The sequence below is a fragment of the Diplotaxodon limnothrissa genome, linkage group LG18, assembly GCF_057381915.1.
Source record: "Diplotaxodon limnothrissa isolate DT_005_m linkage group LG18, D_limnothrissa_male_GT1.1, whole genome shotgun sequence".
NCBI classification, from domain to species: Eukaryota; Metazoa; Chordata; class Actinopteri; order Cichliformes; family Cichlidae; genus Diplotaxodon; species Diplotaxodon limnothrissa.
Window position 1 is genome coordinate 22,504,289 of NC_140613.1, and position 60,948 is coordinate 22,565,236.

Sequence of the window (60,948 nt, forward strand, 5' to 3'; positions counted from 1 at the left end):
TCCATCTAAGCAAAACTGAATCTTGTCTTACAAAACGGTTGCTTTGCTTGCAGAACTTCAGAGAAAATCGGGTGGTTTTGGATATTTAATGCATGTCTCTGCAAAAATGGCACCCTGGGGATCGTTTTCCCTAAGTGTGTGATAATGGCTGCAACAGAAGTTATTAATAGCAGGCTAATGTGTGTCAGATGCTACCTGTCCAGCAGCAGCAGCAGGGGAGAGAGAGCGCCAGGACACGAGTGACTGGCCAGCATAATGAGAGGGACATGGGCTGCCAATTTAGGCAGCTGCTTCTCCAGTGGTACTGAATGCTGCGAGTTTGTGTGTCTGGATGTGAGTGTGTACATAAATTTGTCTCCGCTCATTTCTTTTTTTTCTCTGATTTTTATATATACATATATAACACTCAACAGCAGCAGATAGAAATACAGCCACATTCACGCATACGCTCACGGCCTCACATGCACATGTGCACACAGAGGCAACCTCATTGGGCTTACCGTGGGAATGCTTGTGGCACTATGTCAGTTACTGAGGTGATGCTTTTAATCCTGAAACAAATCTAGACTTTGTGTTGTGCGTCTCCAGCTGAGTGTGAGCGAGCGTGCCCGTGTACAAAGCACGATCTCGCTCCCATTAGATTACGGCTGGCTGCACAGCAAAGATACCCCACTGCCACTCCCACATGGAAGAGCGGGTAGGATTAGCTGGCTCTGTACCCACCCTAATCTAGGGACAAAAACCCACAATCGCCTCCCACTGAGACACGTAGACAGAAAGATTCAATTTGATCTGCCCTTCTCGATATAACAAGAGTGTCTTTTAGGGTTAAAATATCTACTGCTCACTCTACCATCAGTCAATGTGGATTCAGCACTAAACTGTGTCCTTTTTATCCCCGTGATTGATCAATTTGACGACAACTCGGAACGCCTACAGGCGACTTTATAGTAATAAATGCAATGAAAATGTAACCTTAAAGTGGTGCATGAAATATCTTTGCTAAAAAAAACTTTGTCATAGACTTCTGGATATGCAAAGGTGAATCTTTTCAAGGGTTTACAGCGATTAGAGCTAAATAAGCTAACGCTAACGTATTGATGGTTCACATCTTAGTGTTTTGACATGCTAACAGTTTGTGCTTGACACTGAACACAAGACAACAAAAGTTAATTGGTCAAAGCCAGAGAGGGAAAGGATCAACATGCTGACACTGGAGCAAAAAACAAAAGATAACATCGTCTTTGAATTACAAATGTTTGCATTAAATTTCATTACTGTCCATTCAACAGCTGCTGACATTTCACAAACCAAGAAGACTCAAACTCCTGAACCTATGACTAATAAACACCTGCCCTACTGGCGGTAAAGTTTTGACTTTACTGATGCTAATTTATCATGACCTTTCCATAGTGGCGATGAAAGTGTCTGAAAAGATGTGCTAAAGGTTAAAATGTGTTGATGTGCCATGTGAAAGCTCCTTAAAAGTAGGGTGCTACGCTTTAAAAGTAGCGTTTGACACAGAAAAACGACGTCTGGCTAATAACACGACGATTTCAAATTAAAAGCAACACAGTGAAGCGAGGAACAAGTCGGACTGTGTTGTTTTAGCGATGATGTCCTAAGAGTGGACTGGAATGACTGAAGCTGAGATACAGTGTTTTCATTACTTAAAAAAAAGTGAGATAAGGGAGAGAAACGGGAACGACTGATGAGAGAGGCTCTTTCCCGTGCTTTTGCCTGATGGCACCACTATAGGAAATATCAGGTAATCACCAAAATCAGCAGGATTCAAATTTCTAAGTGACGACAAAACCAACAGAGTCACCTGCAGAGCACATCTACCAGCTTAGTCACACACGCTACATCCATACAGCCAAGTTTGAAACAGTGGATAGTGAGTTTATTCAACCTTTGAAGAGTTTTTCTTAATAAGACAGCTGCTACTCTGTTTCTTTTTTTCCCAGGTAGAGTTCAGTGCATTGATGCATCATTCCAAAAGGCTACCTGCTAAATGTGGTGTCAGTGTCTCATTATTTGACGAAAGCTGCCTGTTTCATTGCTCCGAGCCAACACAACTCTTTCCCTCTGTCTCTCTCTTCCTCTTTCTGTCTCTTACTCAGAGGCTTCCGCCTCATTAACCACCATCAGCATTTTGCTTGCTGTGTGTGATTTGGACGTACTGAGAGGGAGGCAGGGGGTCGTGTGTGTGTATTCGCTTCTTGGTGCGCAGGCAACTCTCATTAGGACGGAAAAACATTGACATTTTTTGCCAGAATGAAACCCAATCATATCTTCGCCTTTTTTATATATATATCAAAGGGTTCCTCCAATCAACTCGCTGGTGTGTGTTTGCGTGTGTCGCAGTATACACATATATATGCAGTGTATGTTTGTGTGGCGGTGTAGCGGGAGACAGATGTTTGCTGATTTGACATGTTTGCACTGCAGGCTCAGCCCAATTTAGTGAGAAAAAAACTGAAGAAGAAAGAAAGAAACCAAAAATTTTTTAAAAAAGCACGAGGCCACACAGATGCTCTTGGTGACAGCCCACTCTTAATTTTCTCTTCTTTTAATTTAAGTTTGTTTTCTCCTCACAGCTTTTCCTTTCTCCCACTCTGTCTCCTTCTTTTCTCTTCTTCTGTGTCTCTTTTCTCTTTCGTACCCACTCAAACGCAACACTGTGTGCGATAACACCAGCAGACTTTCAGCTGGGTGTTCTTCTGGAGTTGTTTTCCTTGTTACAGGCACCTCTGACTAAGTCTCGACTTTCACAGAGGACACTTTCTTCTGCCAAAACGGAGAAATTATAAACATAAAGAGCCCGGAGAGTGCATTACAGTGAACTTTAAATATATTACAGTTCCAAACTTCTGTTAAAACACAATTAAAAACCTACATACACTGATGGTTTGGCATTTATTGCAATGCAATATGGCACTCATTACAACATTTCTCAGTGTTTCTATTTTACTATGCACAAACTAGATTTTTTTTTTAAAAAAAGCTCATAAATAAACAAACTGCTTCATGTATCTATTTCTTAGCATCAAACAAGTGACAAGTACACGGACACCGATGGACAACATCCTAATCTAAATGTTTACTTCAACAGAATCAAAAGTTCATACAGTTTAAAATAAAAACATGAATATAAAAAAGAAAAACACAAGCGAAATCATACAATTGGTTAGCATCATCCTCCTGTATGAAACTAGTAAGAGCTCGTAATGATACATTCTTTCCGGCTTCTCCTGCTCCCTCTTTAACGTTGCATATTAAGGTTATTCAATGATAGCTGACATCTTGACGAGGGAGAATTCATGTAGGATGCACTCACGCTACGCACGCCGCACAAACACACGCACAAACACAGACACACGAGCAAACAAAATACATTTTGTTCAAGTCGAGCACAAAAGCAGCCAAAGGGACAAACTAGGTTGGAAGCCATTCTGCTTATGCACATGTCAGCCTTCAGAAAACAGATGAGAAAAGAGGAGAAGAAGTGAAACTGGATAAGAGGATGAGGCTTCAGTCTAAGCTGCCGGTAGCTCAACGCTATCGGCGACCACGTCCAGATCACGGTTTATAGAAAACTCCACAGGATGGAAGTTCACAAAAAGTGCTGCTTTTCAATCTTCCTTTCTTCCGTCTCGCTTTGCGTTTCTACTGTACGACGCTCCTTTATATTTCCACTGGTGAAAAGTCCCTCTAAAGTGCACAGATGAGGTAAATGAAACAGGTTTGTATCCATTCGCCAGCTCAGACTGGAACCATAGTGTGCTGCATGTGTTGCATTTGAGAGAATATTTCTTGCTGCACACTAGCAATTAGTATGTCCTGATGTGACGGTGTGATTATTCCAAGTCTGTCCATCTCCCTGTGGGTGCACAGACAGAGATAAATGTTCAGACACACAAAGGCACAATATGCAGTATTTAAGGGATAAGGCTGGCTGTTATTTTCTTTTGATCACGAGCCTACTTATTTTAAATTGACCCACACTTTGACTTTCACCACACACAAACATTTGGAGATATTTAGGGTTTTGCATCTGCTCAACTATGCATTTAAATCACTGGGTAATAACAGGCCAGCGGTCTATCAATTAAACTACAGCCGTAATATGAAGAGTTTAATATACTTCATGCCTTTGCACCGCAAACACCATTGTCTCCCAGCACTAAAAGAGTAAAGCAACAAAACGAAGCAACGTAATCAAGAAACCACATGCTAATAAAACAAAGACTGTATATAAAAGATGGCAACTGCAGCTAATGTGATGTCTAACGTGAATTGGTCTGTGGGTTCCCATCTTCGGGGCTTGAAATATTGAAATGATCGCCTACTTGCTTTAAGAAAAAAAAAAAAAAAAAAAGCAGACATGATGAGTGAGGAGTGGGTGTGGCTTAGAAGTCGAGGACACTGCATGCTCACATGTCAATGCAACACGTTCTCATTCCCAAAGCGTAACATTTTATGCTAGGTGACAAATCGTCAGTTTAATACGCTTCCTGCCACCCAACACATCCTTATATTACGAGGTCAGAAAAAGGAGGAAACATGAGAGCCTTTTGGAATGAATCTACACATATATGTTCGTTTAACTTAAATCGCTTTGGAAAACATTAGCTAACGTCATTAAAGTGCTGGTTAAAGTTAGGGATAAGGTTAGAGTTAGGGCTCGAATACATGGCTGGAATGTGTATTACCGTGTAGCATAAGAACGCAGTAGGTCACCTTTCGCGTTACTCAGGAACGCCTCGCCTATATTATGCCTCGGGAGTGAGAACGAGCTAGTCAATGATTTCTCAGTTGGAGTGTAGCCACGTACAAAACATTTCTGCCTTTTACATTTAAATGGGACTAAAATTTACAAAATAAACATTACTCTTTGTTAAAAAAAAGTCTTCGTAATAGTGGTTCAGTTTACAGGTTTATAAATCTAGAAAAAAGATTTGGACCTTTGCTTTTCTGCAACTGGAGTGATTGAACCCTGCTGACTATTAGAAAGAATCCAGCATTTCAGAGCTAAACCTGAAGTGAGGAAGCAGAGGACGATGGATGGATGGATGTGTCACAGTCCCATGTTTTTGAGAAGTTTGTGACATTTTTAGTTTTTAACTTCCTTTGGTTTTGGGTTGTTTTGATTTTGTGTTCTGGTTCTTGAGTTAATTTATTACCTTTATAATCCCCCCAGCGTTTCCCTCTTCCTTCTCTCTTCCTAGTAACTCATGCCTTACACGAGTTGTGTATCGTCGTCTTTCTACTTTTATCAGTGTTATTTGTCGTTTGGTTAATCCCTAGTTAACATTGAAGGTTAGTTTTTATTTCTTTTGTTTCCATCTTTGTGATTCTCTATTTATTCCTGCTTTGTTTCACCTGGGATTCATTATTTCCACCTCTATCCTGCTCCCTCCTGTGTTTTGCTGTGTAATTAGCTCACAGCGTATTTATAGTCATTGTCTTCTTCTCCGTTATGACGCATTTTTATAATCTCAGCTGTTTCTGCTTGGTTCTAGTTTTATGCTTAATTTTTACCCTTTAGACTCTCTGCCAACAAAGGCTCTTTTGCTTTTTACCTCCCCTGCCTCTGTGCCTCACGCTGGGTTTGTCTCATCACCATTCATCACAGAAGGTTGCATCCTTCTTTTATATACAGTCTACAAATGCAAAACAGGTCTGTTTTAATGCCATTAAGAGTGAGTGCGAGCTAAACTCGCTGCTAATGAGAACACCCAATTAACACAAAAAGAAGCATTTGTAAGATTATGAGGTGACACTAGCTTTTTAAATGATGTAATGTTATAGTCATGAGTAGCTTTTATCACTCACTTTCCCCCCTAATTATGTTTCTGGTTAAACTAAACAAGGCTTACAAACAGAAGGTACTTTAAAAAGACTGTAATATGGATCATCACTGACGTTTTTCAGTTAATAAGCATTGAGATCATTAAAGTGTTAAATATTACAGGACAGAATGAAAGCTGCGATTATACAGAATAAATAAATTTCTTACACCCTGTTTCAGCTTTTCATGACACTGAATTTTGATTCAGAAATACGAGTGGGTTTCTGTTGCTAGTTTTAACTCGATTATGCCCAATGCTTAAAAAAATCACAGATTCCATTTTTAAGACATTTTTAATGCCAGAGTGGCTCCTATTTCAATCCATTTTCACATGAAGGTACACTTACTGGTGTGTGAGAGCCAGAAGACTGTCAAGGCTGGTGTAACCCGCTGCTGCAAGGGTGTCTCTGTACCTCTCCAACCCAATGGACTGCAGCCACTCACACAGCGACCACTCGGGCACACACATCTCCGGTATGACCGCCACACACACCTCTGAACCCACCCCTGACTCCAGTATTGTGCCTGTGGGTCTATATGTGCAGAAAAAAACAGCAGGTTGGTGGTGGCAAGGGACTGAAATAGGAGTGTGAAGTCATAACTGAAGAAAAAAAATCATAAAGATGTGGGAGTGGGTGTGAGCACAATATGAATGTGGATATGTGTGGATGTGCATGTAATTGCTACTTTGCTTGAGGAAATTTCTGTCTTTGCTTTCGTGCACTGTAAGTACCTTTCCCCTCCTGTCCGGCGCAAAGTCCCAGGGTTGCGTATGAGTTTATCCAACATGTTGAGGATCTGGCTGAACGTGGGTCTCTCTGCTCGATCCCTCTCCCAACAGTCCAACATGAGCTGGTGCAGCACCACAGGGCAGTCCATGGGCGCAGGCAGTCGGTAGCCCTCTTCTATTGCTTTGATCACCTAAAAAAGGTTTCACATTGTTATCAGAAAACCCAAAACCCAAGATGTTCCAAAAATTTGGTCACGTGAAAATTGTTAAACGCAGACCAAACACAAGAAAATGTGAAACTGCACCTGTTTATGTTTAAATGGTCATTTGAAGCTATAAGATGAGCTTTCCTGATTACTTAGCAGCTGACTTGGTTAGCATTGGTAATTATCCTCATGCAGAGCACAGTTCATGTGTTGCTTTTTAAGAAGCATAAAACGTCCATTTACTAATTGTCCTTCTTTTCAAAGCAGTAGCATCAGCTGCTTATCTGTTAGCTTTTATGGTAACAGCCTGTCATGTAAATTCTAGCCAAATAACCCGGGTTACACTCTCACTGAATGGGCGCTACACTAATCTACCTAATGACAATGTGTAATGTTCACCATGTTCATCATCTTAAATTTGGATGATAGCTTTCAAACATTTAGTGACCAACTTTGACCCGCTCTTGCTTTTCTGCAGCTCCAGAAAAAATAAGGATGACAAATATTATTATGATTCATTCTCTGTGAACCACAAATATCTGGGTAAAATATTATGGCAACCCATCTAAAACTTGTACAGTCACTTAGCTAAAAAAAATGCTGTGGTGTATACTTACTGTCAGAAAACACTTTTTTTTAGACTTTTAAATAAATCTGTGGTTTTTGTAAGGAAATGATGAAAATCGTGCGACTGCCGTTTAAACTTCACCAATAGCAAAGCAAATTCTTCTCCCTGAAGATTTATTACTCGCTTGTTGTTTTCCAAACGGTTCCCAAAGTCGTCTCACCACTAACTGCGATTGATTTTAATTTCCTGCAGATGTGTGCAGCTCTGCATTTTCCTGTGTGCAGTGCAGATATCAAGCAGCACATGTCTGCAACACAATCTGTAAACCTTTGCGATACTAAAATGCTACTCAAAACCCGTCTCGGTATGAAAAGTATAGCCGGGATATTCATAAAGAAAGAAAACAAAGTTCACTTGTTTCTGTTAGTGAAGTAAGTTTATAATATAAATCTATGCACTACAAAAAATAAGCTAATAAAGTGCATAGTGCACCTCTGCTTGTGCAAATTTCCCCTTTTAATACTTGGACAAAATAAAAATCAACTAAATATCCAAACAGTGCTGCAGATGAAATCCATCACATTGCAGACATGTCCACAAGTCATCTTAGTTGTTTCAACTACTCCAAATGAACTCTGTAACACCATTTTTCTTCATATGTCGATAAAAGTTTACAAAGTACAGCCGACTCGGTCGGTATCTCCTCGAACAGATCAAGTAATATTTTACATCCATTTCCCCTTCTATTACTGGCTTACAACACCGAAAGCACATTTGCAGCGCATGATGATATATAATTTAATCACTTCATCTCTTTACCCTCTCCAGTGTAATTAGCGTATGAATTCTTGAGCTATGTCCAAAAAGCTTGTTCTATGAGGTCACAGTGACGTTTATCCAGAAAATCAGTCTAATCCAAGTAAACATATGTAATGAAATCCTTTCCCGCCATAGTGACCTTCACCTTTGAACGTTTGTGCCAGACTTGAAAAAAATTCCCCTGAGGGCATTCCTGAGATATCATGTTAACAAGTAAGAGAGAGACTAATGATGGATGGAAAAGCAGAAAACATAGTGCCTCCAGCTGCATCTGTCGCTGGTGCAGAGTCCTAAAAATACAATTACTGCCTGGCTTGGCTGAGGAATGACTCTAAGCAGCCAATTCATATATGTCTCAATATTTATCTTCAATAAAACGTCCTCTGATTGCTTTCAACTTACCCAAGGATCTCAAACCCAAATTTTGCACTTTTTTTTGCATTTTACAAACAGCACAGAGGTCAAAGACACTGCTCAGAGAGAAGTGCACAGAGGACAGTTTATTTTTGTCTGAAATATGCAAAAGAAGTGGGGTGTGTTGTGTAGACGGGGTTAATTTAAGTCCCATTTCCTGTGTGAACATTAGCAAAAGTTTAATTTGACTTCTAGAGAAAGTCACAGCTCACAACTTGTTTGCGAAAATTCTAATTAATGTTAATGCTTGTGGCTCAGAAGCTGTAGTATATGTGTATATGTCATTTTAGCTTCAGAGCTGATCACATGTCCAAAAACACAGCTTTGTGTTACATCACATAAGCCATTGTTTTTACTTTCACTCTTTCTTCGAGGATAAAGATCATTCACACACATCAAGAATTCCAGCATTCTTTTTCTTTTTTTCTACAAGGCATCGCATGGATTCAATAATATTAAAATTACTCACATCTTGGTTGTTCATGTCCCAGTAGGGTCTCTCTCCATATGAAACCACCTCCCACATAACGATACCATAACTCCACACATCGCTGGCTGTGGTGAACTTCCTGTAGGCTATAGCTTCTGGAGCAGTCCATCTGATGGGGATTTTCCCCCCAGGAGAAAGATAAGTCCCAGTGGCCTCCTAAAACAGCAGTAAAAGTCACACTGGTTAATTGAATAATTTATGTTTTTTATGATTTCATTTAATCAGTCGGGGGCGAAAAAACCTCCTCACTGCTAATGTTTATTGCTCTAAGCGTCGCTCTTTCAGCGGCGTCTATTCATTTGATGAATTCTACAGCTTTTTGGCCGCCTTTAACAACAAATGTGTGAACTGAAGATGTGATAGCACATATATATATGAAATATGTAAGTGATAAAGAATAATGAATTTGCAATCATTAAAAGCAAAGCATTGTTTTAACATGAGGAAAATAACAGTGTGTCTTACCCTTGCAGTGTAGGCGGCCTCTGGGTCGTCCTCCAGAACTCGGCTCAGGCCAAAGTCGGACACCTTACACACCAGGTTGCTGTTCACCAGGATGTTTCGTGCTGCCAGGTCTCTGTGCACGTAGTTCATGTCTGACAGGTACTTCATACCTGAGGCGATGCCGCGCAGCATGCCGACCAGCTGGATCACTGTAAACTGGCCGTCATGTTTCTGAAATGGTACAATTGCAGAGACAGGAAGGCAAGTTAACACAGACACCCACAGCTAGCAGTACAGTCATGACTGACTGCATTTCATCTGTGATTTAAATCTTTTTTACCACATTTTTTTAAATACAACTCAGAACCAAAATTTATATTCATTTCATAACAGGAGATGACAGCGTAATAAAAGGGCCCATACCCGAAGAAATGCATCCAGAGATCCATTTTCCATATATTCTGTGATGATCATCAATGGTTTACCTGAAGAGGTAAAGAGTTTTATAAATATCAAGCAAAATCTCCACACTGAGTTCTAAGCTGAGCACTACTCACATCTCGTGACGACACCCTCCAGCCTGATGATGTTCGGGTGGTCAAACTGTCCCATGATGGATGCCTCAGACAGGAAGTCCCGCCTCTGTTTGTCAGAGTATCCTGCCTTCAGACTCTTGATGGCCACATAGATCTCCCTCTTCCCCTGCACACGCAGCCGACCGCTGCACACCTCCCCAAACTCTCCTACACACACACAGAGATAGCAAAAACAGCAGCGTCAGCGCCAAGTAAGCATGTGTGTGTGGGTTTGTGAGTGTGCGCGAGCACCGATGCCAGGCTTACCCATGCCAATAACCTTCTCAATGTGAATACTGCTGACATCAATCTCTTTGGCAAACTCGTGGATGGCCTGATCGGGGTCTTCATAGGTGAACGGGTCCACATAGATTTTCACTCCTGCAAAGGTAGGAGAGGCGGGAGAGGAGACGAGATGAAGGAGGAGAAGGAGGGATGCAGAGGAGGGTGAGAAATTGTTGTATAACTGCATATGTTATGTAAATATCTTTTGGCGGTATGCATATAAGATGTGCAGGTGGATCTGAAGGAATAGTTGGAGAAACAGCATCCACGAGACCTTACGTGCACATATGCAGTACCTGGGTTAAGATGTTTCTCTTCCTCCGAGTCCTGCTTTGTTTTACTGTACTTGCTCCTCCTGATGAGACATAAATGAGGGACAGACAATGAAGATAAGTGAGCTCGTAGCCATCTTTTTCATTTATTGGGTCTTTTGTGCTGTGATTTTTAGTCATTTGACCTGACAAAAGGCCACGTGTGTCACACTGCTTTTAACTTTGTGTGCTTTCTCTTCTAGCAGGGCTGTGCCTTTCGCTGGATTTTCAAGGATTTGCCGCAACAGAAAGCAGTGACAATGAGGAAGGCAGAGCAACGGGCTGCAGGAAAGCATAGAACGACCAGATCAAAGCATTTAAGCGAGAGAGGGAGGAGGCACAACGCCTCAGGTAGCGCAAGATAAAAGGTGTTTTCCATTAAACAAAGAGACTGTCAAAAACACCTTTGTGTCTGAGCAGGTGTGTGCGTGAGTGTGTGTGTGTGGGCATCTGCGCATGCTGGTGAGGGTGCACGCCAGCGGAAGCTGACACACATGCTATGTTGCTGAAGAGACTGTAATGACAAGTCAGGGACAAAGGGATTATCACTGTCTCCACTTTAATCCCTTTTAAAAGCTTCAGGTAACACACACACATTATTTAGGCCCACAATAGCAGGGGAACTGTGGCTGTTGTTTGTGTGCGCTGAAGCAGTTTGGTCAGAAGCAGTAGTTAACAGAAAGGCTGCACTCGTGTTGACGTCAGCTTTGCACTGATGAGAACTTTCTAGCAGAGGTGGGACCAAGTCATTGTTTTGCAAGTCTCAAGTAAGTCTCAAGTCTTTATCCTCAAGTCTCAAGTCAAGTCTCAAGTAATGTCAGGCAAGTCAGAGTCGAGTCTCAAGTCACTGGTGTAAAAGTCCGAGTCAAGTCACAAGTCTGAAACTTTGAATTTCAAGTCCTTTCGAGTCTTTAAAAAAAAAACAACGAAAAAATAATGTTGCAGTTATATGCTAAATGTAAATATTAGACCATGTAATTTTAAAATCTGTGTTTTTCTCAACACATGACAAAATAGTGAACTTAGAAAATATACACAAATTGTGAAATTGCACCTCTTTAAAATGCAGCTCAATTAAACCTAGCTCCAAGAATAATTTTCACCGACAGTTCTGAGATAAGCTGCATGTTATTCTTGGATGCGGTTGTAGGACCAGCTTTAAAATCGCATGACAAAAATATCATACACATTAAAAAAAACTGTATCACCAACGTAGCCTGGAAAACATTTGCTAGTTAGATGAAGTCAGCTATCTCATCTTAGCATATTTATATGCATATTTATAATCATACGGTTCTTGGAGTGAGCGCATACGATCATGAAGTTTAGTAACTTCAGGTCACTGCAACAAGCCCAGGTACAGTTTACCGACGGATGGGTGCAGGACCTTGAAATGCACCGTGTAGAACGAAAGACCATCGTACGTATCATAAGTTTACCAGTCTCACAAATTGTCGTCATAAATACACATTCGTTAACCGTTTATTAATAGGACCTTTGAGCTCAACGGTAATTAATTAGTAGTGGAAATAATTTCTGGTACCCATCACAGAAATGTAGCAGTGACAATAATATTGTATGCTGTAATCGTACTGGGCAATTAGTGATACAAAAAAACTGTTTTATCCTGTGAATAAAAGTATATGTTTTTGTCAGTGTACCATAATAACAGAAGCGAAACACAATATTGTGTCAGGACAATTCACTATTTATGCACAATAAATAAAGGAGCATAGCGCGACAATTTCTGTTCAGCGCCAGACTTGCTTGTAACCTATATCACCAATTATGTTAAGAAAAATGACGCATTAACTACTAAAAAACACTGACCTTCGTGTAAATGCTTGGAGCAGACTAACCTGTGAGCTGGAGTGTTCTGGGACGTTATATTTGGTCTTTGAATGGCTGCAATCCAGGCCATCCGTCGCGTCTTTGTTACTTCGGAAACATGGCTTGAACAATTTCTCTTCAACGACGTAATCCGATAACAACCGATCTCTTTACCCGTCGGCTTCCCGTGGCTGTCATGCGACCGGCTATTGCAGTTAATAATACAACGGCTTCTTGACATTTTTGTGTTTCTTTTTATCGCTGTGTGACTGATTTTAATTGAAAGCCTGCGTGCGCTAGTACCGCTTGCCACGAGTTCCCAGAATCCTTTGCGGTTCTACCCGTGAATGACGTCACATTTTCAATCTCTATATAATATGCATGTTAAATTTTATATTTGGGGTAAAATATCAAGTCTTTTCAAGTAAACCGGTTCAAGTCCAATTCAAGTCCCAAGTCATTGGTGTAAAAGTCCAAGTCAAGTCACAAGTCTTAGAACATTTTTTCAAGTCAAGTCTAAAGTCATAAAATTAATGACTCGAGTCTGACTCGAGTCCAAGTCATGTGACTCGAGTCCACACCTCTGCTTTCTAGCTGGCCTAACAAGTCTATAGGTGTGTATGGCTACTGGATCTTTTGTGTTTGTATGTCTGTGTTGCTGTGTGTGTGTCTGTGTGTGTGTGTATATATACCTGCGACTAATGATGAAGACAGCTGCAGATATCAGCAGTAAAATTCCAACCCCGCTGACAGACAGCAGCAGGAAGGCAGAGTTGACTCCTTCTCCAATCAGAGGGAAGGGATCTAAGGAGGAAGGACACAGAAGTCACCAACCAAAAAGTGATAGCTGCTTCTTTTAAAACTCCCACTACTGAACGGCGCTGTTTGAATACCTGAATTTGTGGAGAATTCGAAGGGAGTGCTGAACTCTCCATATCCAGCAGCTGTGCGAGCGCGCACATGAAACACGTAAACAGTGAGGGGGTTGAGACCCGTGACATCGACACTCCGAGAGAAGGTCCTCATTATGCGGTACGACCTCTCTCTCTGATCCTGATTAGCCGGGACAAAAAGAAGGGTATCTATTCAGTGTCTGAATGCAAATCCATCCTCACCATCAGTGCAATGCGAACAGCGAGCCGGCATATTGACATTCCAAACAGCTGCCTGAGCTGAATTAACCTGCGGGCAGCTCACCTTTTCATAGAACTTGACCTCGTACTCCAGGATGACCCCGTTGGGTCGATCCGGCTGTTGCCACGACAACGACAAACTGTGCCTGGTGACATCAGTGGCTTGGATAGACGACACTGGAGAGGGTGCTGAGAGGAGAGAAACATGATGAGAACTAATACAAAGACAATAGTCTAACCCACTGTTTCTCAAATGGTACTCATACCCCTAGGGGCACTTCAGAGTACTGCAGGAGGTACTTTTTTTTCCCTAAATGGTAATTTAATGATATATGAGCCAAACATATTTTAGCAACAATTATTTCAATAACAAAAACTCGCTGAACTACATTTCATTTTCCATATTCCTATTTTCATCCAGCTGCCGCAATACCTCACAGAAGGAAAAAGCACCAAGTACAATCCCGTCTACTGTGAGCACAGAACCACATCCAGATATTTAATGACAGACGAAAATCGTGAAAATTGTACAGAGTTTCAAGCGTAGCACAAGTACAGACACCACAGAAAAAGAGGTGATCCATATATTTGTGCTAAGCTTCTCTTTGTGTAATGACTCTGATCAAAACAAAGCAAAGACACCGACTGTGCCTGGAAAAGAGTTTGATCGCTGCAGTTGCCTCTCTGGCACAGAAAATGACAAAAATCCTCAGTGATGCACGAGTCCCTGTTTGTTACTAAATCTGAGGTGCAACCCACAAGAAAGACTCGGTTCAGTGAAATTCCGTCTGTCTTTGGTGGATTTCCACCACTTTTGCAATCGGTAAATGCAAAATGTAACGGTTTGTATTTTTATTAACTGACACTGACACTTTTACATCATATTGGCCTTGAAATATTTTAAATAGTTTACATTATTTAAAGAAAGTTTGAGGAGCATCAGTATAACATATGCAGAATGACAAGCTGAATATGCTCTAATGCTGATTCTAAGGTGAACCATATGATAGTTTGGCGTCACTGAACACAGCTCAGAATGGCTGTTTATCAACAGTCCCATTGACCCAGTGCACCTGAGAACTGACCTACATCTCGTTCCTTCCTATTCCACAGAGACAAGCTCCATTCTGCACTCTCTCCCCTTAAATCCCTCCACATTTCCCTCCTTTTAACTCTCTCTTTGTCCTCCTTTGTGGCTGCTCATACGATATCGAGCCATATGGTAGTGCAGGTTGGGCTTGACAGATCCCAGGCACGCTCTCATGCTGTGCACACGCTGCTAAGTTATTTCCCCGGGGCACCTGGAACCAGGCAGGTGCGCTGCTTTCTAAATGCCACCATAAAGACTTACAGCAATGACAGTTGAGATGTAACAGCATCAAAAAAAGAAAGAAAGAAAAGCAAACGCTGAAAACTAATGGAGAGCATGTGCGAGGAACGCCACACACCAGCTGACACCTTCACAACTAAAATGAAACACTTCATAAAATGTGAGTGACTTTTCAAATAGTTTTGCGGTTAAGCATTTTAGGGCAAAAAAAAAAGAGGAAAATCCCACCCTTTGGTACGCCGGCGCTGTTGAGTGTCGACACGATTCTGCTCAGTTATTTAAGTGTGGCGATTTACTTTTTATTGCATCCGTTTCCCCCTTTAACCAACTCTCTCTATTTGTTTTTAAGTCTGTGATTTACATTTTCCAGAATGCTTTCTGACATCCTCTTGAAAACACCCCTATAATTAATTCAGCTGTTGTTAGGTGTAGGAGGACAGAGTAATAACTATGGCAACTGTGACAGTGATAGTAAGAGAACAAGTTTCCGGCTGGAAGAGAGCACGACACGGGCCTTGTCGTGTGTTTCTCCATTAACAACTTAACCAGTTTTCACACATGAAGCCTGAACAACGTGGAGACAATGAAGCCAGGATGACATTAAAAGTAGTAGTCTGCTTTTAGATGTGATCTCACTACCAGGATACTGTTTAACCAAGGAGCTAAACAAAGTATTCCTAAGTAAAGCATGCAGGAGGCAGAGGGGCAGGAGACAGGACCGCTGGCTCACTGTGAATCCACCAGATCATTACCTGCTAAATTCTTGCAAGTAGCTAAATTAAAATATCCCATTGTGTGGTACATTTGCGTTCTCACATACAGAAAGGTTTAGCCCCACTGGCCGTCATGTTTCTGCTTCTCACATGTTATCCAGAACCTTCTCAATTTTCAAATGAAACTGTGTTTTCCATTCATTGCAAACCAATATGTACCTTTACTTCCTATCACAAGTGGGAAAATTGCCATTGTTTTACAGCTTTAAAGTGCTTACAGCAGATGCTACTTTCAATACACACAGATGCAGTATACCTACATGCAGAGCATGTGCATATCTGCTTGTGCAATCTACAGTTTTGAGCTTTACTCATGCGACCGAACTTCCCGTAGGCCTTCGCACGCACTGAGTAGCGGCTTGTATTCTGCTGACTCACTTACGGACAACATCTATAAGCAGATTTTGTGTTACAGTCAACAATCTGACAAACAGATTTATCACAAACAAACTTTCTCACCAGCTTGGTTGGTGGTGACGCTCACAGACACGCTCTGTGCTGCCCCTGCACCACTGGCCTGGGAAACCCCATTGCGCGCATGGACAATGAAGGTGTAGTGCGTGTGGGCCCTGAGCTCGCTCACCACCACCCTGGTGGTCGTGAGGCCCGTCTGACCGGGAGAGAAGAGCACATCTGAGCCGCAAGGCGCGCAGAACTGAGAGCTGGAGACGGAGCCGCCGCCAGAGCCAGGCCGGGGAAAATCTCCAGGCCTGCTCTGGAAGACACCTCTGCCTAGATGAGAAGCTTCAGGTCCCACAATCCCCTGGTCTGACTGCATTCCCAGCCCACTATGCTGAGCCTCAGGCTGAGAGATGCTGCGATTCCTAGGAATGGCTCTACCACCAGTGTGGCTGTGGCTCCCAGTCTGACAGATGAGACACTCCAGACTGTAGCTTGTGTCACTTCTTCCTCCCAAACGATGAGGGGGGGTCCATTCCAAGACCACTGAGGTCTCATTCACCACCGAAATGAGCTGCTGTGGGGCTGATGGTGGCTCTGAAAGAAGAGCGTAAGGGGTGGGGGGAGGGCATAAACATAAATGAAATCAACCATATACTGTGAATGTGTGGGGCTTCTGGCACAGCCTAAAATGCAGACATCTGGCATTAGACTGAAAATCATACGGCTGTGAGATGTTTTTGATGGGGTTGATGTTTTCGTCTGTGGCCTTTATTTTTTTGTACGTGTGCCTGAGAGATTGTGTGTATGTGTTTTTGCTTTTCCCAGGCCAAGAAAACCATGTGCTGTATATAGGCATAATTACGCTAACCAAGGCCACCAAGTCTGTCACACAGAACCTACTCATAGACTTACACAGCGACAGAGAAAGGGGGGGAGCATTTATTCACTTCCTGATGTCTTTAGTTATCACTCCCTAACAGAATGTAGATGGTGGCTTAGTCATAAGGAATGGGATTGTGAAACAGGAGTGGCATTCAGACACATTTGTGTGCCCCTCTGTTTGTTAGAGATATAGACTTTGGGTAAAGACGGCTGTGCTTATTGCTTTTGTTTGTGCAAATGCATACACGTATCGTTTGTGTCTGCGTGTGTACTCTTACGGGTACAGGCCATGGAGGGAGGGTCAGTATCAGCACGGAAGAATCCAGCATGGCAATCACAGATAGTTGCTCCATCTCTGAGTGAGTGGCTATGTGGAGGACACTTGGCACATCCTGGATCTGTAGACTTGGCCTTGTAGAAACCAGCACGACAGGCTGCAGAGACACAGAGAAAGAAAGATTCCATTTGAAACATCTGCATTAAAAAAACAATGATAAAAACAGGCCACACTGTCTCAAACATGAACATTATTTTTTGGAGAGCACAAAAAACTGCATTTGCATTGCTCCAGGTGCACTGCTGTGCTGGTCCACTACTTCGTAACATAAAAACGCTGACCTCATGCATCACACCTTCCTCCCACCCTTGCTTTGTGAATGAGTATTTTCAGAGGTGAAACATGTCTGAACCTCACTATTTTTAGCTCACTATGTGCTACAAAGAATAAAGGACAACTTCAGATGAAATTAAATTCATTTTTTAAAGTGTTCTTGAGGAATTATTCTCCAGGCTTTTTGAAGGTGTCTCAGGATTTCCACATTGGCAACTTCTTCACTCATTTTCAGTCCAGTCTTTCTACCTGACCATTTTCAGGGAAATAATCTTCTGCTTGCTAAGTCAACACTGACCTATCATTCAAGAATAAAAGGCACCTAACTCAAAGGACAAACCAGTGTTGTGTCTAGACATAACAGACAACCTGGCAAAGCACCAATTTCATATTCTATCATTAGCACGTTGTTACTAGCAACCTAGATGCAAAAACACATTGTTTTTTTCCCATTTCTTTAGTTGAATCTATGAAGACATTATCACAATTTGAGAAGCATAACATAGAATCTTTCCACCAACAAGGTGACTCCCAAAGAGCTGTTAGCTGAAAAAACCTGATATGGCTGGACTGAAAATCAGTGGCAACAGGTTCGAATTTAAAATTGTGCTCTCCGATGCATCCATCAGAGTGTAAATGTTATATGGAAAGCACTTAAGCAAAAAAATGTATTTGTATAAACGAGGTATGTTGTGTAAAACAGAGGTTGCAGAACGAGTAGAAAAGCACTATCTCTTAGTATTTACCATGTACCCAGCAAAATATAGAGAAATAAAGGGTGCTTCAAACTTTTGCACAGGGCTGTATATCTAAGTGGTGTTAAGGTTCAAAAATATTGGGGATGGACACCAGAGGAAAAACCACAATAACAACACTGGTCCGGCCGGGTTGAGTCAAACGATGATTTTAATGAACACACGCGTGGGAGATGGACACTGATGCAGACAGCCTCAAAATCTCAAAATGGTGGAGCATTGCTCAAACTTTTATAGCCTCTGGTGCCTCCACCTTATCATACAAAGCCTAAACATTCACATGCTTTCTCTCACACAGCGCCTAAGCTACGACCTTGGCTCCCTGTTTATCTGCTCCTGCTGAAATGGGGCAGAAAACTCCAGCACACTCTGTTCTCTTCTACTCAGACAAATTAGATTTCTTATAACTCAGCAGTATAATGCATCATAAAACAATATCATTCATTCACAACAAGTCAGCAGTTTAATGTAATGCAAATCAGTTTAACAAATGCAATAGTTATCAGCTTCTTCTAATTCAGGAGAATAATGCAAACTAAAACTACATAATAATTCACAATCTTTAATTCGGGGTATAACATGGCATAAAATAATATTATAATCTAACAGTGGAGAAAATAATTGTGTTGTTTTAGTGTTAACCTGTCTGGGATTTATGCAGTTCGCTCTGATGTTGGCTCCGACTGTGCGCCCAGTCACACAGGTGGCATTATGCAGTTTTCTACATTTATTACATGCCAAACACATCTAGTTTAAAAATCAGTTCATGAATTCAATTCATAACTTCTAATAAATTTGAAATGAAATGTATAAATTCTTTATAGGCAGTGAAATACATTCTGAGCGTATTAGATTCCAAATATACACCCAATAATTTTTGGTGTGAAACGTTGTGCAAGATATCTTTACAAACATATTAATAAATAATGAGATTATAGGAGTTAAAGTCCACCCCGCGGCAGGCTGCAATTAGTGCTGTCAACACTTTACTTCCAAGGTCCTAACCCTTGATACAGTTCTTTGTTTTTGCCTGTATTGAATGCTTAGAGAGCCTTTGCAAAATTCAAACTGACAAGCGGAGTAGGTTTTTCCTTGGACAGCGTTTTGATCCGAAGACAAACAACTGCTAAGGAAAAATCTGGAGAGAGAAACAGATCCAGCGCGAGGGGGGAGGGGCACGTTGACTTCTTTTATCTTTAACTTTGATGAGCAAAGAAAGGAACACCTAAAAGAACACTTACTGATCAGCTCCCACTCACACGCAGAAACCAGAAACACTAGAACTGAATACATCAAAACTCCTCAGCGCCGGCAGCCCACACAAATATAATTGACATTTAAATATATGAAAGAGGAGAAACAGAGAAGGAGAGGGGCTGAGAGAGAGACAGAGGAAGAGTGGAGGGAGATACATCTTCTCTCTGTATACCAGGGAGTTCATGCATTGACAGAACAACAATACAATAAATGAGTGCATAATTATACTGCTTGACATCCACTGGTGAAGCAAAAGAGATGGCAAGGCATGGCTGCTTAGAGCAATTTCTTCTCTCTCTTTACTGTCAGAAGGAAATCCTTTATTTGTTTCCACTGCAATCATTTTTTCAACACCTTCTGTTTTCATCATCACACCCTATTCACTCTCCTTCCTCGATCCCACCGTCTTTCCCAATTCTCCGCTTTTTCCCCCCCCAGCCCTTTTCACATTTGCACAGGGAGATGAAGACATCCCAGTGAGAGTGGATAGGAATCTGGGAATGATGTGTGTGTGTGCGTGTTTGTGTTTAAGTGCGTTAGTATGCTTTATGACACTCTCGTCGGTAGATGAGAGGGAGGAAGTCTCCTCTGTAATCTACTCAGACCAACCATCCTGCCCCATCTGTGTGAGCCTCCACAGATTTGCTCTTTCACACACTCATTTTCCCTCCCTTTCACATTTCACAGTCTCCCTCCTTCGCTCCCCATGCACTTCCTCCTCGACCTCCACTTATCTGTCTTTCTCCGATAACTCTTCTCCATACATCGCTCTCCTCTCGCAGTATCAAGCCACGAGAAACCTTTGAAGCGTTGGCTGGCATTCTTTATACCCCCATATCGATACCAGGGGTGCCGCGCACAAGTACACACAGCTGAAAACTACTCGGTCGAAACCTGTAAATTCATAAAACGGCTGATAAGAACGGCTTTCATGTGGCGAGTGACTCATCGTGTTGTGGCAGTTTAGACAATAAAGTGCAAGATAAAAATACAGTCATTCTCCAGCTGTTCTCCGCATTCCTTTATCAACAGTGTAGGTAAGACAGAAAATTATCTGAACCTCTGAGGAGGACTTAGAGGTTGATTACAAGGCTCAACAAGAATCTGCCAGGGGGGTAGCATACTGCTTTTTGTTTCTGTCCCATCTAATCCTCCATCCTCCTCACAAACAAAGACGACACGCTGAAGGGGGGAGAGAAAGAAGCAAGCAAGTATTTGAAGCCATAAACTTCCTTCAGCGCCCTCTTATGTCTCTATTCTCTCTTTTCTCTGTAGTCTTTTGTGTCTCCTTTAGCACCGGTTACTGGAGGAGGGTGGGTTTTTGGTGACCTGGAATGAGAGCCCATGAGGGTGTCATTAACCCGACATTAACCCTACGCTACCGAAGGCCGCGCGAGAGCTTGGGTTTGACCGGTAAAGCAGCAGCGATAGGGAAGCACGCTTACTGATAAGGTGGAAATTTGAAAAAAAAAAACAAAGACGCGTGTGTGTGTGTGTGTGTGTGTGTGTGTGTGTGTGTGTGTGTGTGTGTGTGTGTGTGTCTGTGGGCACATTAACATTCTGCCTGTTAGACAGGACGATAATTACAAAGCAATCAGCTGTTCGGCTGCTTGAGACAAGCGAGACAAAGTGACAGAGTGTAAAGGATTGGGAAGGTTGACTGGGAGAGGCAGCACGAGAAAAACACTGACAAGAAGCGAAAGATAAAGAGATGAAGAGAGGGGAGACGAAGTGAGAGGGAGAAGGGAGAGACATGCAGGAGAAGGTGCCCTTTGATTACTATCAGCATTGTCTTCATTTGCATATGCATTCTTCTGCTACCCAAAATGCAAATGCAGCTCATTCCAAATCCAACTAAAAGCCTCGTCGGCACACTGTGTGTGTGAGGGTGGGTGTGTGTGCGTTTGCGTGAATTCTCCTTGACCCCGTGTTAGCTGTCATCGTCCCTTGGTTCTTCCCAGCAGAGGGGTGGAGATGGAGGAAGTACCCCTCACTGCTCCGGTCTGACACCTGTCTGTGTGATGGATGGAGGGAGGGATGGATTGACGGATTGATAGACCGTCACGCGAGAAGGAGGGACGCTGTTAATCGCAGGGGTCATGCCCCATTTTAATTAACGCCCAAGGAAACGCTGGGGGAAAGGCTGGAGATGAGGCTGAAGATAGGATCGGATCCTTACCCTTTTCAAGTGTAGGACTTCCTAGAATGGACCGCCTGGCTCCAAAATCAAAGTTCCCCTGTAGCCAATTTTAGCTTGTATTTCACAGGGTCAATGGAGTCTTGCATTTAAAACGTCAAACGAGGCTGCAGCTTTAAGTTTGTCTAAATTTAAATATTCACATAAACTGGTGGTCTGAAGCGAGAAGTGTGTGGATTTGTGAGTGTGTGTGTCTGCCTAAAGCCAACAGTGTTGAACATTAGCATGTGAAAGGGACTCTGCAACAATAACCCCCCCTCCCTATCAGACACACATCACCCCCTGCCACCACCACCACCATAGCAGCAGCAACACCCCCACCCCCTGACTGTGGATCGGGGAGAGGAGTTGGAGAAGGAGGGATAACAGGAGCAAGACAGAGAGGGAGAGCGGAGCTTGTGCCCATGCCAGGGAGCTACAACACAGCCTGGTGAAGCTGGCAAACCTCCTGTACATTAAGAACAACCTGGGAGAGGCAGACAATAGCACACACGCAGACAGACACACACACGCACTCTGATTGTTATGGAGGAATGCAAAGCATTTCCCCCACCTGAGTTTGGCTCACTTCAAACAATCACTCGTGCTATTCCAGTGTCTTTGCTTGCCTCGTCACCTGCCATACGCGCACATATACACAAACACACATGCACACACAGAGACACAAACTCCTCCCTCTCTGTTTGCCCCATCACACTCTTCTCTAGGCATTCCTGGGCAGTCCTCCAAACTGTGAGTATATTGGAAGGAGGGCTTTGTTAGGCAGAAAATCAGAGATACAGTACACAGACAGACACAGTCACACACACACGTGCACTTGTTCACACTCGCACATACACACACTCTAAGTCAGCAGTCCAACATGTCCGGAGTCCAGAAATGCGATGCAATAATTAGAGGGACTGAATACAGCGATTACGCACTCATTCTATCATCCGCTTGCTCTTTCTATCATCTCTCTTTCAGTGTTGCCGTCTCTCCCTCTGCCTCTTTCTGTCCAACTGCTTTCTGCTGTTGACGAGACACTGCAGGTGCGTTGGAAAGAAGCACAACCATGAAATCTCTCTGGATGGAGGGAACACACATGCAAACACGCTCGCACACAGAAACATTCCAACCCTCCCAGGCACTGAGCAGAATTGAGGAGATTCGGACGACAGAGAAAAAGGAGGCCAGCAGAGAGAGAGAAAACCAGGAGGCTCCGCTTTCATTCCACCTCTTCAGCCGTTCACATTTCACATTCTCTCTGTTGTCTCTCCTCCCTCGTTTCCGATCCTCCCAGACGGATCGCAGCTGTCAAACTTTTGACGTCTTCATCCACCTCGGTCGTGACCCCGCTCTGTGCGACTAAACTCTTTCTGCAAGTGTGTGTGTGTGTGTGTGGCTGTCAGCCAAAGTTTTTGACGTCTTCATAAGGCTCAGTCATGACCTCGGTCTTAACCAAGGGTTTAGAAAGAGGGGGAGTTCCCTCTCTCTTGTGTTTCTCCACTCGCCCCCTTTGCACCAAGTGACAAACCCCCAGCAGGGGAGGGGGAGCTCTGTATTGATGCCTTCTGCTGTCAGTGGCCTTCTTTCAACCCCTCTCTCACCCCATTCATGATCTAATCCCTTCTTCCTCTCCAGAGCTTCTCCGCTCATCCTCTCCATCCTCATTATTTTGCGTCAACACTGAAAATGAACTTCTCACATTTTACTCCTTTAAATCTACACTTGTTTCAGTTTAAATTAACCGTTGCGGTTAATTTAAACTGAAGCTTAAATGCATTACCAGTGCAAAAGTGCACATGCAGATAATATTAATGTGGGTAACAATCCATTGAACCAGGAGACATATAACTATGAAACATTTCCAGCAGACAAGCATAGATTTTTCATTTAAAATTAAATGTACTTGTTTGGTGTTTTACTATCAGACTAGATTTTTCTCCTGTGTCTTTATAAACACCTTAAAAACTCATGCAAAAAGAGAAAGTGGGAGTTATTTAGGAGGTAATCAAACTAATCCTTGCGTGTGTGAATTATTTTTCTCTTACTGCGTCACAGAACTCATACTTCCACACTGACAGTTGCCATTTCAGTGCACTCACACTGACATTTAGTGCACTACAAGAACCTAGATTATCTAGTGATAACTCTCAAACCTGAGTGTGACCCATCAACGGTCGCTTGAGCTTGTATAGCAGGAGGGATGAATCACCAAAATCTTTTAAAGCATTAAGAGGAATGTTGTTAATGCTAATCCTTGCTAGCTAGCTAAGAGCACATTTTTAAGATGCTGACAGCTGATGTTGATGTTCAACGTGAGATAACGCTGCACAGGCCTAGAAACAGGTCACCAACCCCCGGTAATCTCTGGTTTTTGTGGCAAATTTTCTATTCCTTGACAAGTGGGTGAGTGGTTTCTACCAGGTGAAATTGGTTGCAAAAAGAGTGCTGCACCAAAAACCTCCTTGTGATCGCTTTGGTTGATAGCAGATTGCCACTCTTGGCTGTAATTAGCATGGAAGATGCTGACTTGTCTTCCAAATACACCCAATTCCCTCTCCAAGTTGTACTGAAAGTTGGAAAAAGTGCAATGCAAACTTGTGCAAAGTTGTGTCTTATCAGTGTAACAACAAATTACAGGGAGTGCAGAATTATTAGGCAAATGAGTATTTTGTCCACATCATCCTCTTCATGCATGTTGTCTTACTCCAAGCTGTATAGGCTCGAAAGCCTACTACCAATTAAGCATATTAGGTGATGTGCATCTCTGTAATGAGAAGGGGTGTGGTCTAATGACATCACCACCACTGAACAAGACACACAAGCTGAAACGCAATCAATTTCATAGTAAATATACATTTTTCCTTCCAACTGGTGGCTGATAGATAATCTTAGACAGGTCTCTAGGTCTGTGCATCACAGGTCTAACATTACTACATTAGATGACAACTCTAACTTACAAGCATGACAACTGTAAGTTGCACTGCTAAGAGAAGACTCCAAACTGAGACATACGATTGTCTTTCAAGTGCAAAATGAGCCCAGCTTCTAATGACGTATTGCCAGCCAAGGTTAGTTTGCCTGGTTTTGTCTTCACCTGAACGCGTTGTGCCGACTCAGAGATGGCACATGAGTCTACATGATCCAGAAATCTCTTAGTGTGTGTGACATGTTGAGAGACAGATCATCTTAATCTCTTCCAAAATCTATTTCTCTTCCCTCCATCCCGCTACGCCCTCCTGTTCTGTTTCTCTCTGCAAATTTTAAACTTAAAATAGGAGAAGAGTTAAGGTGTCCGTCTAATTCAGTCGGGTCAGAGGTTTTGGAGAGATACATTCTGTATTCATTCAGACTTTGATGAATTTCCACTGAGGCAGCTGCGCCCAGCCAACAACCTGACAGGCAGAGAGAGTAGGGAGATGAAGAAGAGAGCAGCAGATAGATAGATGGCACTTCACATCTGCTGGAGGTTCAACAGAGTCAAGGGTCTCTCCTAAATCTAGTTGAGGAGGAACATCTTTCAGGCTTCAGGGACCACCCCACAAACCTCCCCCTCCTTTCAGATGAAACAAATGAGCTAAGCCGGGTGACGGTTTCAGAGAACATCTGAGACACATACTATTCATATTCATACAGAATTTTGGCAACTGCATCTCTCATTGCAAAGAAAAAAGTCATGTTTTTTTCTCTCTTAATCACCAACTGGCCAACTGGCAATGCATCGCTCTTTTTTATGTCCATCTCTGTATATTTCTCTTTCTCAGTGTCCCCTCTTTTCTCTTTGAATTATGGGTCTGTTTGTTATACAATTAGCCTGCTGGGATGGGCTTCATAAATAAAACCGAGGGAGCACATCAGTGAATCGTTCACCCCCACCCCCACAGCTCTTCTTCTATTGGTCTCTGTCCATCTGTGTATGTGTGTTGTGTGTTTGAGTGAACATGAATGGAGAGAGTCGAGCCATGTTGTAAAAGTGTCTCCACTAAGTCTGTCCAACCCCGTTCACCCCACTTTGTCACATAAGCGCGGACATTTGCAGTCTTCACTATCACAACAGTCGTTTCCAAATATTACACGTCATCCGAGCCACATGTGAGTCGGTGAAAGGTGTGAACAGCTTGCATATTTGTTACAGTAAAGTTCAGACCAAATTTGTAAGCGACAGAAAGACATTTTTGTCCAGATGGCTGTGGTTATGCGAGCACACCTCATATGGAGACCTTAGCGCTCGGTACACAAAGCAGAACTTCAACTTGCAACAAAAAGATCGGTCTTAATTTAACCCACTCTAAATGATGGCTGGGCATGTGTCCATACAGATAAATGCTCCCAGTGCATGCCACCCTGTTGATCTGAGCAGGCCAATATGGACTGCACCACTAAAGGTCACTGATTTTAAAAGTTGTTGAATTTTTACTAAAAATCAAGTGAAAATTACACTTTTACACATTGCTTTTTGACTTTGCCGTGCAGTTGCTAAGTATCCAGCGGAAACACCAGAAAAAGAAAACCCATTAATTTGATTAAAGACGTTCATAAATGGATTTTATCACCTTCAGAATGACCCATCTTATCTCTTTTCTCTGTTCTCAGCTTGTAACCTGCAATCTGAATATTATTAGAGTTTGAATTAGGTCAATTTTCTTTTGTGTTCTTTTGTGTAATTTGCAATTTCAGTTGGATACCTTACAAAACACTAAAAAAGTGCCACTATCTACTGTTTCTGCAACAGAATAAAATTTGTTATGGTGTCCTCTCTAAACCACATTTGCCAAGCTAGCGAGTGCCCCTTTAAAAACGAAAAGAACCAAATATCAATATTATCAGAGTAGCTTGTTAAGCTGAGCACATTTGTGATTGTTGTTCACAGAGATGCTAAACTTCAAAGTGACAACACATTAATTCAGGAGTGCACAAAAGAGAAGTAGCTCTGCTGTAGCCAGCACCACTTACCTTTACATGCACCTCCCCTCTCCTCATATCCGGGGTTACAGAGACATCCACCAATAGGAACCAACCACTCTCCATCAGCACCGCAGTACATTTTAGGTTCCTCTCTTTCTTCCGATTGGTTGACACAGGACCCCCGGACCTCCACTAAGGAGGACGTGTCGGCCCCGGTAATGGTGTCGGGAAATGTTGCCAGGTTACGAACGGTTAGCGGGCAGGTTTTGTAGAAAACTCTGACAGAAACCAAAGCAATGCAGGCGCCCACATCCTGGAAGGCTAGATAGAAGCCCTTCCGGGTCGTGACTTTTACATCTCGCACCTCTGTGTTCAGTTTCATGATGCGGTCTCCAACATCCACCTGAATTGAGAGGAAACAGCATTGCATTAATAAACAGTGCAGTAAACCGTGTCACCCCTTATTAATTCAATTTGCTTGTTCAACTTAAAGTGGGCGTTTCAATTGAACCGCCGCTGATCTCCACATCTTCAGCACTTGGCTCCGATTCAGAATAACTTTTATTGATTGCTAAGGCAAAACAAGCTTTACGGCCTGCAAGATTAGAATGTAAGTTACTTTAGCAAAGACTGAGCAAAAGCACCTTGCCAACATTCCCGGGACAGCAAAACAGACATCTAAGATAAAAGTGCTTGTAAAACAAATAAAAACATTACAGCTAAGTGCTTTTGGGGGGGTTTATTTTCCACATAGGAGCAAATTACACTGAGTGGCGGAGGGAACTCAAAGCCTGACTCAGTTGTTCGGTGTTACCTGGGTGAAGCTTTCGTCTGCTGCCACCGTATCCACCTTAATGAAGCTGCTCTCTTTGATGTAGCTCTCTCTGTCTTCGTTTGACTCATGGTAGTACAGATTGAATGTCTCCTACAAGACAAAAGGGGAATTAAAAAAAAAGGGACAGACTGAGGCACCTATTTATCGTCAGCACCAGCACTCATCTTTTCTCTTAATATGATAATGAGTCAAAGTGGGGTTTGTGCTTGAATAAACAGCAGCTGTAATATAAAATAAAGGTCCATTAGCGGCAGTCTGTCCATTAAGTAATTATCATGAGAGTTAACATATTAAAAAAGGTCAGACCCTTTATCAGAATTCTTTGCTGTTTTGTTAAAACTTTTTACCGCAGTCAGGCCATACATTCACCAGCACGCTACACATCCTGAGCACGCTTTCACATACCTTACAGGTGCCGGTGACCCCTGGGAGGCTGTTACAGTCTCTCAGGGTGAACTTGACTTCGACGTAGACCCGCTGAGCTCCAGACCGAGGGATCCAGTCTGTCCTGAGCCAGTTGTTTTGATTGGGCTCCAGGACATTGCACACCTGGTACGTCCTGATGGGGATGTTTTTCTCATCCATAATGCTCACCTCTTCCCACTTCAAACAAGCACATTTGTATAACTGCGTTAGTTAGAGCAATGATTGTGCATGTAAGACATATGTTGCTGCCTACAGGCGTTAGACTACATTCGAAAAATGCATTTAGTTCAGGCCAACATCACGAAGACCAACTTTGAAGTGACTGGAATTGAACTGAAGCAGATGTTCCATCAAAGTTGCCTTGATGAATGACTTGATATTAATGAAATGTAACTGTCATGTGGAGAACAGCTTTCCCAAACTTCTCTTAATTCAAGATAGTCTGATTTTTTTTAAATTAAAAAAGTCATTTGCCAAGCAGCAGTCATTTAAAAAGGCTGCTGGCACTCAAATTTCAGATGACACGCCAGTTTAATTTCCCACAATGCACCAACAGAGAAGGGTTTTCAAAACCCTTCCATGCTGGCAGCTGCAGACTGTTATATAATTTTGACAAAAGCATCTAAATAGCTGCTGTGATGGCAGCAATGTTAAAGTGTCTGAAAGTTGATTTTCATACTGTGCTGGCGTGAACTGAAAATGACTGCATACGCCGCATAAAGTTGAACTCTTCAGCGTAGGCACAAGCTTTAAACACACACATAAGCAGCCGTGGCTGTCAAAAAAGTGCACACTGTAAAAAACTTAGGTTGCCTGTCCACTGGGGGGTACTTCTAGTCATCATATATACAAAATAAATTTCAGATGCCGGTGTCCACCCTCTGATTCACCGCTGCTGCGTGAAGCCTCACGGGCTAATGCTCATTCTTGCATCAATATTCTGCAGTGGACGGTGGTTCAGATTTGTTGCGACTCCAAGGTTTTTGCAGGCACATTTCCATACGAGTGAAGCAGGCTCAACCTTCACCGCACCATCCATCTCAATAGAGCCGATTATTTGCCTTGTACTGTGACCCTTCAAATGACCGCTGAGCCTCCCAAGTCCAAATTGGCTTTTTATTGCCACTGAATAATAATCTGCTCTCTCCCTGCTAGTGAGAGCTGTATACACACTAAATGCACCGTGTCCAAAGAGAGAAAAAGAGAGCGAGAGGAATGACAGAAGAATGTGTGTGTGTGTGTGTGCTTGAAGGACATGCTTGTGTGTCAGTGTGTGTCTTTAGACTGATCGATATGCCATCAAAGTCGCTTTCGTTGTCTAATGTGGGGTTATTGCCTATATGCTATCAGCTAATAATAATATTATGTATATGTTGGGTGATTTGTAAGCGGTGCAGTAAATATGTTAGTCTTTACAGTTTTATGTACATTTTAAGCCCATTCTTTATTGATTTAATACTCAAAATGTATCAGCACTGCTATTGGCCTGGAATATCTAATCGAGACTGATCTTTTGTAAGCCACGCATTTCTTTATGTACAGTGTGTTAAAATGTGTGTGAGTGTGAGGGTGTGCACATGCCCACATAGTGTCAGCGTTTGTGTGCTGTTGTAGTGTCTTTGCGGGTTGAGGAAGTTAGCTGTATAAAAGCTGACATGGGGTATGATGTCTCTGTGTCTAGTCTCCTTCAGAGTTTTTGTCAGCCTACGCAGCTGTCAAGGGAGAAGGAAAAAAACATACAGAAATGGAGTTTTGTATGTATGTGTGTAGCTAAGGGGTGAGGAAGGTGGGGGGAGTGCCTGTAATCAAAAGCTCAGTGCGTGCAGACCAGGACCCTGTCAATCAAGCAGCATGTGAGAGTATAAGGGCAATGGCAAGTGAAGAAATAACAGGCAAGTTCACCACTAACTCTTAAACCAACAAAAGAGGTAAGAGAGACACTGAACGACAAAGAAAGAGAGAGAGAGAGAGAGAGAAAGAGAGGAAGAACTATGGATGGCAGATCACGACAATGACAAAAAAACACAAAGAGAAGATCAAATCTGAAACAGATATCACCAGGATTCATTCTGGCAACTGTACGGTAGTAAAAATTCCTAAAAAATGACACCCACCACCAAGCTGGTTTATGCCTTTACTTGTGCCAAACGCAATGGCAGCAGTCTCATATTAGCACTTAGGCTTGGTGAACAACAGCACATTTCAAAATCTGTGGGATGATTATTTACAGATTCCAGACCGCGCGTGTGCATGTGCGCGTGTGAGGAACGAGAGAGGGTGTGTGAGTGTGTTTTCCAAAGAGAGAACAGGTTGTAAACAGTGTATTCATAAAGAAAAAAAAAGAAAAAAGAACAGGCAGATCCCACTCACCCCTCCCTCTGCAGGACTGGCTGCCCATTTCAGCTCTCCTGGCACTGTCCTGGTATCCAGCAGGGTCACTAAAATTGCATACACACACACATGCAGGTGTACTCAGGACAACCAGTCTGGAATATTTTTTTTTAATTGCTCTTAAGCAGAGAAAATTAATTTGACAGACTTCTCACAAGAAGTAAGTGATGGTTAAGCTGTGAACAGTTATGGAAGTAAAAGCAGGCGTCCATTGGCACTGTTAGGTTTAAAAATTTTATCTTATTTCCACTGCACAGAGTCATATATGTACATTTAATATCACATACATTTATATTTTTCACAGAATTTTAAACTGTTGATTTAAGACCTCGGAGCTTTATTCATATACAAAACCCCAAACCCCAAACTATGAATTCAACGGTTTAACTGTTTATAACAAAAACACAGAGGTGCTCAGTGTTTTCCACCATGACCAAACCCACAAACATAAAGAAACGAACAAAAAAGAAGAAAGGGGAAACATATTTAAAGGAAGAAAAAGCTCACAGCTGGACTGCACAAATATTACAAGGATATCTAAGAATTCAACTTTTTTTCCTCTTCTAGATGTTTGCAAATTTTTCCCTGTTCTTTGCTATCCTAGGACGCGCCTTGAGCGCACGCAGGATCTCTCCCAGCTCGCAACAGCGGAAAAAAAGACCCGACTGTGCCACACAAGCAACACGGATTCGAGTCCCTCCTTCCTTACCTTCATTTGGCGGATAAATCCTTGTTCTCGAACTTGAAACTAATGTTAATATCCAGATAGTAGAAGAAAACGTTCGCCACAGATTTGCAGCCATGTGTGCAGCGTGGAAGCGTGTGCGTTCCCCGTCGGCTCCGCGCACTCGCTCTAGCAGCTCCATCCCGGTGGGAAAAAAGTGTTTGAATGAAACCAAGTGTGAACGCGAGTTGGATGCAGCAGTGGGTACTGGGGCGGTCTCCTACACTTCCTATGCTTCCAGTAATGATAAATGACACGAGGCAAATGACTGTTCTAGACTATACGAGCGTCGGTGTGTTATCCTTCAGCATCTTTGTTAACGTTTCTAAGAAGGCAAATGCAGATCTGCAGCTTCTGCGTTTAAAAACGGGTGACATTAGTTGAAAAGAATAACTTCGCTCTGGCTGTAAATTTAAACTGCATAAAATTGTTTAAAAAAAAAAATAATAATTGAGACGTTTTTCACTGATTCGACCACAAAACTTAGTCAGCCCACTTTAAAACACCTAATCTGGGAAACATAATGATGGAGTAAATGAATGCTGTAGTCAGTAGAAGCTATCTGGCGCACGTCAGAAGTGGCATTTAGCAGTGATAACCCAAAGGAGGGCCAGCTGGGGTACAGGAGGCCATAAACGTCACAATGCTGCACTTAAAAAATAATCACATAGTCACGTGCATTTCAAAACATGAATATGTCACATTCTCCTGATAAAGGCCTGAAGTGCCTGATTGGAGTTGAGGTTGTCCTTTGTCCTGAGAAGCGAAATACCCATGAATGTGACTACAGCGCCACCTGTTGTTGATGGTTGCCGGGTGAAGGAGGAGAAAGCTTCAGTCATTTCTCTGCCGTCTGTCAGCTACAGTTTTTAGTATTTTTTCAAATCCCACATGGATGTAAAGAAATGAGCATGTTCTTAATTAAAGAAGAAAAACACTCGTAAACAAAAAGGCTCAAGAGCCCGGCCTTGTGTGTAAGCGTGATGGAGCGCACAAAGAGCCAGGCTCATGACCTGTCCTCCTACACGCTCCTTCTCTCAGAGACCCTGGAAAACGAATCACTGCTGAGGGGCTTGAAGCTTGAAGAAGTAAATTCTTCAATTTATATCGACCCAGTCTGGTTTTCTCTCCTCTGTCATCCATTTTAACAACAAAAGGTGAAGCAAAGACTTGCTCCATCATGTTCAGTCCTTGTTTAACACGTACAAAGGTAAGCTGTGATGACCCCTGTTGAAGACCAGGCACAAAGAGCACTAAATGGCAGGTGTTTGTTAGGACTTTTTTGGGGACTCTCCGTATGTGAGACTTCATGTGTGAGTGTGTGCGTGCCTGCGTTTGCAAGTATGTGTTTGTGCGAGCCGGTCTCCATCTTGCTTTTGTGTCTGCACAGTTGCTACGCCGAAACCATCTCAAAGCCCTGTGTGGCATCATAATGGACCCAGGAAGAGCATCTGGCACTTTGAGGCGGCAAAAACGATCTCCCCGCATCGACCTGCCACTCTTCCCCCACCCGCCATAATAACGTTTTCACGTTTCATTCTTCGCCAGGCCCACGATAGAATGCGCAATCACAAAGGCCCAATTAGCCGAGAGGGGACCACGATTTCGCTCGGGGACCAGCGAGCCAATCGCATCGGGCGTCGTATGGCGAAGGCCAATGGGGCAGCGGCACAGGTGGGTGGGACATGGCAGCGAGGCGGAGGGGACACGGTGACATGGATGGAGAATGCTCCGTTGTTTCTGGTCATTTGTGTCACCAAAGTTTTGATTGATGACGGTCGAAATGTTTTTCCCACTCTCCCCTGAGAATCACAGCTTTCTCGAGGGGGGTTTGCACAAAGATCCCCCGGCATCGAACCCCTACTTTACGTTTGGCCCTTAGCCCTACGCCACACACAAACACACATCCTTACACGCTTTTTTGTTCCTTGCGAGGCCCCAGATGGCTCCTGCCCACACATGTGTATTGTTGACCACTAGATACAGGCGCTTGTTAGCGTATGAACGCATGAGAACCAGCATTTAAAGACATCCAGAATCGCCAAGTGTCAAACAGCGATGAGGAGAACAGAGAGAAGAGGAAGAAATTTAAGCAAAGTACATACAAAGTAGCCAAATGTAAATTTGTGCATGTGCGTGAGAGTGTTAAGAGAAAAGCCCGAGGGACGGTAGGTGTGTGGGCGGCTGAGAGAGATGAACAAAAGAAGCAGGGAAGAGAGATGAGGAGCAGCGCATTGCCAGTGAGGATTTGATTGGGTGGGTGGGTGGGTGGTGGTGGTGTATGTGTGCGTGTGGAGGGTGGGGGGTGGCTGGGTGTTGAAAAGGGATCTTCCCTCAAAGCCTCTCTAAGATATTCCTGGAGCGAGCTAAGGTTTCATTTGGCTTGCAGTCCTACACAGAGTGCTTACATCGCACTGGGAGCTAAAACCATTTAATATTCACAAAACCAGGCTGATATTCCCGGGGCTACATGACAGTTAATAATCAGATTTTCTAAATCTGTATGGTGCGAGCGTGTGTGGTTGAACTCCTTGGGTCGACAGAGCGTCATTAGCATGTCAGAGGTGTTTCGCTGGTACCCGGTTTTCTCCATGACAGCTGCTAGTCTGGCGAATTACTCAATTCGTGTGTGGATGTGCGTCCGTGTCCACGCACACGTGCGCTCAGTATCAACAAAGGAAGAAGCGAACAGAAGGTTTCATCAAAAACACCAAAACACCAAAAGTGTGTGTGTGTGTATGTGTGCTGTGCATCATGTGCTCACTTTGATGACTGAAGAAATCTCCATCAGCATCTTTCTATGGAGTGTATATGTGTTTGTGCGCGTGCATGCCGCGTGTGTTTGTGTGGTGTGTTTGCATGTGATTGCATAAACATGGTGTCAGAGTGATGAGATGTTCCCTCCATCCATCTGTTCTGCTGGCATTTACATCTTAAGAGGGCTACAATAGAGGAGAGACAGATAGGGGAAATGCAAGAAAGCGAGATAAGTAGTGCAGTGACGAGATTCTGCAATATTGTTGGTTTTTGTTGTACACTCTTTAGAGTAAATACACACTCCTGGGTCACCTGTAACAGCTCTCTGGTTCCATTCTGAAACCATCTTTTAACACGGTTGAGGGTTTCTAAGTATTTGCGAGAAGCCGTGTATGAGTGAAGCTATGGTGTATCTTCCTGTGGATGTGGTTGTTTTGTTTTTTGTTTTTTAGTGTGCATGTGTGTTTTTGTATGAGTGTATGCATGTACAAGAGACAGAGAAAGAACTCATTGTTCCCATCCTCCTTATCTATCGTCCCAGCCGAGAGCCCGTGCTGTTTCCCCCCTCAGCGATATGACCCGGCTCTGATACCGCACGCCCTCGTCTCCACAGATAACAGACCACCCTAAAAATACTCATCTTTCTACCAACTTACTCGCTTCCCCTCTGTTCGCTTCACCTCTTCTGGCTCACTCTATCCTCCGGAGTCTCCCCGGCCAGGAGTTAGCTTCTGCCAGACTAAAATACCTCTGGGCGCTTCCTAGAGTCACAGAGGTCTTCTAATTTTATATTTTCCCCCCTTTTCATCTTCTACTACTCATTCTATTGGAGGCCGTGGATGTTGCAGTGTTGGTTTGAACAACAAAAGTGTAACTCAGACTGTTACATCACAAGTTTTCTTATAATTTTCCACAATAATTCCTCATCTCCCCCCGCAGCTACTTCAGTCACCCACAGTCTGGACACACGGGGCAGATGGCATGTAGGAGGAAAACGATGAGGACAGAATCTGCCGGGCTCACTTAATTACACATCAAAGAATTTACCATAACGCAATAAAATATTGAAGAGTGCATTGTTTTTTTCGTGCCTCACGGGTTCGACAGTCTGGAACGATACTAATTATGATGATTTTTTGAAGATCATGCCACAGCCAAGAGCTTTGGGAGATTTTTTCTTAATCTCTCTGCCGATTCTCTCTCTGGCTAAACTCATCTCTGCTGTGAAGTGCTTTTAAGGATCCTGACAATGCCCCCTCTCCGTTGATTCGAGGAAGTTCTTTTTTGCTCATTTAAAATGCTTTTATTCCAAAGTACTTTGGTACGTTTGACATTTGGGGTTAGAAAAGCTGCCGTTTTGTTCTTTGTGTGTGTGTGCGTGTGTGCTCGTGTGTGCTCACGCACGTGTGTGCATGCATCCTCGCCCTTCTTTCGGCCTAAACCCACGCAGGTGACCAGAGGGGGCCTTGTGTGGGTGGACAACTCAATGGTGACCCCCCCCCCCCACTCCCCGTCCCCACCACCACCCCCTTACCCTCTCGTCTCTCCTCCCTTTCTCTCTTTTCTTGTCCTCCGTCCAACAGCATAAGTTCAAAACGAAGGAGAGGGGCCTATGAGGAGAAAAAGTCTACTTCACACCCACTCTAAAGCAAACAATCACCAAAGATACATCTATAAAAAGAAGATGATGCAAGAATATATATATATATATATATAGATAGATAGATAGATAGATAGATAGATAGATAGATAGATAGATAAATGTGTGTGCGTGTGTGTGAATGTGTGCCCTTTGACTGTGAAGCAGTAGTTTATGTATATACAAGTGATAAAGCATGACTAATAACAAAAACTAGCTGAGCAAAAAGTTAGTCAAACTGAAAATAATCACAAACGATCTTTATCTGCATCTCATTAAATTGTTTCTGGTTTGTTTGGATCCCAATTAGCTGCTACAGAGGCAGCAACCATTTTTCCTAAGGTTCACATAACTAACCACTACTTCACAGAGTAAAATAATAACAGCACTTTAGCAAACAAACCAATAATATAAGAACCAAACAGAAAAATGAAAAGGGCAATACAGGAAACAACAATATAAGGAAGGAGTTACTTTATTGAAAAAGATGGTATTTACAGTGATCCGCCCACAAGGAAATTGCTAAATCCTCTCTGTGACACAGTGTTGTTTGAATTATGTGCTAGTGTCACTTTTTCTGTTCACTGTAGCTGCAGAAACAATGCTTCAAGTCACATAAAGCAAGCATTTTCAGTGAGAAACACTCTGTACTACCTGTGCAATGGCATACAGTTGTATGCACTGCCTATCAAGTATTTATTGGAGTATTTAGAAGGTGGAGGCAGATAGTAAGAGCTGTTAAAAAGCAACAACCAGTTAGAGGTGGACTAATAGTTCGCATGGCGCCAAAACACAAATCTACTTCAATACAATGAAATACAGTAGTTAATATTTTCGAGCAAGAAAACTATTTCAAGGTGTAACATTCATCTGGATCTTTTTAGGCTTAAATAATAATCATCATCCTGGCATTTCTGCATTAACTGGTTACTTTTCTCGATAATGTGTAAAAATAAAATAAAATATAAATTTATAGATGAAAGACTATTAGAGTGATTTCAGGCAAACAGCTGACTGGGTCCTTAAAAACGATGAGTAAATTTTCTGTAATAAAGACGCAGTGCGGCTGTAACCTCACAGGAAGGTGTTTGTTTTTCTTTAAGTGAAGGAGACAGGACGGCAAGAGGCTGTGTTTTATGTCGGATTAGCAGGGATTAGGCTGTTAAACCAGACGTTGCTGAGTTAATCATGCCACCTTTCCCTTTATCAGTGCGTGCCGCAGATTTCACACGCAAACGCCTACATGTGTAGAAACAGAGAGGTTAAAATAGAAGGTGGGATGTTAATGAGTTACCTTAATTCTTGTGTTGATTTGAACCTGACTCATTTTGATTTTGATATGTAGGTGACTCCCACATGCTTTCTTTTGGTACCGTGAGAGTTTCTTCATTTCTTTTACTCAATGACACAAATAAAAATTTGCTGAGAAAAGTTGCTTGCCCCACAACATGTTTTATATAAAAAGAGAAAAGAAAAAATAAAACAAACAATTAGAATTTTACAAATACAAGGCAATTCTTGTTGGTGGTATGAAAAACAATTGTACTGCCGTGGCTAGAAAAAAAGTGGCTAGATTTGCTTTATTTCTATTTATTAAATCTTGCTGGGCATCCATCAACGGGCCATGACCACAGTGCCCCCTATGGATAAAGGGATAAAAGAAGGAAGCAAAAACTGCTGGAGGACACCAACAAGCGTGGTCCGTGCATGTGTGATGCTTTAAATTAGATGTGTGGGTCAGCCTGCCAAGTAGGAGGACAGCAAAGGTTTCAAGAAGGGCAGGAGCTGTGCAAGTCATAATGACACAAAGCTCACAAGAGTCAGAATTAATTTAGGATCACAACTTCAGGCTTCAGATGACTTCTCATCTGTCTCATCAGACTCCTTATAAAAGCTATCAGCATGCATAAACAACAATGAAAATAAATACATTTTAGGCATTTTGTTCTCGAATTACTGAATTACTTTATGCTCTAAGACACATAAATTTCAGGGGAAAGAAAATGGTTACCATGAAAATGACTCGTTTTCATAATTACTCCGTGATGATGGACATGAAAAACCAGCCTCTGGCAAGAGCACATGAGTTAATCAAACAGCTGACAGTTGACTCAGTGAGACTCTGAAGACTTACTCAAGTAGCGGTCCTCTCTATAGATGCTGTGTCAACAAGCATTTATGCTTCTGAAGTGTCCTTGAGCAAGGCCACAGATTCCTATCAACTGCACTGGATATAAATGCGTGGCTGGCCTTCACACTTCTGATTTCCCACTGATAAAGGCCAATCACGTGGAGTATGTGGTGCAAATAAACTCATGTTGATTGCAAAACATTCATATTTGTCCCTAAATAAAATACTGTAGATATCAGTATTTTACTGTAATGGAGCTGTTTATTTTTACACGTACATGTAAACAACCTGTTTATGCTGTTTTTGAAACATATTGTATACTTATTGTATGTGCTACAACTTGAAGCTGTTGCACCTATCTAGGTCAGCTGAGCGAGATCTGAAATTGTCAGCTTTCTGCAGACTAAATAGGTCATGTTAACCAGAACCAGGGGAAGGGGGCGGGGAAGTTTGACAACCTTCACATACACTTTGAGTTTTCACCACAAAACAATCCCAAGATTGCTGATAACATCAAAAACCCAAGATAGACAACCGCTTCAAGCTACAATGTGAAACTACTGTACGACAAAGGCTATGGCAGTCATGTTTTGGTAGGACTACAACACGCTATGGGAATATCGCATGTGAGTGTCACGTGCATTCGCATGTAGCCATGTGGCCATATGCACTCAGACATGAAGATGCAGCCATGAAATCAAGAGAAATCAAAGTAAAGCTAAGCTATATAACGATTCAAATCTGCTGTGCCATATATGGAGAACTTCACTGCACAACTGTTCAGAAAGAAAGTATAACATGCATATGCAGAAAGTATAAATCCATATTAGAGCCAAAGGAGATATATGAACTAACTGCATCAGAGCACCAGGCCCATATCATCCCACATAAACAAATCCTAGCATTGCGTAATAGCATGGTACATGCCTAAATTGGTAATGAAGATGCAAAGTTGCAGCATGATGCAACAGTGGGCTTCCTGTCCTCAATTTAGGAGCCACAAGATGCAAAAACATCAGTAGTGGAAAAAGTATATATATATGTGCAGAGACCATGTATTCAGTGAGTCCCCGGCCACCCTTTTTGCACTGTCAACATGGCTCCGAGAGGTACGATCACCCTGACGGCCCTTCTCCTCTGCTTCATACTGGGGATACTTTGTCCAGCTCCAGCTGAATGTAAGTTTATTTTGTTGCATTTAACTTTTGGTCAGTTAATAATGACAATATGACATAGCGACTCAAAGATGACATGTTAATGATCTGGTGCCTTTGCATCTGTGTCTGTGTGTGCATTAGGTGCCCGTGCATCCTGCTGTACCAGCTACAGTAAGACGCCCGTGTCCTTCAATCGCATCAAGGGATACAGAGAACAACGTAACTGGGAAAACTGTCGCATCGAGGCAATCATGTAAGACTCTTCTAAACCATTCAACTTTGCCTGCAACCTCTAAATTACTCATTATAATACTTGACTAGAACAATCATAGCAAACATTGCCAAACATTTGCAAGTGGATTGGTGGGGACTAATGGGGTGGATTGGATCTATTCCAAAATATTCCAAATACATTGGTAGTTTTTTGTGGCGAGACGTATTAAAGTTATTTCTGCAGATTTTTGTGGAATAAAAATAAGACTTTTATTTTTAACATTTTAATGTTGTTAAATCATAAATCAAAATTTAATTAAAGTTGAGGTTGTTCTGAATCAGTCTAATCCAACAAAACTTAACCACTTTTGATTCATATTATATTTATATTATAAAACCTAAAATCCTTAAATTGAGTTATTAAATTATTGAAGCAGAGACTCTGGCATATGATATTATTTATCATATACCAACACATATACATGCAGCATAAATGAATACGCTTCAGTAATATGATACTCTGTGTTACTCTAATGATGTGTCTTGCTGTTATAGTTTCTACACGGTTGCAAACAGGCAGATGTGTGCCAATCCGAAAGCTGAATGGGTGAAAAAACTCCTTGAACAACTCAGGTATGACATGCTTACTCACTTTAAAATGTCAATTAGGGGCTGTTTAGATGCTCACCTGAAGATCTGTAAAAGCATAAAAAGGTTTGTTTTTGGCATTTCACATGTAAGAACTACTTATTTTTTTAGCGCAAAACTGAAGAACATGTCCAAGGGTGGCTCAGTGAAGAAAACTGGAAACGCTTCAGGTCGTGATGGAATTGGATCTGACCTCACTGCAACAGAGGCTTTCACTGCTTATTAGCAAAAACCAGGTGTCACCTTAGACAGCTCGATGTAAAGAAATCGCCATGCAGAATTAGCCAGTGTGCCTATACATTTGTTATAAAGATACTCAAGCATTTATAATCAAGTTAATGCTGAGGGCACTGTCCCTTGAAAAACTGAATGTGTAATGCCTTTGCTTTACTTTTCGCTCTTAACTTCTTCAGCTTCAGGTCTAAATTCAGTGCTCCTGTATTAAGACTGTATTAAGAACAGATTTGAGACAAATGTTGTTGATTATTTGTTCATTCTCTCAATAAATTTTTACAATAACATCTGTTTTGTTTCATTCACTGCAACAAATCTGCTGCATAAACAAATGAATGAGGTAAAATATACATATATTGCATTTCAGACAAGTAAATGAATTTATTTCAGGGTAATGTAACGCTGTTGTCTACATTTCTTTAGTCAAATTGCAGCTAAAATCCGCCATGTCACTTTCACTGAATGGATTTTAAAGTTATTTGAGTGACTTTAGAACTTGTTAACCAGTTTCACAAAATATTTCAGGTAACCCAACCATTCATTTAGAGAATATTTTCCAATCAATTAATGAGGTAAGTTAGGAACACTTTAAGCACTTGTACTTAAGCGTTGGATGGTGAAAACTTGATGAGCAATACTGATCTCTGAGCTCATGTAAATGTATGACATGGCTGTTAGGGAGGCAGTTTCCTGTGCTATTTCAGATTAACACCCCAAGAGGTTGGTGTACCAGTCATGCAAGGTGACACACTCCTTTGACTGAATATGCACTGCAGTCACTTAAAGCACCCACTAGAGGGCAGAATGAATCTGAGAATAACACCATTGTCTGCTGCGTCATGAGATTTTGATAGTCTGGCTACAAGGACATGAACATTTTTTGAAATGCTCTATTTACAAAAAATCAAGGCTCTTCTCTTTTTCAAGGTCTATGCCTCACAAACAGAGAGAAGTCAGAGGAGTTTATATCCACAATTTCATTAAACCAGTTGTTATTAGTCATGTCTTAAAGCTACTTTGCTATGAGCTAAAAAAGGCAATTAGAATAAGAGCGATTTAAAGGAATAATTTGACTTGTTTAATGTCTCTTCAAATATCCACCTCACATAAATACTAATTCAGGGTTGCATATACACCATGGAGCTAAAAAGAAGAAGAAGAAAGCTTGCATGCTTCAGGCGCACAACAGCACTCACCTGTTTTTAGTAGATTGACAAAAATGAGACATGGGAAGACACACAGCAACATGAAAAGGAGGAAGCATCATGCTTTGTGGTTTCTTTTGCCAGAAGCTCACTAGAAGTTCGCAGTAGGAGAATGACTGTAAAGACTGAAGTTAATCCACTACAGAACAACACTTTGAGAGATCTGACAGAGCCCAGGCTTAAATGCTTTGGAATAACCTCAAGAAAGTCACTGACATCCTAAGAAGATGGCTGATAAGTGGTTCAGGAGGGAAGAATGATGTCAAATTGCTTACTTCTTCCATCAGCAGTGTAACAGCTAGTATTGCATTCAAATGTTGGGTTTGGTGTGTTCTCAAAGCATCACTTCTCTGTTTTATGGATGTGTTCAGTGAAGTCAAGTAAGGGAGTTGTAACCGAGCAAAGAAAATCAGATAACAACAAGACTGTGGATACATGATGGGATCAGTCATTTCATTTATGAAAAACACCATAAAAGTCTCAGCTGTATTACTCTTGTCATGGAGATATACGGTGTGTTTGAAAAGAGCAAGCACATACCATAAGCGGAAATTTAAATTAAAAAGGCAAAACAGAAAAAATTAACATCACTGGTTATAAATATACAATAGAGATGAAATTAGAAAGCATTTAAAAGTATTTCAAATTAAAACAAATGTCTGTAGTCCTTTCTATTCGTAATAAAGAAGGATGTTCTCTATGAGCTGGAGTTGAGAGCAGTCTTACTCCTCTGCGTGCGTGCCTGTAAAACACACATACAGTGGATAATGGTTAAAACAAGCTTGTGGTATACTTAGGCAACATTATATCCAAAGAAACCAATAACTTCTCGAAACAGGAAACAGGCTGAGATAAGGAGGCATACTCACTCTAGCTCCTTGATCTTTTCATATACCCAGTCTTGTTTCCAGTGGCTGCAGACTTCCCCTTCTGTTGTCTCAAATCCGGGTGGAGAAAAGAAAAAAACTCAAACTTGAGCCCATATTTTTCACCTGGCTTACTTTCATAAACTTGCTTTTCCAACTGCATCAAAATTATAAATGTAAAATGTTTTGATCATGTCTTTCTTTGAAATAAATAAGGAAATAAATCTTACATAACACAGGGTGGGTTCTTCCTCTGTGATGGGATTGAGACTGACCTCTTTGCTGCAGTCACTTGTCTTGATCTCTGTTTTTAGGAAACAATAAAGCTGTTCAATATTAAGAAAAGTCCTTGCATTTTCTGACAGGTAATGACAGCCATAGCAGAGAACTGTAGTTACAACTGTAATGTAAATTGTAACAATAATAGTCTGATGAGAAACTTACCAGAGACCGCTTCTGATGCACAGCTGTATGGCTTCTGTATAAGCTGATCAGAGGATCCTGTAGGTGGAGAAAACTGATCTTCTTGAAGCAGACTTGTAGCTTTTATCTCATGAATGGAGAAAGCAGGCCATACTGACTGGGTGAATTCCGTATTAGTTTTTTCTATAGTGTCTGTTTACATCAGCGTGATGGACAGGATGACTTGGATGACACTGCATTTCCGTTTGATGTGATTTCATTATGACTTTGACAGAGGACTTCAGCACTCGTGTTTGTGACTATTACTCTTATTTTGTTTTTACATGCAGGACTCAGTTTGCTGTGGGGGATAGGGGATTTACATGGGAAAAACAAAAACATACCCCCCACCTACGCTTTTAACACAAACCACACTCTGATTACGCACATAAAGTAAATAACGAAGTGACAAACTGACTGCAAAGACATCATCCTGCCCTGTAGGAGGGGAACTGTGTTGCTTGTACTGACTTGGTAAATGGGCTGGTACTTATAAAGCAGTGCATCCCCACTGCAAACAGGAAGGTGCTAAGAGCTGATCCCTGATGTAATCCCAACCCCGCTTTGAAACCATCCGTTATTCCTACTGTACACCTCACCACTGTTTCGCTGTCCCTATCATCATTTTTTTTTTTACTCCTTTTACTCACATCTTAAACATATGTGAACATCTTGAGGTGTATATGTATGTGTGTGTGTTTTATTTGTATCTGTTCCATTTCGAGGTAGTGTGTAGAATTTTATTATATATATATATATATATATATGTATAAAAACACCCAGCACGCCCCTGCGGGCGGTTTATCCTTCAAGCTCGGGTCCTCTACCAGAGGCCTGGGAGCTTGAGGGTTCTGCGCAGTATCTTAGCTGTTCCCAGGACTGCGCTCTTCTGGACAGAGATCTCCGATGTTATTCCCGGGATCTGCTGGAGCCACTCGCCTAGCTTGGGAGTCACCGCACCTAGTGCTCCGATTACCACGGGGACCACCGTTACCTTCACCCTCCACATCCTCTCGAGCTCTTCTCTGAGCCCTTGGTATTTCTCCGGCTTCTCGTGTTCCTTCTTCCTGATATTGCTGTCATTTGGAACCGCTACATCGATCACTACGGCCGTCTTCTTCTGTTTGTCTACCACCACTATGTCCGGTTGGTTAGCCACCACCATTTTGTCCATCTGTATCTGGAAGTCCCACAGGATCTTAGCTCGGTCATTCTCCACCACCCTTGGGGGCATCTCCCATTTTGACCTCGGGACTTCCAGGTTATACTCGGCACAGATGTTCCTGTACACTATGCCGGCCACTTGGTTATGGCGTTCCATGTATGCCTTGCCTGCTAGCATCTTGCACCCTGCTGTTATGTGCTGGATATATATATATATATATATATATATATATATATATATATATATATATATATATATATATATATATATATATATATATATCCTATTCATGTAGCCCCTTCCGCCGGGGTTACTTGCGTAGTAGCATTCCAACAACGCCCTGTTTTCGTCTCTTGCCCACCGATGCCTTCTTGTTCCAGTAGCCCACTTTTCGTCAGGGTGCCCTGGTTCCTCAACACCTGACGCGGACCTTGTTGATCCGGGCGACGTCCGAGCCGGCATGCCTTCATATTTATCTTATACTCAAAGACACATAATAGGAAAAACATTTGCCATGAAAATTACATAAATTGCTCTGTGAGGCTGGACATGAATAAGCAGTTTCTGGCAAGAGCATGTTTATTAACCAAGCAAAACCTTCAACATGTATTCGAGTAGTAGTCTTCTCTATAGCTGTCTCCACACTGTGTGAACAAGCATGTGTGCTTCTGAAGTGTCGTTGAGCAAGGCTATGAATTCCTTTCAACAAAAGTGGTAGTGATGTGTTGCTGGCCTTCACACTCCTGATTTCCCACTGAAAAGGCCACTCACATAGAGCATGTGGTGCAATTAAACTCCTGTTAATTGCAAAACATTCAGAAACTCTTGTCTAAATATTGCAGAAGTTAATGTCAGGTGTTAATTTTGCATCTATTAATTAACAACTTGTTGTTCATATAAACTGTATGCTAGAAAGCATTTACCACTTGAAGATGCTGCAGTTGTGTTCTCCCCTTTTGGCACACTAAATAGGTCATGGTAACCAGGGGAAGGGGGCGGGGAGTTTTCACCACAAAACAATTTCAAAGTTACTGGTGATGTAAAACATCCTGACAGCAGCTTTATGCTACAATGTCAAAATATTGCATGAATAAGGCTATGCCAGTCTTTTTTTTCTTTTGTAGCACTGCAACACTAAAAGACATTATCATGTGTAACAAATTGCATTCAGGTGTAAATGTAGCCATACACACTGAGAGATAAAGTTGCAGCCGTGTGCTGAATTTTACTGAAATATGAACTGAATACATACATGTCTAAATTGTAACCAAGGTGCAAAATATGCAGTATTGGTTGCTGTGATACAACACTGGGCTTCCTGTCCCCAGTTTAAGAGCCACAGGCTACAAAAAAAAGCATCAGTAGTACAGTGACTCTTCATATATATGTACAGAGGTCATGTCAGTGAATGCTCTGCCACATTCGTATTTTGTATTGTCAACATTGCTCCAAGAGCTATGGTCACCCTGATGTCCCTTCTCCTATTTCATACTGAGCATGCTAAGTTCAGTTCTGCCTGCCTTTAACTTTATTTTGTCACATTTAACTTTTGGTCAGTCAATAATACCAATATGATTGATGTTTATGATGTCCTGTGGGTGCATGTGTGTGTGCATCAGATGCCCACATGAGCAAAACACACTTTGCAAGCTACAAGCTGAAGCCAGTGCGTTTGACCTGTATCAAGGGATGCAAAATATAGTGATGACTACCATATATATCATGTAATACTCTCTCTTCCAAGCCATCCAACTTTGCCTGCAACCTCTAAGTCTCACTCTATAATATTTGAATATAATGGTCATAGTATGTTATTGCAAACAAGCAGGTGTGTGCAAATCTGAAAGCTGAGTGGGTGAGGGAAACTCTGGAAATACTCCAGTATGAGATGCTAACTCACATTTAAATATCAATTAGATGTTGCTTAAGATCTCTGCAGGCATGATCAATCTAAATAAAAAGCATTTGGTTTCTGGGATATCACTTGGGAGAACTACTTATTTTTTAGTTTAAAACTGGTCATGTCCGAGGGTGGCTCAGATGGAGGTAAACATCAGTGAAGAAAACTGGAAATGCTTCAGCTGGTGATGGACGTTGTTATGAAATCAGTTTCAGCCGGTTCTTTTTATTCCTCGGGCATCCAGAGACGGCACCGGAACTCAGTAGTCATTTCACAAAACCTTTATTCATCTTCATTTAAGCATGCATCTTCTAGAAGGGAAGACATGCAAGGCCGGTGTCCCTCTGCAGATCTTCACTGCTTTGTCTGTGAAACACAGTTTTGTAGAAGTGACCCCATCATAAAACCCTCATGGTGTGCTGGAAACTCTGTGTCTGTGTGTGTATGCACGAGCATGTGAGTGCCTGTGTGTGCGCATACCCGTGTGTCTATGTGAGTGCAGGTGAGTGACTGTGCATGTAAGTGTGGGTGCGTCATAACAGTCAAAGCACTGTGTGTGTGTCTCTGTGTATGTGACTTCCTGCCGGTCATAAAAGTAATCTCCTCACCCAAGCTACACCAAATTCCTCTACACAACAGAGAAAACAGAGTTAACATATTACAAACATTGAGGCCCGCACCCAGGTCTCCCCTGGGGAATTTCCACTCAACATTAACTTCTCTTTTTCTTACTTTCACAGTTCAAAGTGGGGGAGGGCCTCCTAGAAATCTACTCCTAAATTCATGACACACTCAGGCCTTTATTGCATCCAGGGCAGTGTCAGCGTCTCTACAATAATTCTACATCCTACCTAACACATTTCTAAACTCTCAAATAAGCTACGTACGCATATCTTCAACGTGGATATTTTTTCTGTATAAAAGAGGCTTTCCTTAACAGCAATTAGCAAAAAACAGACTAAAAAATTTCAGTTTCCAAATCTTAGTCTAAAAGAATCTCAAGCTTGTGCCGTCAAGTTAACGCTGAGGATATTATCTCTTGAAACTGACTGACAAACTGTGCTTTACCTTATCTTTTACTTTATCCTTTAACTTCATCAGCCTCAGACTTAGTACTCAGTATCAAAACTGAGAAGAACAGATTTAAACAAATGATGGTGCTTATTTGATCAGTCTGTCAATAAATGTTTATATGAACATCTGTTTTGTCAATGGATTTGCTGCGTAACCAAATTAATCTCTTAAAATATACCAACTGCATTTCTCACAAATATATGAATTTATTTCACAGCAGTGAAACTCTGTCTATGTTTATCTAATCAAACAATACTCTATCACCATAATGTACATTTAACAAAGAAAATCATGTAACGTGCAATATCCTTAGTTCAGATGGAAACGCAATCATTGATTTAGGGAATATTTTCCAGTCAGTGAGTGACAGGAGATCCATAAATGATGCAGATGGTGTGTATTTTACTTGTATGACACTACATGAGCACATTGTGTACACCTAAAAGGGTTTATCTGACAAGGTAAGTCCCTCAATGAGACACTTGTTCGACTGAAAGAACATGGCTATCAATCAAAGCACCCACTAGATGGCAGGATTAATCATTAAAACAACATACCTTAGTCAGGTACATCGTACACCTTGGTAGTCATTACAATATGTTTAAGGTGCATAAAACATTTTGAAATGATCTGCTTCTATGTATCCATTTAAGTTAATCTGTTTATGCTAATCAAACGGTAATAGTTATATAGTTGTTGTCCATCTCTGTCTGTCTGTGTATCACGAGCCGTGGGGGGACTATAAGCACTATGAATGTAATAAATAGTTCCTGATTACTAATACGAACAGTAACATGCTCACATATTTGGTGTCTTCTCAATGAATATGTTCAATAAAGTCAGAAATGTTAATTATAAGCTTAGATTTAGACAAGATTACATTTTATAGATAAATAATACAAAACCAGATAATTGGCAAGAATAACAAAGACTGTGGACAGATGACAGGATCAATCCTTTTATTTATAACAAACACCATATCTCATCATGTCTCATCATAAAGATGTGTCTCTGCACAGAGCGAACAACTATCATAGGCAGAGAAACATAAAGAAAAAGAGACAACAGAAAAAATAAATACCGCCAATTATAAATATGACATACAGATAACATTAGAAAGCATTTTAAATTATTTAAGATTAAAACAAATGTTTCTAGCTGTTTAGAGTGAAGAGGGATGCTCTCTATGGGCTGGAAGTTGTAGTAGTGGTAGTAGTAGTGGTAGTTTTGAGAGCAGTCTTCTTTGCTCTGCGTGCATGCCTGTAAAAAACACACACGGTGGATAATGGTTAAAACAAGCTTGTGGTATACCTCAGCAAATTCATGTGCAAAGAAACCAATAACTTCTCGAAACAGGAAACAAGCTGAGATAAGGAGGCATACTCACTCTAGCTCCTTGATCTTTTCATATACCCAGTCCTGTTTCCAGTGGCTGCAGACTTCCCCTTCTGTTGTCTCAAATCTGGGTGGAGAAAAGACAAAAACTCAAACTTGAGCCCATATTTTTCACTCGGCTTACTTTGATAAACTTGCCTTTCCAAGAAAATGTTTTAATCATGTCTTTCTTTGATAAAACAGGGAGATAAATCTTACATGACAGCGTTGACACAGGGTGGGTCCTTCTTCTGCATCCTGTAGCCAATGATTGGAGCTGTGATGGGATTGAGACTGATCACTTTGCAGCAGTCACTTGTCTTGGTCTCTGCTTTTAGGAAACAAAAACAGAATTTCAAAACATTTCTTTACAAGTAATGATAGTCATAGCAGAAGACTGTAGAGTTAAAACTATAACATAAATATAAGAACAATATTGCGGAGGAGTCTGACAGGAAACTTACCAGCGGCTGCGGCCACTAACAGAACCCCGACGAGAAAGGCCTGGCATGCGAGTCTTCTGATGCACAGCTTCATGGTTATCACGTAAGATCTTTCTGAGGTTCTTTGCAGCAGGTGACCTGTAGATCTTGCAGATGAAATCTGACTCCCTGCAGCAGACCTCTGGCTTTTATCCCGTTGAAAAAAGAGGAATCAGGCCATACTGACCGGATGAATTGTGTCTTTCTTTTTCTACAGTATCCATTTGCATCAGGGTGGGGGACAGGACGACTCGGGTGACACTGAGACTCTCATTTCCTTTTTTTAAATAAATTTCATCACCACTTTCGCACAGGAGTTAAGAAATCATGTTCATGACTTTTTATTTTACTTTTTTTTAATATTACCTAAGTAAATAACAAAGTGATGTTTGCATTGCAAATATTATAACACACACTTGAAGCAATCCAGTGATAATTATTCTGATCCTATATTAAGGCACACTATGTCCACTTAAAGGAAACTTGGTAATCTTTGTTTATTATGCTTGATTTCCTAGTATTACAGTCTTAGTAATGTGTTAAACTGCAGTTAAAAACATGAAGTAAAGTAAATAAACTCACTTTGTTTTGCTCATCTGTATGGGTCTGCTCAGCAACACTCCACAGTATTACTGTTAACAAGGTAAGCAAGAACGCAGTGTGGATAAATTGAGTTGGTGGACATTTGCATTTAGATAACTGTTATCTTTAACTTCAAATTAAAGTTGACAGTTTTTAATCTTTGTCTAATAATCAGGCATTAATAAGATTTTAGTTAAATCTGCTGATTTAAGCAATTACGCGTCATATCATGAACGCCACTTGACACAATCTCTATCTTCATTTTTATCCCTCTTTTTTTTCTGATGCTGACAGCTATTACAAGTACAAGGAAAAGGGAAGGAAGCATTTCCTAAGGGTTCCACCACAAACCACAGATTTCCGAGCCTCCTCCATCCAAATTTGGTCATTCCGTCATTTCTAAGTAAAGCTACATGTCTGAACTTGTTCAATGATCCTTCAAGATTTAACCAAGTAGGAAAAGTTAAAAAAAAATGCAAACCTATAACTATATTTTTTCTTATAAAATGATAATAACATATTCAAATTGGAGCATTTATTTACTTTTATTTGAAATACCAATTTTTTAGTTAAAAGCTTTTATTGCAAGCAAAAGAAGAACGAATGAACCTGCTCGCCGTAGCTTTTATTAATATTAAATAATACGTTGGATATTTTAAATGTTACATTTTAATTTGAAATTTCTGTTCATTAAAGATTACCTGTCTTAAAAGGGAAGTAAAAGGTCTGTGGCCACTATTTAGGCAAATCTGGTCAAATCTCTAACCATAAATTCATGGCAAAGACTTCACCCAAAATTAAGCACTTATTTGCCTTGTGAATTAATATAAAATTGCGCTGATTGTAAACAGGCTATATTTAATAACTTTTCTAACTATGTAAGTCAGTTGACAGTGACAGGCTTTGGCCTGTGGTTCATGTGTAAGAAACAAAGATCAAACCACTAGTCTTTTAATTAGGAGATTACTTGTGAAAAAAGAATTCAGATTGTAGTATTTGTTATGTTTTGTATTTCAGAAACATTCATTAGAATCTGATATTCAGATATCCCCAAGTCTAATCTGCTCAGGGAACCACTGTCATTGTTATAAATGAAACAACTGCTTTCAAATACAGGTTTTTATCATTTCACAGAAGGTCCTCTGTCTGCACTTCCTAACCTTCAGTTACCCCCAATTCACTTTAATCTCACCAAGCTGTCATTGTAATGTAGCCTTTATTACACAAGGACTTTTAGATTGCTGCCTAATGTTCTCACTGTTTAAGGCTCAACAGATCACGGGCCCATCGCAGACCTAAAACAGAGAGACAGACAGCTACATTTAGAACAATTTAGACTCACCAGTTGACCCAACAAGCATGTCTTTGGACTGTGGGCAAAACCAGAGCAACCACAAGAAACACACAAAGATGGAAGAAGAAACGGCAAACTTCACACAGAAAGGCCCATCTGACTAATATGACACAAAGTACTAACCACTGCACCACTGTGTGGCCTGAACATATTAACCATATAACCGTGTCAGTGACACGGTTATATGGTGACACGGTGTCACTAACAAGAATATTGAGGTATTTTTTAATGAAATGAATAAATGCAATGGTCTCAGTCTTGAGTTATCCTCAACAGACATAGCTGTATAAATGCTTTAAAATGCTAAAAGATATTTCCCCATTTACCTTTAACATTTAAAGTGAAATATTATGAGATCTCAAACAGCTACAGCACAAAATGCGTAGCATGTCATCTCTTCATTTACTGGGTTTGGTAGCAGACTTTTGAGATTAAGAGTTACTAAATATGTGAAAAGTTCTTGGCTCTGTAACATGCTTCACAGCACAATGACATCAAGTCACAGTAATGTCAGCTGATGGGATACTTCACTGGATCTGGTCATTTTCAATAATGTTAAAAATACTTGTCAAAGGAAAGCAGAAATGATAACTCACAATGAGGAAGGAAGCATGACCATAAGAAACTGAAAAAGACAGGTTGTATCCAACACCACGGTTCCCAATCTAACAATGAAATCCACTATTTCATTATAGGTGTCACTGCATGTGATCATTCAGGAATCCAGCCAGACTACTATCTGCTGTGCCATATCTTTATGGGCTACAACTTTTGTTGGAGCTTAAAACTTCTGTTTTAGGTTAATCATAAGGAAGCAGCCCCTGAGTGGAGTTGAGTCACCACTGACATTTCCAGAGATTTAAAAGAAACAGGAAGGACCACAGTGCACTGGCAACTTCACAACAATGCAGTCCTTGAGGCGCACTTTCCACAGCTGCTGAAAAACGCACAGAGAAGCCTGACTTCCAGAAATTACTCTCTGGACAATGTGACAAAGACACTGTGAGGCACATAAAGTTGGGGGCAGCCACACAATTATTCAAAAACTGCTTTATCAGTCCCGAAACTAACAGCACCATGTGGCACCTCATCCCACATGTGTTTCACAAGTATCTGTCGGTGAATTTACCAGCAGCATTGTAGACGGGTGGCATGACTCCCCACTGCTTGCACAGAGTGGACTGATATTATGGCAGGAAATGTCACAAATGTGTGTTTAGCCAAAAAACAAAAAGTACTTAGATAATAATTCTCATGTAAGATCAAATACATTGAGTTCAACTTCAGGGATTTCAGTTTGTCCTAAATAATAAAGCACATTCTGGAATGGTGGCCACAGACCATTACCCTTTCCTTATCCCTGCTGAGTGACGTTGCGCTTGATGCTAGTATCCTTCTCAGTACTGGTAGTAAGAGATGGCATCGGCAGCAACACAAGCAAACCAGCTCCTTCAGGATGGCCTGTTCATATGTGCCATTTACAGAGGTGGCAAAAGTACAATCTTTCTTTACTTAAGTAGAAGTTCAGACACCTGGATTTAGAAATGCTCCAGTAAAAGTTGAAGTACTGAAGCAACTCTTTACTCAAGTAAAAGTGAAAAAGTACAGGCTCTGAAATGTACTCAAAGTAAGAAAGTAAAAATGAGCTCCTTGAAGGACAATTCTAATAATCATTTTTGCAAAACAGTAACTGAACCTTGTGCTATATAATATACAACATAACATTTATAACATAATATAAAACAATATTAGTACAGGAGAATGCAAATATTATTCAAATCTAAATTTGAATTCTCGTGAAAGCTTCAATCTGTTATGTAGGTTAGTGTAGGTGCTGTAATCAGCTAACCTGCTGCTATTTGTGGATCTACACGGAAAAAAAACCCTCACTTCCTTAATGCTTCCTCCTCTTCTGTAGCGCTAGCTAGAGTCGGAAGTACCACAAACACAGCATACGGACACACCTGCTGTACTTCCGGTTTAAATCCCCCCACCCGTGTAAATGCTTTGGAAGAAGTAACGAAGTAACGCGTCTGTTTTGAAAATGCAAGGAGGAGAAAGGATATTACAGACATTGGTTTAAAAATGTTGGGAGTAAAAGTAACACTATTTGTATTTGGTTACGTCCCATCTCTGGCTACTTAGTCAGCAATGCACACAGGTGTCAGCTTCAGAATTCAGAGTTCATGTAAGCTTTGTTGCCCCATTTTGGTTATTTCTCTCTACTAGTGCATCTATAACACATATTTCAACAGCAGTCAAAATATAGCTAGCAATGTGAAGAACATGAGTCACTGACATTTTATTTGTTTCCCTCAGCCATCTGTTTTGGGTTTTTTATAGACATTAACAAATACCTGCGGTGGCAGAATGTAAGAGGTGAGAGTAATGTGTGCTAGCACAGCTGCAGTAATCTCACTGACACAGAATCAGACAGAAAGCAATTTTTCACTAAACACACAACTAAAATTATTCTAAAATGCACTTTAATGTAGGTTCTTCATGAGGGATCTCTTACATATTATGTTTGTTTTAATGTAATATATGCCATATACAGTGGGGCAAAAAAGTATTTAGTCAGCCACCGATTGTGCAAGTTCCCCCACTTAAAATGATGACAGAGGTCAGTAATTTGCACCAGAGGTACACTTCAACTGTGAGAGACAGAATGTGAAAAAAAAATCCATGAATCCACATGGTAGGATTTGTAAAGAATTTATTCGTAAATTAGGGTGGAAAATAAGTATTTGGTCACCTCAAACAAGGAAAATCTCTGGCTCTCACAGACCTGTAACGTCTTCTGTAAGAAGCTTTTCTGTCCCCCACTCGTTACCTGTATGAATGGCACCTGTTTGAACCCATCATCTGTATAAAAGACACCTGTCCACAGCCTCAAACAGTCAGACTCCAAACTCCGCCATGGCCAAGACCAAAGAGCTCTCGAAGGACACCAGGAAAAGTATTGTAGACCTGCACCAGACTGGGAAGAGTGAATCTATAATAGGCAAGCAGCTTGGTGTGAAAAAATCAACTGTGGGAGCAATCATCAGAAAATAGAAGACATACAAGACCACTGATAATCTCCCTCGATCTGGGGCTCCACGCAAGATCTCATCCCGTGGGGTCAAAATGATCATGAGAACGGTGAGCAAAGATCCCAGAACCACACGGGGGGACCTGGTGAATGACCTGCAGAGAGCTGGGACCAAAGTAACAAAGGTCACCATCAGTAACACACTACAACGGCAGGGAATCAAATCCCGCAGTGCCAGACGTGTTCCGCTGCTGAAGCCAGTGCATGTCCAGGCCCGTCTGAAGTTTGCCAGAGAGCACATGGATGATACAGCAGAGGATTGGGAGAATGTCATGTGGTCAGATGAAACCAAAGTAGAACTTTTTGGTATAAACTCAACTCGTCGTGTTTGGAGGAAGAAGAATACTGAGTTGCATCCCAAGAACACCATACCTACTGTGAAGCATGGGGGTGGAAACATCATGCTATGGGGCTGTTTTTCTGCCAAGGGGACAGGACGACTGATCCGTGTTAAGGACAGAATGAATGGGGCCATGTATCGTGAGATTTTGAGCCAAAACCTCCTTCCATCAGTGAGAACTTTGAAGATGAAACGAGGCTGGGTCTTCCAACATGACAATGATCCAAAACACACCGCCCGGGCAACAAAGGAGTGGCTCCGTAAGAAGCATTTGAAAGTCCTGGAGTGGCCTAGCCAGTCTCCAGACCTCAACCCCATAGAAAATCTGTGGCGGGAGTTGAAAGTCCGTGTTGCTCGGCGACAGCCCCAAAACATCACTGCTCTCGAGAAGATCTGCATGGAGGAATGGGCCAAAATACCAGCTACTGTGTGTGCAAACCTGGTAAAGACCTATAGTAAACGTTTGACCTCTGTTATTGCCAACAAAGGTTATGTTACAAAGTATTGAGTTGTATTTTTGTTATTGACCAAATACTTATTTTCCACCCTGATTTACGAATAAATTCTTTACAAATCCTACCATGTGGATTCATGGATTTTTTTTTCACATTCTGTCTCTCACAGTTGAAGTGTACCTCTGGTGCAAATTACTGACCTCTGTCATCATTTTAGGTGGGGGAACTTGCACAATCGGTGGCTGACTAAATACTTTTTTGCCCCACTGTATGCCATCACAAGAAGGTGTGCTTTGTCTTCCAGCAGAGTCTCAAGTGTATGGAGCTGATACCAGGATATGTGACACTACACAGGGAGAACTGAACAGGACTAAAGGAGAGCACCAACACAGCAGACGTACCTGTATCTGCTCCTTTTTGCAAGACAGAACAGAAGCTGCTGAAGCTGTAGCGCATTGTTTTGTCTGTACTTTGTATCAGATTTACCACAGTGTGTGGCAGGAGAATCTGCTCTGACACCATGAGACTGTGGACACAGATGAGTATGGCCTATCTTGATGGAAAGTCCCTCAAAAAAAGAGTCCACGTTCATACCAGCATAATGCCAGTATCCATGGTGCTTTTTGTGTTATAGCAGTTAAACAAATACCTATGTGTTCTTTAAAGTATAATAAGTAAAACACACATGGCTAAATTATAAAAAAAAAAAATATTATGAAACACATATGTACCACTAAATTGTTAGAAATGAAAAAAAAAATGTTTTTGCCTGTAACTCTTTAAAGCCTGACTCATGAAATAACTATCAGAAATCCAAATATTTTGAAAATTCAATGTTATTCAATATTTAATTTGTATATTTTAGCTTTAATTTGCATCATATTTGCTATATTTTATTATTTTTTTGCAATCTATTCCTTAAAAATGTAGTGTGCTCTTTGTTTTGGTTTTTCCAGGGGGAAAACTGATGGTGTAGTAGTCTCAAAAGATCTAAAAACTGTATGTAACTGTGGTGGGGGTGTGGTCTTTGGCCTGCTGCAGAGGAGGGGTGGCGCAGTGAGCTCACAGGGCAGCACGGAGGCGGGGAGGGAACAGGTGTACAGGACTGTTTAATGAGGGAGACCTGTCTTATGTCTTTGGCAGTGAGAAGGAGCACTCACTGGGAGTGACGGAGTGGCTGCATCCGAAGCTGGTGCCGGAAACCGCTGGAGGAAAAGCTTGTAACTGTGCTTTTCAATAAAGCACAGTTACAAGCATAACCCAGACCTGTGTGTATGTGGGTCCTGTGTCACAGTAGCAAATATGATACACGAGGCATTAAGGGGTTAAACATTATGAACAACTGTTAAATAATTGCTTTATGATCTGTCACTGCAATAGGTAATATTTAGGAGTGGGAATCAGACAGTACATACAGTAACAGATACATCATAACACAATGCTATCATGAGATGTACACCAATGAAAAAGATCTCTACCATGATACAGTGTTTTGGCAATGTACAACATACTGCAGGACAATAATCTAACACATCAGTGAGTTTATATAAATTAGGAAGCAGCTGTTTCAAGCAGAGCCTTGCATATTTCTGGCTCTTTGTAATGCTTTTTAATACAACAGAATGAATGAAGTTAATGTGAAAGTAGGGCGTGAACAGTTCCTCAGTATGCCAAAGCATTCCTGTTTCAAATTTTCTTTCACTTCTACACAGATTTGAGTTTGTGTGTGTCTTTAGTCAGCAGTGTACATCAGTGTCTCAGCTTCACAAATTAAAGTTCATGTAATCTGCTTTGCCTCATTTTGGTTATTTCTCTATACTGTTGCATCTTCAACACATCATAACATCTGTAAAAATATTGCAAACCATCTTTGATGGTCTAAAGTTTAGACCATCTAAGATGGCTATATTGTTGCTAAGCTTAGTCCAAAGAGTAACAACATACCATTTAGTTGCCATTTTGAAATTCTGCAGAAAATTAGTCACTGACACCCTGTTTGTTGCCCTGAGCTGGCTGTATGTCAGTGGTTTCCTTTCTACATTAATAAATCCCTGCGGTATTTCATGTGTGCTAGCACAGCTGCACTGACCTCACTGACACAGAATCAGACAGAAACCCTTTTCACCAAACACAGACCTAAAAAGGCTCTAAAATGCTAATTAGTACATGTATTTAATGGAGTTTCTTCATGAGTGATGTGAGAAGGAAAGCTTTGATTTCAATTTTCTTCAATAAAAATGTAACATTTTTGCTTTTTTATACATGATTTGATTTTTGGAAGGTTTTCTTGTACAGTAACACCCTCTTAACATTGCACAGGTAATCGCCAACATTGTTAAATGTTCTTTAGTTCAGCAGTCCCCAACCTTTTTTGCGCCACGGACCGGTTTATGTCCGACAATATTTTCACGGACCGGCCTTTAAGGTGTCACGGATAAATACAGAGGTTGGGGACCGCTGCTTTAGGTTACAAAGAGGTGTACAAGTTCGAGTTCATATTACATTGCTTACATTGCCACACTAACAGCACCACCATCTTTCTGACTTAGGGTAGACTGAAGCATCAAATGGTCACTGGAGCATGTTAAGTAGGGACCAATGGGCCAGAACAGCAAAAAAAAAAAAAAAAAAAAAGATTTGTGCAACTTTGTTTATCAGCAAAGAATACAAAATCCAGCTAAGATTCATTTTCCAATTGCACATTAAATTATATATCTTTCTATTTCATTCTTATTTATAACCTAAACTATGTTTAAATTAGAAAACACAGCTATGATTCAACAGGCTATCAGTGTGTAAGCTAACAGCAGCATAAAAAAACATTCACAATTTATTTATTCAGATCACAACATTTTAGATTTGGATGCAAACATTTAGATCTCTTTATATGTCGTAAATGTCAGTCAAATATTTTGGGTACCTTGCATCTTGACCTCTGCTGGTTTTCTTTCCTTCTCCTCACAGATATCTTCAAGTGCCAGCGCCCTCCCATGGATAGCTTGGAAAAATGCAACAATTCCTTATATTCCTTAAACACTCTGTATGATTGGTAGGTTTAACCCTTGTAAATATACAGAGTCTCCATATATCCATGAGGATGTTAACTCTTTAGTTTAATGTTAGTATCACCTTAATTAAAGAAGTCTTTCTCTTTTTGTGAAAGAATGACTGCTCTCACATCTCCCTGATGCCAGGTGTGGGATTTTGTGACCTGCTGTAGTGATGTTACCACTTCATAACATTTATTCATATCTTCTCCAACCATGACTGCACAACAGCCATGACACAACAGAGCTAAATATAACTCCTCCTATGCTCTTCCAGAAGAATGGATGACCTTAAACCATATAGGTTAAAGTGGGATGATGTAACATTTCCAGCATCACTGCTCGAGTGCCGATTTAAGTATAACCTCACATATACTCTTAAATGCCATGACACCGACACAGGGAAATGTATTTCTGCAGTGTGGTTGCAGAAATGAGTACATCGGCACTGAGCGCACAGAGAGACGCTCGCCTCAAAAACCTAACAGTAGAAAGCTTCCGTGCTAGAAAGTGAGAGGAATTCACCATAACATATGCAGTTATATTAAATTCCTTATTTCCACATCATTTTCCAGATTCTTTTGAGTTTAATAAAGTACTTATATATTTCACCAGCTTCTTTGTCACTTAATGATGGAAATAAAACTATGTGAAGGAGTCAACAAATCACTTCTTTTAATTAAAAATTAAAAGAAACAAAGAGGAATCCCATCATATCCACTTGCCATAGTTGTTAAGATGGTGTTCTAAGATCTTCATGTTGTAGCTACAGGTATTTTCCATATAATTTTCATTATGAAAATAAATTATAATGATCGTTACAGACCACATTCAACTGCAGTGGAAAATGCCTTAACACCCTCAGACCACCGTTGATGAGAGTGGAGAAACAAAGTGCAACACTGGTGAGCTATTGTGGGAGGAAATTGTTCTACTACTTTCCAGCCGTGTGCGTATCTGTGGGTGCTTCACACCTTGCTGCAAGCGGAATAACTGAATGCTGAATGTGTCGGTGGTCTTTAAAAGGGCTTGCAGAGCAGTGCAAAAGTCAAATCTGTTTCAGCTACGGCCACACGATGAAGGGACTTACAATTATCTCGCTTTTGCTTGTCGCTATCATGGTATCTACAGCCGCTGCCCAAGGTAATGCATGGATTCTTCTATGGATGAATATCGAGTTCGTTTTTGCACGATTTCATGTTAGATTTGGATCATGCCGATGATAACACTGTAATCTTTTATCTTTATTTCAAGGTGGGATTTCAAGTTGTTGTCAGAGAACCTCGAACACCCAAATCCATCGAGACCTGCTGAAGAGTTACTACATCCAGCAGCCGCCGTCGTGTTCTATACCTGCAGTGGTGTAAGTCAGAAAAATGATCCAATATTAAAGTATCTTTAAGTTTTTCAAATGTTGAGCCCAAATTGTTCATGTATATTCTTCCCTTGCTGACTGTTAATTTTCTCTCTTTGTGATTTTCAACAGATTCACCACAATTAGTGGCAGGAGAATCTGCTCGGACAGTTTGAAAACATGGACGCAGAACAGCATGGCCTATCTCGATGGAAAAAACTGGCAAAAACGAAATATTACGGCAAAGAAATAGTGACACAAAATCTACGTTCACCCAAATTTGACATTACTATTTAAACTACAGATTTTGCCACGGACCTTGAATATTTGCTTATTTTTCTACCTTATCTAACTTTCGTGAAGTTAATATGACATTGAATGTCTTCATTGGATTTCTGCATGTAAATATGTAAATATAATGTTATTGTGTATGTCCATATATTGGAAATGATATGGATTGAGATTGGGTAATAAAAGGTGTCACACTGTAATGGCTATATTGTGGTGACTGTATTTTTTTTTTAAGATTACTATTGCATCTAGGTGCGTCCAGCGAGAAAAGCTTATATCTTGAGCATTTCTTCACCTCTTTATCTGATGTTTCTAAATGTCTCATCTTCATGAGAATATGATAAAACCAAAACGTTCCTTTAGTAAGATGGCTAAGTCGATGAGGAATGTCATCCTCAGCACTGATGTTAGAGAGTTTTAAAACGGAGAAGCGATCCAAAATACATCCCACATCTAAAAGATCTGCCAGGTCTAAAACATTTATAGTTCAAGGCCTTTACTAAAATAGAGACAGAAACCATGCTAGAAGGTTTCTAAACGTGATTTAAAATGCTGCTTAAGTAAAGGTAAGTGTGATGTCCAATGGCTTAGTAGGCTTTATCATACATTTACTAAATAGATTGTCAATGATGGAATAATAGATGATAAAATTTTTACTGTTAACATGGTTGGGGAAGTTTTAAATAAATTCTAACGGAAGGAGGCTTTGTGAAGTTGAGTCTTTGCAAACCACAAGACTCAATCTTCAACACAAGACCAAAGTGAAGATGTTCGGCCACGATGTGCAACGGGATGTTTGGCAAAAACCAAACTCAGCGCATGAACAGAAACACCTCATACCATCTGTCAAGTACAGGGGGAGGAGGGGGGATGGTTTGGGCTTGCTTTGCAGCCACAGCACCTGGGCACCTTGCAGTCACTGAGTCAACCATGAACTCCTGTGTAAACCAAAGTATTCTCAAGTCAAATGTGAGACCATCTGTCCGACAGCTAAAGCTCTGCCGAAATTTGGTCAGGTATCAGTACAACGATCCCAAGCATAGGCCCAAATGTACAAGGAATGGCTAAAAGAAGAAAGGAATCAAAGAGTTGCAGTGGCCTAGTGAAGGTCCGGACCTCAACCTGACCAAAATACTGTGGTGGGATAATTGTGCATAACTGAATACCCACAAACCTCACTGAACTGTAAAGAAGAGTGGTCCAGGATGATGTGACAGACTGGAAGTACAGAAAATGATCACCTTAAGTTATTGCTGTCAAGGGTGGCTCTGCAAGCCATAATAATGAGATGCACTTTGTGTTGTCCAAGTTTCTGTTAAACGAATAAGGACACAGTGTAACATGTCATGTGTTGTTGTTCGTCTGAGGCTGTATTTACCTAAAGTTAAGGCCTGCTTAGGACCAGACAATTTTTAAATGTTCTGATACAGAAAACTTTAGAACTGATCACTGCAGTGCTTTCTATTTTACGATGACTGTACACAGATTGAAACATAATTCACACAACTAAGCATGGACAGGCCCAAATGCTCCTTGTCCATCCTCAAGTCTGCACTGTTTAGGGACTGCAGACAGGAAGGATTCAGAGTAAAGACTTAGTAAATGTATTAAATGAGTGTCTCTTTTGGAAGAATTCAAATAAATAAAAATGAAGGTTTTCAGTGTGTTTCTCAATATGAAAGCAAGAGTGGGCATTGTCCAGCCAATGGTTTTCAATTTAGGCATATCGACCAACAAACTGACCAGATGACCTGCCAACTAGTGTAGTAGTGAGCTAATGTTTCTAATATTTTAACTATCCTGTGATATGCAGTCATAGATAACTAGTGTAATATGTAATTTTCAAAATGACGGGGATTTAAACATATAAAAATAGACATAAGTACATGTTGTCTCTAAAGCCACTTTCATAAATCATAATTAAAACCGCAAGCAAAACATCAAAACAGACACATTTTTGTTGATCAAAAGTCTGAATCTTCTCACGATCTTG

The 60,948-nt window shown here is 41.2% G+C and overlaps 4 protein-coding genes across 5 annotated transcripts; 2 read left to right on the plus strand and 2 right to left on the minus strand.

The window, feature by feature from the left end:
* Positions 1–3,765: 3,765 nt before the first annotated feature.
* On the minus strand, positions 3,766–31,273 carry LOC146613596 (ephrin type-A receptor 4-like). Its single transcript, XM_085377223.1, has 19 exons — positions 31,117–31,273; positions 30,387–30,454; positions 27,996–28,193; positions 27,570–27,680; positions 26,804–27,158; positions 17,325–17,480; positions 16,222–16,758; positions 13,724–13,848; positions 13,420–13,579; positions 13,219–13,330; positions 10,682–10,740; positions 10,368–10,481; positions 10,083–10,268; positions 9,949–10,010; positions 9,547–9,756; positions 9,061–9,237; positions 6,588–6,775; positions 6,202–6,387; positions 3,766–3,883 (listed from the first exon to the last, which is right to left on the minus strand). Exons 1-19 carry the CDS (start codon positions 31,271–31,273, stop codon positions 3,766–3,768), a joined length of 3,279 nt encoding a protein of 1,092 aa, XP_085233349.1.
* A 7,470-nt stretch (positions 31,274–38,743) lies between these two features.
* LOC146613597 (C-C motif chemokine 20-like) lies at positions 38,744–39,958 on the plus strand. Its single transcript, XM_085378441.1, has 4 exons — positions 38,744–38,836; positions 38,957–39,068; positions 39,584–39,661; positions 39,788–39,958. Exons 1-4 carry the CDS (start codon positions 38,755–38,757, stop codon positions 39,900–39,902), a joined length of 387 nt encoding a protein of 128 aa, XP_085234567.1. The 5' UTR covers positions 38,744–38,754; the 3' UTR covers positions 39,903–39,958.
* A 7,604-nt stretch (positions 39,959–47,562) lies between these two features.
* LOC146613598 (uncharacterized) lies at positions 47,563–48,544 on the minus strand. Of its 2 annotated transcripts, none has more exons than XM_085378190.1 (4): positions 48,421–48,544; positions 48,176–48,284; positions 47,970–48,044; positions 47,563–47,842 (listed from the first exon to the last, which is right to left on the minus strand). In XM_085378190.1, the coding sequence occupies exons 1-4, from the start codon at positions 48,491–48,493 to the stop codon at positions 47,767–47,769; spliced, it is 333 nt and encodes a 110-aa protein (XP_085234316.1). In that variant the 5' UTR covers positions 48,494–48,544; the 3' UTR covers positions 47,563–47,766. The 2 variants fall into 2 exon arrangements, with proteins under 2 accessions (XP_085234316.1, XP_085234315.1); XM_085378189.1 differs by having other exon boundaries at positions 48,176–48,287.
* Positions 48,545–58,371: 9,827 nt separating this feature from the next.
* LOC146613599 (monocyte chemotactic protein 1B-like) lies at positions 58,372–58,917 on the plus strand. Its single transcript, XM_085378678.1, has 3 exons — positions 58,372–58,453; positions 58,565–58,673; positions 58,797–58,917. Exons 1-3 carry the CDS (start codon positions 58,387–58,389, stop codon positions 58,915–58,917), a joined length of 297 nt encoding a protein of 98 aa, XP_085234804.1. The 5' UTR covers positions 58,372–58,386.
* The last annotated feature ends 2,031 nt before the right edge of the window (positions 58,918–60,948 follow it).

Bases quoted from the DNA above. Each gene is read 5' to 3' on its own strand.
- LOC146613597 (XM_085378441.1), top strand. From the start codon at position 38,755: ATGGCTCCGAGAGGTACGATCACCCTGACGGCCCTTCTCCTCTGCTTC. The intron at 39,069-39,583 runs GTAAGACTCTTC...TTGCTGTTATAG, and splicing joins TGTCGCATCGAGGCAATCAT to TTTCTACACGGTTGCAAACA. The intron at 39,662-39,787 runs GTATGACATGCT...TTATTTTTTTAG, and splicing joins AAACTCCTTGAACAACTCAG to CGCAAAACTGAAGAACATGT.
- LOC146613599 (XM_085378678.1), top strand. From the start codon at position 58,387: ATGAAGGGACTTACAATTATCTCGCTTTTGCTTGTCGCTATCATGGTA. The intron at 58,454-58,564 runs GTAATGCATGGA...CTTTATTTCAAG, and splicing joins ATCTACAGCCGCTGCCCAAG to GTGGGATTTCAAGTTGTTGT. The intron at 58,674-58,796 runs GTAAGTCAGAAA...GATTTTCAACAG, and splicing joins TGTTCTATACCTGCAGTGGT to ATTCACCACAATTAGTGGCA.
- LOC146613598 (XM_085378189.1), bottom strand. From the start codon at position 48,493: ATGAAGCTGTGCATCAGAAGACTCGCATGCCAGGCCTTTCTCGTCGGG. The intron at 48,288-48,420 runs GTAAGTTTCCTG...GTTTCCTAAAAG, and splicing joins GTTAGTGGCCGCAGCCGCTG to CAGAGACCAAGACAAGTGAC. The intron at 47,843-47,969 runs GTGAGTATGCCT...TGTTTTTTACAG, and splicing joins GAAAAGATCAAGGAGCTAGA to GCATGCACGCAGAGCAAAGA.
- LOC146613596 (XM_085377223.1), bottom strand. From the start codon at position 31,273: ATGGAGCTGCTAGAGCGAGTGCGCGGAGCCGACGGGGAACGCACACGC. The intron at 27,681-27,995 runs GTATGTGAAAGC...TTTGTCTTGTAG, and splicing joins GGGTCACCGGCACCTGTAAG to GAGACATTCAATCTGTACTA. The intron at 10,011-10,082 runs GTGAGTAGTGCT...TTACCTCTTCAG, and splicing joins GGAGGGTGTCGTCACGAGAT to GTAAACCATTGATGATCATC.